Source organism: Squalius cephalus (assembly GCF_949319135.1).
Source record: "Squalius cephalus genome assembly, chromosome: 20".
Classification (NCBI taxonomy): domain Eukaryota; kingdom Metazoa; phylum Chordata; class Actinopteri; order Cypriniformes; family Leuciscidae; genus Squalius; species Squalius cephalus.
The window spans coordinates 15,624,453-15,696,541 of record NC_137141.1 but is presented as its reverse complement, the minus strand read 5'-3'; the positions used below and the strand labels follow the sequence as shown (position 1 = coordinate 15,696,541).

Here is a 72,089-nt window from a genome sequence, read left to right as displayed (position 1 = left end):
TTACATTTTACGGCGGCCATTTTTTTAACTTCAATATGGCCGCCATATAGACATCTGAGCAAATGCAAACATTGATTTTCTGCCTCCTTATACAATAACCTTTCCAAAAATGTATAGTTTAGCAAATCCCCAAAAAATTCCCACAAAGGTTAAAATCTGAATATAATGAACCTGACTACCAGTAGAGTTATTGGAAAACAATACTGTCAGAAAAAAACAAAACAAAAAAAAAGTTAAACTGAGGTCCTTACTCTCTGTGGTTATAAAAAATCCCAGGATGTCCTTCGAAAAAGAGTAGGGGTGTAACGCCGCCATTCTAGCCAAACTTGCCCATTGGCCTCTGTCCATCATCATGGCGTCCTAATCATCTCCATATAAATACTGATTGGCTTCATCACTCTGACGAGAACAATGTCTCCCCTTTGCCTCCAGCCAGACATCAAATCTTCAGCAATCCAGACAGTCCTCGTTCGTACCATGACTTTTCTCCCTAAAGGAGATAACAGGTAAGCGTAAACACTGCCGCACAGCTGATTTCAACTTAATAACACAATCACCTGTTATAAAAAGTTCATAACAGAAGAGATCAGATCAACTGATCATGACAAACAGCAATGCTATCAGTCAGGATGTGCTAATGCTATACTAAGGTTAAGGTAGGGCTGGGTAAAAAAAAATATTGATTTCTTGATTTTAATCGACTCTCATTTTGAGAACCGATATTGATTCTTAAATCCCAAGAATCGATCTTTCAGTCTATGCTGTTTTCAGTTGATGAATGAAAAACTTTAGCGCACCTGAACTTTGTAGTGTGCCAATAAATCGCAATAAGCTTTGTGCTTTGTTACTGCTGATTTGAAATGCCTCATCTTTCGAATTCTGTCAAATTCATGAAATTCAAACAATAAATAGCTACTGTTTTGGCGCTCTTTAATGTGGTGCGATGTGTAGTGCATTCAAGTGAAGCTGCAGCGCGAAGCCAACGTGAATCTTTTCTGCACTATTTTGCTAGTTACAGCACGAAATAAACATGAATGAACATCAGAAGGTAAGTTGAAAAGTACAGTACAACTCACTGAAATCCATATTATATCTTGTGTAATCGCTCAAGATGTCAATAAAACGGCTTGTAAACAATGTCATGTAATGTTACATTCACCTCAGAAAAGCCATTCAATGTCCAAAAACGTGTTAGTCAGCTAGAAAAATTAACTTAGGAGCATTTTGATTAAAAAAAATACATAAATGCAATGTATTGCAAATTCATTGTATTTCTGCTTAAAGGGATACTTCACCTCTGGAAAGATGAATGTGTATTTAAAATAGGTCATTTATGTAGAAGAAATGTGTAATTCTTTTTGAATTTGGAGCTTTCTAGACTGAGAAAAGCCAGAAAATGTATTTTTGGCTTATGTGGATGAAAGACAACAACTCCCAGAATGCACTTGCTTCGCTGCCCTAGGAGGCCACTCCCAAGCCACGCCTACCGGTAAGAGAGCGCATTTGAAAACAACAAGACTGCTAGTGAGTCTCCGTGACGAGTTTGCCCGTGATTTTCGAGATCGCCCAAAATGTCCGGGATTCGGCTTTTGCGTTCTACAGTCGCCATTCATTATGTTTACTGTGGCGAGCAGGACGAGGCTGACGGCCGCGGGAGAACGGCGCGAGGCCGGTGGCGTGATTACTGAGACGCAGCGGTCTCATATCTCTCACGGAGGAGCGGGAATTTTCTTAGCAATGTTAAAACGCACATCAACCGATCACTTGTTTAGCGTTCATGTAAACACTGATTAGATTCAGATTCACCAATCAGAATGAATTCAGTTAGATTGAAACAAAAGGTGTGCATGTAAACAATGAATGGCGACCGCAGAAAGCAAAAGCTGAATCCCGGACATTTTGGACGATCTCGACGGCCGGACATGTCTGGGAAAAAGGAGGATGGTAACCCCTACTACTCAGCTTTCTCATACTACTCAGCTTTCTCCACAGAACAAGAGCCTGTTAGCTAAGCTTCCAAAGAAAGACGGCTGACACTATGTACATTCTGTGAGTGAGATCCCACCTCCTATGGGCGGGTTGAAAACATGTGGAACTAGCTCCTCCTACTGGCTGTAGTCTTTAACCTCTGGCCAAAAAATCCTCCGATGACGCAAAATGACGATTTTTGCGTCATCGGAGGATTTTTTCCAGACAAAAAATACATAAATCTCTCATCTCAGGGAGATATGAGGGTGGAAAGCATGGTCATTCGAAAATACTACAGGTTTTCTACTAATACAAAGCTTAATGCTAAATCTTGAAGTATCCCTTTAATCTGTTCTTCAATATTTTTTGCCATGTACTGTACCTGATAATAATTGATATTAAATTGAATAGAAATTTAATTGCAAGATTGTGAATCGAAATCGAATCGTGAAATTTGTGTCAATGCCTAAAGGTTAAGTTTGACATAAATGTGTTGTTCGTGTTTTTTTGTTTAAAGGAACACTATGTAACTTTTTTTTTTCTAAATTTACAAAATTTAATACATCAATACCTGAGTCAATACATTATCAATCCTTCTTCCAAAGCATGTTTTTGTCTAACCCTGATTCACTATGGTAAGCCTATAAGCATTTATATTTTAGGCCGGGTGCGATCGTTTTTGTGAGAAATTACATACATACGTCACTTTCCCTTGCGTGTCTTGTTATATCTGTAAACAGAGAAAAGTTGCTCAAGCTACTTTGACACATGTATGGTTTGAGAGTGGCATAGGTTAGTTGTCAGTTGCCACAATGAGTGAGAAAGGTTGACATGGAGCATGCTAAATCTCCAACCTCCGGGGAATCACTCTGCTGTCAACGTTGATGCGTCATTGCTGCCCGCTGCCCGCCACCCGCTGCCCGCTGCAGAGAAAATCACTCGCTGCTCTTGACTAAAGAACTTTTGTACCTTTAATAAGGATTAATCTGTTTTTAATTTACAATTTATGCAGTTCAGACTGTTTGATAACTTTATTAAATTTCTGTTTAATTATTTTCTACCTGTTAGACAGATAGGAAGGGCACAGGTTATATGACATTAATATGGGTTTATGTGAGGATTGTTTTAAGTTCACTTAAATTAAAGTTTGTTATATTTTTTGGAGCCTAATAATTGTTAAAATTGATAGCTTACAATTACACTGTTGAATGGCTATAATTAATGTTTAAATTTTTTTTATTTTTTTTTATATATATATAAAGATAATAGATATACTGTAGAATAGAAGATAAAGTATTAGTATTAATGGATCAAGTGTTGCCAAAAAAGATGCGTCTTCAGCCGTTTCTTGAAAATGGTTCAAGAAAATGGTTTTGGTTGAGTTGGGCAGGTCATTCCACCAGCATGGAACAGACCAGAAAAAGTTCAAAGAAAGAGATTTTGTGCCTCTTTGTGATGGCACCACAAGATGACATTCACCTGCAGAGCGCAAGTTTCTGGATGGCACGTAAGTCTGAAGTAATGAGTTTAGGTAGGTGGGGGTAGAGCCAGTGGTGTTAAGTAGACAAAAGTCAGTGGCTTGAATTTGATGGGAGCAGCAACTGGCAACCAGTGCAATTTTGTGAGGAGAGGAGTGACGTGTGCTCTCTTCGGCTCGTTAAAGACCACTCTAGCTGCAGCATTTTGGATCAGTTGCAGAGGTTTGACAGTGCAAGCTGGAAGACCTACTAGGGGAGCATTACAATAGTCCAGTCTGGATAGAACAAGTGCTTGGACAAGGAGTTGTGTAGCATGCACAACTTGAGTAGGAAGGGCCCGATCCTCTTAATGTTGTATAAGGCAAATCTGCAGGACCGGGCAGTTCAATGTGGTCTGTAAAGTTCGATCATCAATCACAACTCCAAGGTTCCTGGCTGACCTTGATGGAGTTATGGATGATGAACATAGCTGAATGGAGAAGTTGTGGTGTAGTGTTCAGTTGGCCGGGACCACAAGCAACTCTGTCTTCGCAAGGTTTAGTTGAAGGTGGCGGCCATTCATCCATCCAGAAATCTGTCTGTCAGAAAAAGTCTGTCAGGCAGGCTGAGATGCGAGCAGCAACCATCGGATCATCAGGCTGGAATGAGAGGTAAAGTTGTGTGTCAGCAGTGATAGGAAAAGCCATGTTTTTGAATCACAGATCCTAGTGATGTCATCTAGATGGAGAAGAGAAGTGGTCCAAGCACTGAGCCCTGAGGCACCCCAGTAGCTATATATATGTATATGTATACACTCACCTAAAGGATTAATAGGAACACCATACTAATACTGTGTTTGACCCCCTTTTGCCTTCAGAACTGCCTTAATTCTACGTGGCATTGATTCAACAAGGTGCTGAAAGCATTCTTTAGAAATGTTGGCCCATATTGATAGGATAGCATCTTGCAGTTGATGGAGATTTGTGGGATGCACATCCAGGGCACGAAGCTCCCGTTCCACCACATCCCAAAGATGCTCTATTGGGTTGAGATCTGGTGACTGTGGGGGCCATTTTAGTACAGTGAACTCATTGTCATGTTCAAGAAACCAATTTGAAATGATTCGAGCTTTGTGACATGGTGCATTATCCTGCTGGAAGTAGCCATCAGAGGATGGGTACATGGTGGTCATAAAGGGATGGACATGGTCAGAAACAATGCTCAGGTAGGCCGTGGCATTTAAACGATGCCCAATTGGCACTAAGGGGCCTAAAGTGTGCCAAGAAAACATCCCCCACACTATTACACCACCACCACCAGCCTGCACAGTGGTAACAAGGCATGATGGATCCATGTTCTCATTCTGTTTACGCCAAATTCTGACTCTACCATCTGAATGTCTCAACAGAAATCGAGACTCATCAGACCAGGCAACATTTTTCCAGTCTTCAACTGTCCAATTTTGGTGAGCTCGTGCAAATTGTAGCCTCTTTTTCCTATTTGTAGTGGAGATGAGTGGTACCCGGTGGGGTCTTCTGCTGTTGTAGCCCATCCGCCTCAAGGTTGTGGCTTCACAAATGCTTTGCTGCATACCTCGGTTGTAACGAGTGGTTATTTCAGTCAAAGTTGCTCTTCTATCAGCTTGAATCAGTCGGCCCATTCTCCTCTGACCTCGAGCATCAACAAGGCATTTTCGCCCACAGGACTGCCGCATACTGGATGTTTTTCCCTTTTCACACCATTCTTTGTAAACCCTAGAAATGGTTGTGCGTGAAAATCCCAGTAACTGAGCAGATTGTGAAATACTCAGACCGGCCCGTCTGGCACCAACAACCATGCCACGCTCAAAATTGCTTAAATCACCTTTCTTTCCCATTCTGACATTCAGTTTGGAGTTCAGGAGATTGTCTTGACCAGGACCACACCCCTAAATGCATTGAAGCAACTGCCATGTGATTGGTTGATTAGATAATTGCATTAATGAGAAATTGAACAGGTGTTCCTAATAATCCTTTAGGTGAGTGTATATATATATATATATATATATATATATATATATATGTATGTATATAAAACCGCAGAATTGAGGAAAGTCTACAAGCAAAAAGAGAACTTGACAGAGCTAAAGCTAATAAAACAAGAATCACTGACTTGGCTTTTTCAGAGATGGCGAGAACTGAAGGATTTGAAATGTCACAAAGATGGCGTTTTATTACTCAACAGATAAGTAAGGTATTTTATTGGAGATATAAATTGCCATATGCCATAAATACCTGTTAATTGGTTAAATAAAATTGTGGTAAAAAATTATTTATATTTATGTTTTTTTTTTTGTTTTTTGATTTTAAACTATGAATTATCTTATAATTTATGTATGTACTAAAGAAGTCACAGATGAACATGTGATTATATTTAATATAAATTATTTAATTTCTTTAAAATTTTTGTTAGCAGTGATGTGATTTTTTTGTGTGTATATGTGTTACACTGCTTTTTATTTATTCAGTTAATGCTTGCAATATTTTAGTGCAATGTGCGTTACTGTAATGGTGTTACCCTAATTGTGTGTTTGTGTTTGACAGTTAGAAATGGGTTTACTAAATTTACTATTGGTTTTCTGTCTTTTGCTGCACAAAACCTGTTGTTGTCTCTAATGTCCATCAAATATTGATTGGAACAAAGCAAAGTCTGTCAAAATAATACTTGGACCTTGGATGAGGGGTGATTTGTTTGTCAATTACTGTTGTGGTAGACACATGTCCCTTGGGCACTTCGGCTAACAAACAGGCTGAAAGCCCACTCTTCAGACTACAGACTGGCATGCCTGACACAGATGCAAACAAAAAGGAGGAGATCAGAGACTGCCGATCATGGGGTGAAGCCCTTGTTTATGTCTCAACAAAACTGACAGCGGAACATCACTTGAACTTGGCTCAGCTCACCCATAAATAGCAGTTGGTGTGATAAGAGAGCCCGATGTCTGGCGGCCAGATTTGATATTAACTGGCTTAATGTCTCATCCCAATATAAGTGGGTCAAATGGTCTGTGTGAGTCAGTGGCAAAAATCCCTTTATCCCAAGTGACTAAACAGTTTTTTGTACAGCAGTATTTGCAGCAACCCCAATGCCAACTGTTTTTTTAAAAAAAGGATCTAAAATGAAGAAAAAATGTTTTAGGAAGGAACCTTCTTGAATGTTGTGATATAGTCTTGGCAGATCAGGTGGAGGTTTGAAGCTTGTTTCACCATTGTAAAACGTGAAAATGTCATATATATATATATATATATATATATATATATATATATATATATATATATATATAACCAAGGCTGCATTTGTTTGATTAAAAATACAGTAAAAAAAAAAAAAAAAAAAAAAAAAAATGATATTGTGAAATAGAATTACAATTAAATAGCTGGTTTCCAATTTAATACTTTTTCAAATGTAATTTATCTATGTGATGGCTGAATTTTCAGCAGCTATTACGTCAGTCTTTGGTCCCAAATGATTCTTCAGAAATCACTCTAACATGCCGATTGGGTGCTTGCTTATTGTTATTAATTCCTATAAATATTATACATTACTATACTGTATATACAATACGAAACATTATATTCTGATTGAAAATGACATGATTTTAGGGTGGGAATATTTCTTTTTCCATGACAGACAAAAGCGTTCCAGAAACTTTACACAATAAAACACTTCCCACTTAAATGCAAAATATCCTTAAGATTCAATGCTTTACAGCCTAAATTTAGCTATAAAATATCACCAAAAAAAAAAAGAAACAAGAGTGTCATATCATTAGCTATCCAGTGTGTGAAACTCATCATGTTCTCTCCTGCTAGCGCTCTTATCATGCATGAGCTGGGTTTCTGTTTTTCTCATTATGAAATAGAACTGGACCAAAGATCTGCTCTGATGTAGAGGAAACAAATGATGCACTGAGGGAGTGAATGTGGCTGGTTCAACCACAGGTCTTGGTAATGTAATGGGGATCTTTACATTTGTATGTTGATCTTCAGTTTAAACTGATGGAGTAAAACGTATATTATATGGCCATCCATCCATTTTCCAAGCAGCTTGTCCTATGTAGATGTAGATGCTGGAGCCCGGTACTGTAGGTGGGTAGGTTGGTAGGTAGGTTATATCATTTTAAGATTACATGAGTCTATAATCATACTTGGCCTGCTATTACATGTCTCTCTGAATTACAACACCATGTTGCTGTTTTTTTGTATTGCATAAATGGTAAGACTGGAATCCTGTAGGGCATTAAAAAGGTATTCATAAGGCATTAAAAAGGTATTCATAATACACAACGAAACCACAGGCGTTATAAATGCATTACTTTGCATGTTACTGCATGCAATACTGCATAAATCTGTGCTGCTCTTTAAATACGTTTTATTGTAAACACATAGATTACTGCATTACAATATACTCGTTTCAAATGGCAAATAAATGTGCTTTAATAACTGTACAATAACAATGGGTGTGTAGCTTTGAATGTCTATTGGATTTTGAGTTTCTTAGATAAAATATGAGAAAGTCATAACTCTTGCACTTAGCTATTCATTACTTAAGTCATGCCTTTGCCGATATAAATCTTGTTACCAAATGAACTACGTAAAGGGGAATTCCACCCAGATTCAATGTTTTTAATAGTGAGTTCTTTATCCTACAGCTGTTCATGGGACGTAGGCAAATATGAGCTGCTCTGCCAAAAGCAGGAATCAAGAGATCCCATCCATAACACCTTTTGGCTGTAATGCTAAAGCCTCCCAGCTTGAGAGAAATGGCTAGTTAGGGCTGTTGGTCTGAGGCCAAACATATCTCTGGACAAGACAGCTGTATCAGGCCAAAATTCGGGGTTTCCGAGTCAGTAAATGTGTGGTGATGTGCCGCCACATATTCTAAACTGTACGTTAATGGTACACTTGTAAAAATAAAGGTTCCACATTGGGTCTTAGAAATCTGAAGTTGCTATATGGTTCTTTGGAGATTAAAAAAGGGTTTTGATGATTCTTCAGATCAACATATTGGTTTTGGGGGTCTTTAAAGCACAAATAGGACTTGATTTATGTTTTTCAAATGGATTCCACACGTACCAGATGTGGGCCGGATCTGGGCCGATACTATGTTGCTGTCTGGCTTATTTTCAAGAGTGATGATCGATATTCTCTGATTTCCATAAATACTTATATTTTCAATGAGAGAGTTGTCAGTGACTGACACTTCAGGCTTTTCTCTAAACTAGCTTTATTGGACAATTGAGTATGTGAATCCAAATCCATATGGCTATCTTTCTTTTTTTTAGATATAATCGTTTACCATTGAAAGGATTACCCATTTTTACCTTTGAACAAAATTGTGTTGTCAACCAAAACTCACCTACTGTATAAAGGGTGAGAGCCTTTTTGTCAGAGACTGGATTATGTCCTGGTGACATCAATGGTTTAAGGATTAAATGTGAGTTCAGGTTGCCCTTTGGTTCTTGACATAAGTGTCCTAAATTCAGATGGTTAGTTCTGGAAGTCAGTATATGTCATTCGAAGTGCCTTTTGTTCTCTTCTATTGCTGTAAAACCAAAATAACATTTTTTTTTTTATGTGGCAGATGATATGCGAGGCAGCACCATAAGATTAAAACCTCTTCTTTTGTTCAGTAAAAATACTGCATTGACAAATAGTTTAAATGTACAAAAAAATTACAACATTTTCACTGTCATTCAGATATCTTTATTTATCATATATCTCGCCAGTCTGTTTTGCAAGAGAAAAAGAGGAGGGGAAGACAGAGAGCAAGAGAGATAGTAATGTTGCATAATAGAGGTGTAAGGCTTAAAAAACCTTTCCGTTCAAATAGCCAGGCTGACTTTGACCCCTCCTAGACAGACGCTAGCTATTAAAAGTCAATATCAGTAGTGCTGACACTGATACATTTCAAAACACTGCAGTTGCTGAAAATAATAAGTGCACCAAGGGTCTGAATGTTCCCTTCACGTGCATTTTATTTATTCATCTGTTAGTTTATGTAAGAAGTAAATAGAATAAAAGATCAATTGTAATAATCTTTAAGTGCATAACCACAAATACAATTTCCGTCTCAAAATAAAGTTTCATTAGATTACATCAGTATTACATCATGAATGGTACAGTCTAGCTCTAGTCTAGACCAGTGGTTCTCAACCTTTGTAACTTCAAGGAAATCAATGCAGGAAACAAATTTAATCTAGTGGAAACTTTTAGTAATGCATCCAAACTAAATCTTACTCATTTTTTTTAGATATCATACTCAAATTTGTAAAACAACTTGTTTAGATTTATGGCTTTGATATTCTTATGTTTTGGAAAATATATATTAATTTAAACATTTAAAATAGTATTTTTGTGCATTGTCCATAACAATAAACTAAAATTATAACTATATAACTTTATTTAAGTTCACTTTTTAAAACTTTTTTTCAATTCAGCATTAATCTACCAAGTGCTGTCTGTGCTCCAAAGCATTCAACATGTATGAACAACATGTTCATTTTCAGGTCTGCACTTAAAAAGTGAATAAATGGATTTAAGCTACTGCTTAAATATAATTTAGTACCATAAAATCTCCTAAAAATACAAATATTAAATAAAACATTATAGAACTAAAATAGTATTCATTTCATTTAAACATGTATATATTTATATATATTATCTCAAGATAATTCATGATTTTTTTTTTTAAATAAATTTTATTAAAACAAGCATTACACTAAAAAAAGGTTCACCGAGGTTCTATGTAGATATAGACTATATAGGGTTTTTGACTCAATTTTAATGAACCCTTATGCCAAAAAGGTTCTATTTGAGGAGAAATTTCTTAAATGATAGCTTAATACTTTCATGTTTAACCCTCTTGTGCTCTTCGTGTAGTGGTCTATCTTGAGGGCCCCCTTGAGTTCACTGCAGACCCCACTCCTTTGTTTGAGAACCATTGGTCTAAAAATAAATAAATAAATAAATAAATAAATAATTAATTCAGTAATTCATTAGTTATTTAATTTAATTTAATTAATTCATTAATCTAAATATCTGGACATGTGACCAAAAAAAGCCATTGGAAAAAGCACCCACGGTGTGGTTCCCATGAGCTGAGCTTTCAGAAAACATTGAGTACTTTCCAAGAGCAACAATTATATGTTATTGTGCTTTTGTTCATCATTACAGGCAATAAACAAGCTACTGTCATAACAAAATCTGTGTCAGAACAACAGTAGACACAAATCGTGAGAGAATGGAGGAAATGAATAGAAAGAATGAAAGAGAAAGATTCAATTAAAGAGTTTACGACAATTAATGTCTCTCACTTGAATGGCATGACAGTATGTGAGTGAGTGGACAGGAATTGTGGGTGATTATATCTTGCTGCATGAAGCTTTAATACAATAGAGACAGTGTTTTGAGTCTCTATTGAAATACATCTTGCAAGCACTCGCATGGGCAACACTTGCTCCAGAATACTGTTTCTGATTGGACAACTGTAATCTGAATTGTTGATGCACTTCATTTAACATTCTGAACAAATCAAAGAGCTTCATCTACCTGGAGGATATTGCAAAAACTCTCAATCATTAACACAAGACTGTCTGACTTGCAAAATCTTTTTAAGTTTCATGTCTGAGAGCAATTGGGAATCCTATCATTATAATACAATTCACTTGCAGTGGAACAGAATTAAAGCTTGTAGATTATAGGCTACAGAGCAACCTTGCAAAAATTCAATCCATACTACACTATGCATACATGAGTGTTTGTAAGATAGCAACATGAATGTGCAACTATAAAGAACATAATATATGTACAGAATATAGAAATGACGTGAGGTAAATAAAAGGTGTTGAGTGAGTCCAAACCTTGCTGCGGTGTTAGGGTCCATTCATACAGAACGCGTATTTGCGTTCCACTGTGCTTTTTTTCCATCATTTTTCTATGCAAACAAGCTCTAGACGGCCGTCTTTGACAGTTGGCTAGCACATAATGCCGTTGTACCATAACTTCTCTTGAGACCTTGCTTTTTTCCATTGCACTGCCATTCATCTTGCGTTTTAAAATGCAAAAACACATTCTGTTTGAACTGACCATGTTGCTAGGGGGGGGGGGGGGGGGGTTCTTAGAGAGGAAGCTTTACTGTACTGTAAATAATATACTGGTAAAATTATAGAATAACTCAAATAAGTAATATTTAATGTGTACATGTTTATTCATTTGGCGTCCAGCCATTTAAGGGCCAGTTTACGCCTGGCCACTTCATGCGTTTTTACTGATTGGATAGCTATCTGATTTGTTAAAACTTTTCCATTTACACTTGGCCACATACATGTGTCTCCGCAAAATGAATATAAATCCGATCTCCAATTCCCGCGCTTATGCAAATTTAACGGAATTCACGTCAATGAAAGCTTCAAGATCAAAGATCAGTCTCACTATTAATGAAGATGATTATGTGTTGAGAGTCTGCGACTTTTTTTCTGTTTCATTTGCGGCAGTTTGCATGTTGGCTTGCGGACGAGATACTCAGATAAATCTTATAACATGCTCTTACACGTTTATTTTTTTTTACCATTTAGGAGGAGCAAATTTTACATATGTGGTTTCAACAACCAGATGCATTTACACTCTTCCAGTTTTGTCTGGAATACGTCTCAAATCTTCCTGAAGTGATTTGAGTGATCATATTTAAATCTGTATCGAAAATGTTTCGAAAGGGCATTTACACATGATCTTCTCACGATGCAGAGATGCAGAGAAAATGCATGAAGTGACCAGGACCTAATACCTAATACATGAAATGTAGACCTACTCATTTTTCATAATGGCCTTTGGAAAAGTGTCTTTCAAAGTCAAACTTTCAAAGACTAGACTTTGACTAATGTGCAAGAATAAGAAGGATTAAAGCATCACAGAGACTAGCAAGGTGTAAAAGACATTTAAGAAAGATCAGAGAGGAACAGAAGGGGTGGGACTGGTAAGTCAACATCACGACTAACCTGTGAGTAGAGGAAGGACCAGAGGGGGGATTGGGATGAAAAGAAGGAGTGGACCATGAGTCGAGCGGGACAGCAGAGGATATAAAATGAAAAGAGGGAGCCGAGAGCCAAGGAGATTGGAAGGAAGTTGTACATCCAAGAAATGGAAACATATTGGACACTAAAATGGCCATAAACTCCCCAAGAGAGGTCAGGGTTATAGAAAACGGCTGGGGAGATTCAAAGAGGCAAGAAGGCTGTCAGCACAGCCATGGGGAACCAAGGTGCAACAGGTTCAGCAGAACTCAGAGAGAAGGGTGAGTCTGCTAAAGAAAAGAGATGTGGTTTATTATATGCGCACAGGGAGGCCAAGAGGAAGAGATACACACACACACACACACAGCTGATCTTCTGGGATTTCCATGCACAACCATCTCCAGGGTTTACAGATAATGTTACAAAAAAGAGAAAATATCTAGTGAGCGGCAATTCTGTGGGCGAAAATGCCTTGTTGATGCCAGAGTTTAGAGGAGAATGGCCAGACTGGTTCGAGCTGATAGAAAGGCAACAGTAACTCAAATAACCACCTATTACGACCAAGGTCCGCAGAAGAGCATCTCTTAACACATAATACGTCAAACCTTGAAGCAGATGGGCTACAGCAGCTGAAGACCACACCGGGTGCCACTCCTGTCAGATAAGAACAGGAAAATGAGGCTACAATTCGCACGGGCTCACCAAATTTGGACAATAGAAGATGTCTGGTCTGATGAATCTCAAATTCTGCTGGGACATTCGGGTGGTATAGGGTTTGAATTTGACGTAAACAACATGAAAGCATGGATTAATCCTGCCTTGTTTCAATTGTTCATGCTGGTGCTAACGTGTGATGCTGCAGGGAATTTTTTCTTGGCACACACTGGGCCTATTACTAATTGAGCATTGGCCATATTGTTATTGATCATGTCCATCCTTTTATGACCCTTGTGTAACCATCTTCTTATGGCTGCTGCATAACACGCCATGTCACAAAGCTCAAATCATCTCAAACTGGTTTCTTGAACATGACAATGTGTTCACTAAACTCAAATGGCCTCCACAGTTGATCAGATCTCAATTCAATACAGCAGCTTCGGGATGTGGTGGAACTGGAGATTCTCATCATGGATGTGCAGCCGACAAATCTGCAGCAACTGCGTGATGCTATCATGTCAATATGGACCAAAATCTCTGATGAATGTTTTTCCAGCACCTTGTTGAATCTGTGCCACAAAGAACTAAGACAGTTCTGAAGGCCAGTACCAACAAGGTGTACCTAATAAAGTGGCCAATGAGTGCATATAAGTCTTTGGGAAGTGCTGGAGGAGACTTTACAGAGCGTAGTGTCAATACAAGATCTTGACCAAAAAAGTAACGTACCTCCCGATGGCAATAACATCACAACATTTATTTCCATCAAGAGGTGAAACAATTTTTGGTCAGGATCTTGTATTGACAATGCAAGAGTCAAGCACCCTGGAAAGTCTACTTCAGCACATCCCAAGGACTTTCAATGAATTTAAGGTCTGGACTCAGAGGTGCCGATTCATGTATGAAAATGATTCTCCATCCCAACCATTCTTTCCCAGTTTGAGCCTGATGAATCTTGACATTGTCATCCTGGAATATGGCCATGCTGTGTCTTCCTTCATGGTTGTTTAAGAAATGAAAAGCTACACACTCCATCCATTAGAGTTAGAAGAACTGTTGCCAAACATATAACATGATAGAAACTATCATAAGATAAGATAATAATCACTGCAATTATGATACAATCATTGACTCTTAAGCATTAGCCTTTGAACAGTGACTTTTTTTTTCTTTTCTTTTTTTTGACCAGGCAGTGTATGTAGTACTGTTTTTTAATAAAGTTATATATATATTTTTAGTTATATTTCAGATATATTTTGTCCCAATTTACATTTTTTCACTTCGATCAGTAACCTCTAGCAACCATCATAAATGCCCTATTAACCACTAACATTCTAGCAACCTCTTAGCAACAAAACGTATACCTACATCTGTGTCATTATCTCAATCCAAACAAAGTAAATTCAGAGTAAATTCTCATAGATCTCATATATATCAGAGTTTCCAAGAAAGAGACTGTACGGCTCATCAATGCCTTCTTAAGCCGCAAAATAGATTCAAATAGAATATTTTTCTTTCTTGATCTTCCACGAAAGAAGATAAACCCTGACCTCTTCAGAAAGGGTCTGAAGCCTCTTAGATTACCTAGCTCACCACTAAAACTCAATCAAAGAAGCTTTTGTCAGGCTGTAGTGTCTGGCGAGAGTGAGTGAGCGCCACAGTGACCTTTCTACAATAGCAACTGTTCTACAATGTGAACTATTGAGCTTAACAGCAGCGAATAAGGCCTGTCCATTCTGAGGAGACAATTACATTCTCTAGGAAAGCAAGAGCCTACTCTGCGGCCAACCATCAAATACACAGGCTTTTCTGGATTGAAGCAGTCTATCTGGCCATTGCGAGGTCATCAGCTTTAAGGTGATAGAGCAGCAAAGACAAACAGCAGAGCCATTGTAAAATTCTTATGGCATCAGAGCTATCACAACAAGCACAGAGCCGCACAGACACGGGGCCAAAATCAACAGGCTCTCCATTCCTTTGGAACGGTCCAACATGATATTTACATTGGAAGAACACGAAGCAAGCACTTTGTGAACATGATCATAGAGACGAGTAAAGGTTACAGATTTAGGGCAATGCTCGGTAGATTTCGACCATGACGCTTTTCAGAGACAAACTCTGCATATGCGGCTGCATACAATGAACGATGTGTTTGACGGATCGTCTTGGCCGTCTGTTCTGGCCACACACACGAGAGAAATAAACCACTATGGAGTTGGCCTGAATAAATGATGTGTGCATGTCTAACTTAGTTGACATACGTACAGTACGTACCTCTGTGCAGTCCAAAAATGGGGAGTAACCAGCGGGTGGGATGATGGGAGGGCGTACATATGCGTTTAAGTGGCGAATACGGTGTGGGTCACAGGCCAGATTAAAAGACCCATAAGAGGATTGATATTTGAACAATCCTGTTTTTCTTGTCTTTCAGAAAGGCTGACTGCTTCCTCGTGTTGTCGAGATCTGTCATGGTATTAAAAATGCCTTCAGGGGCTCCTTCAGATTAACTCCCTGTGAAAACCAAGGATGTCTCTGAACATTTATGGGGGTTTAAAGAAATATTTTACTCAAAAATGAGAATTCTGTCATTATTTCACTTTCCCGTCATCCAAATCCACATGACTCATATCCAAAATGACACAAAAAAGCCCCATAAAAGTACCGTAGTACAAGTCTTCTGAAGAGCTCTGTAAGAGAAACAGAATTTAAGTCAATATTCAGTTACATCAGTTCAGTTCACAAAACTGATCTGAATGATTCATTCACAAATCATTTGTTAAGAGCGCACTGGATTTTCAGTGAATAACAACTTCAAGGTATGGCTTTAGTAGACTTGGAATATAGTAGTATAAACTACTTTTACAATATTTTATGGTACTAATGTGCTTCTCCCATTAATTGTTATGGCATGGAAAGCACTAGTAAATTATATAAAAAAAGTTTCCTTTCGTGCTGAGACGGGTTTGGAACATGAGAATGAATAAATGATAACCAAATTTTCATGTTAAATTGACGGAAGTACACTAGACATCGTGCGCAGACCGTGATGCTGCCAGGATCACAATAATCTTTGATCTGTGATCCAGAATTTGCTCTGCCACTTTATTGGTCAACAGGGTCATTTTGGAGGTTTGGCAGTCTTCCCTGACCTTCTTCTGTTCCCAGACAGAAAGCAAATTGACAAATGAAAAGACTGATAAACAAACACGCAGACGGCTTCATAGGACATCTGAACACGCTAAGATCCGCTACAGTGCCCTCGGCTTTGTGGGCCAGACGGTCGTGCCAACCATCTTGGTTGGTTGACCACCCATGTTTACAGAACACTAACCCATCCAGAAGAAATCAATAATGTGGATTCATCACATGCTTTGACGTAAATGTGGCATGAACTGACAATTTGAAAAATTTCCAGAAAAACATCAAGGTGGTTTTGGATCTATTCAGTTTTCCATGTCCTATAATGGTAAAAGCTGAGAAGTTCAGTTTGCGAGGACATTATTACACGTATGGCAACATTATATCTTGATGACATTGTGCAGATGAATATAAAACACTCATAAAATGTAGGCCAAGAAAAGCATCTCTATGGAGGACTAAGGTGCAGCAGCTGTTGTTCTCTCTTCGTTTTTATATTGTTGTTGGCGCCCTCTGCTGGGTAAGAGTTCTCGACACAACTGAAGCATACTGAGGACACTGTTGTCTCGGAGCTTTACAATTGTTGCTAGATATTGTACAATTTAACTCCGGTCAAAATTTGCCTAAAAAATATCAACTGTCTTTCATGTCAGACTACACGATACATCATAGCTAACTCATGTCATGATTGAAAGCCTTTGTATCCATTCAGCATCTCTCTTTATGTACAGTATCTATCTACCTATCTATCTATATAGTATCTCTATACAGTATATATCTACCTATAGTATTTATACAGTATCCATCTATATCTTTATAGTATTTATAAAGTATCGATCTATCCATCTATCTATATAGTTTCTCTATCTACACAGTAACTACATACTTATCTATCCATATATCTATATCTATACAGTATTTATCTACCTATCTATACCGTATCTCTTTCTATACAGTACCTATGCATCCAACCATCCATCCAGTATCTCTATATATACAGTATCTACCTGTTTGTATACAGTGTTTCGCTTTACATTCAATATCTATATCTATCCATCCATCCATCCATCCATTAATACATTATCTACCTATCTATCTATACAGTATCTGTCTTTCTATACAATTTATATCTACCCATATATCTATACTGTATTTACCTATCTACATATGGTCTATCTCAGGGGTTTTCAAACTTTTTGTGTGTGTGGACCACTATTTGTAATCAAGAATTTTCGCGGACCACCTCATACACATAATAAAATATGTCTACACAGAGTCCTACCTGAATTAATCTGCACCTCTAAATAGGCTTACTAGTTCTAAAACTATCATTGGTCATCACATCAGTACAACAGGCTTGTTAAAAGAAAGTTTACTGCACACAACGGCTGCCACATATTTAATTTATTTATTTACTCAAGCGCCCGAGGGCATAATCAGGTTCATTTGAACAACAGGCTTATTTCCATAGCAATGGAGTATGAAATCTATACAGTAATAAGAACAGTGGAATATAGTCAACATTTCAAAACCTTTGGTGATTTTAGGGGATTATTAATCTTCAGAGTTTTACAAGTCCTCAAAAAGTGAGTTTGTCCACTTAACAGCACATCCGCAAAACATTTCAGAAACGCGAGATCAAGAAACTAACTGGAAATTAAAATAATAACAGGCCTTATTCATTCCATTTATAAACATTTCGTTTCATATAAACTGCCTATGCCTAACTGTGCGTTCACACCGGACGCGAGCGCGTCAAATTCAAAAAGGGATCATTATGTCAAATTCGCGCCTGCCGCGTCTAGTGATACGCTTGACCACTTTGTATCAATTCGCGCGTAAAAACAAAAGTTTGAAGCGAAATTTCGTCCGGTGTGAACGCACCATTAAAGGCTATGCGTGTGATGTGATAATGAAAACATAGCCTCTGCCCTTTTCTCTTCAGAGAACCTGTTGCTATCCACAGAACCAATGTTGTGGTTCTAACGGCACTGAACTTGAATGTCACGGCCGAACACCACTAGGCTTTTTTAGTAATCACACAATAACTTGACAGTTTAATTAAAATGTTACATCAATATAGGCCTACATATTCTTTTTACTTTTTTTTATGTGAATTTCCTGGTAAAATGAAGGTAAAAAAATATTATTTAATTTTGCCTTTCCACGGACCACCTGCAGTACCCTCACGGACCACTAGTGGTCCGCGGACCACAGTTTGGGAATCGCTGGTCTATCTATCAAATTATCTATTGAAAATTGGATATACTGTAGAAACATAAATCATTGAACTTTTTCTCTATTGCAAAAAGAGAAATTTACATTACTTTAGCTGTGGAATAAAATGAAAATAAATATTGAAAAATTCTAACAATGAACGTATAAAACAGTCCTTGTGAGGTTTGGAGATAATGAATTCAAATGACTTCATAGTTCAACTGCATCTCTTGAAGAAGTCTCACCCTATCACATTTATGCATGTGCAGACAGAGAATGAATTATTAAGAATTTGAGAATCCTCACAGGCGCTGTCCCTGCAGTAGAGAAACCTCTGCTAGATCAATATCTCCTTCACCTAGTGTCACTAGACAAGCACTGGGAAATTGCTGCTGTACAAAATAAAAAAGTTCCAATTTCACTCTAGGTCAAAGCTATTACATTTCCAAAATATCAGACTCAAAATGCCCAATCCTATCCAGGATTTTCTATGTATCTCCAGTGTATGGAAATACAATAAAATTGCAGGTTTAGTCTCGAGTGGACCTTTCCTTCACTTTTGCTGCATTTCAATTTGCAAGATGGTAACTATGGAAACGCATGAAATGTTGACTAGATGATTTGAGGGGTTAATACTGTCTTCACATTTTAGACTCAGGTTATAGACTGTGAGAAAGAACAGGTTCATGATATTTCTCCTTATACTACAGGGCTGTTGAATGCTTGATTCTGATTGGTTGACGAACGTTCTAAGGTGTGCAATTATTTTCAGGGAAATGCATGGGTAAAGTAGTTCCAGGTCTTGACCGCATCACAGTTCCAAATCACTTCGCCAAATGATTTCGGTTATTTCAAAGGTCTTTACAGCCTAGCCTACAACAGCAAAAGAACCAAAAACCATGAGACCCCCTGAAAGCCTCAAAAGCTAAATTTGAAGGGAGTCTCAAATTTTGCAAAAAAAATAAAAATACAATATTTTATTGTTGCCAGTGTTAATCTCGTTAACGAAAACTATGACGAAAAATGTACGTTGATTACCTTTTTTCCCCCTAACTAAGACAAGACGATGAGAGACGACATACCCACGTCATTAAACGATAACTGTGACTATATCAATATCGTTGACAAAAAAGGACGAGACTGAAATGTGTTTAAAAAAAATTAAAACTTGACCAAAACCACTTATTTTTTGTCGAATAAAGGAGGAGACAACACATTACAGACTGTTTTTACGAGCGTTGAGATGGTCCTCACTGCAGAACACGAAATCCAGGGGGAGGAGTTGGATCCAGATCCAACTCCTCCCACCTTACATATACCTAAACCTACCCATCTCCACCCCCTGATCCCTAAACCCACCCCTAAACCTACCAATCTCCACCCCTTAAATCTGGATCCAACTCCGCCCCCTGGATCTCGTGTACTGCAGTGAGGTGCTTCTGGTAGCGTTCATGCTTAGGTTGGTAGATTTCAATAATGTAAACCCCAGTCAGAGCTCTTCTGTTAAAAGAGCACGTTTTCTACCCGGTCTTTTCAATAGTATCTGGCAACCATGTGCGCGCCGGCGCGCTTCTGCTGGGTAGGGTTGCACCAGCGTTCGTAAGTTCTTTCTTAAATTGGAACGTTAAGTCCAGAATAGAGGCTAGAGTAACAATAGGTTACTGTCGTAACCCCGGTTCTCTGAAACATCGAGTAGAGAGATCCACCTATGGGAAGGGCATCCGTACCTGACCTCTGCAGAAGCATCCAATTGCACCAAGTCTGGCTAGACAGACAGAAGCGTGCCGTGCAGCCAATGCCAGGTAAGGCCCCGCCCCCTTACCTAGGGGCACATAACGGCTGCAAGCGCTGCTATTCTAAGTCTATTCGCATCTCGTGCGGCAAGCGGGGCAAAGCTGGTGGATCTCTCCCCTCGATGTTTCAGAGAACCGGGGTTACGACAGTAACCTATTGTTCTCTTTCATCATCTCGTGTTCGAGATCCACCTATGGGAGAGACATGGACAGCTCCCCGATTACCCAATACACTCACAGTGAGGTTCTGAAAGCCAGAGAAGGACGGTCGCCCCAGGGAGGCGGTGCCTGACACGTCCCATAATCATGAACCTGCAATCCTGACGCACTCACATGACAGCTGTGCACACGCAGGATATGAAACATGTATGCAGCACACACACGATAATAACGCCAGCAACACCAATGTGCATATAAATACACCCAGAAAAGGAATGGAAATGCATGCTTGGTGACAGGAATGTGCATGGCCTGCCAGCCCATTCACTACTATTTGTTACTTCCAACGGGGTTGCAGGGAAGGGCTAAGAAGACTGCCATGGGGGGGGGGGGGGGGGGGGGGGGGTTGTTACGGGGCCTTTCCTTGCCCTGGTGGAAATGTCGTCCCATGGCAGGTGGGTTAGGCAAACGCGCAGGGGGTGCCTGGCGTGGGGCCGCCTTCCTAGAAAGGCATAACTTGAAGGCCTCATCCTCCTTTTTGTCGTCACACCGTTGTTACATCAATGCGACGGCGGGGCCAAAGAGAGCCCGGCCGGGCTCCACCGACGCGCCCGCGATGCGCTGCTTCTCGCTGTCAGGAAGGCCCGACAGGTTAAGCCAGAGCGCGCGCTCTCCCACCACAGAAAGCACCAAAGAGCGCTCGCAGGCTTGGACGGCCTGCCGAGCATTACGGAGGACGAGGTCGTTCACCGTGAGGATCTCCTTCCACAAGGGTAGAGAAGGAGTTCCCTTTTCCAGCTGTTGCCCTAATTCGTCCAAAATCGCCACCTGGTAAGCGGAGAGGAGTGAAGAAACATTCAGGGCCCTGACAGCCAAGGCAGAGGACTTGTATGCGGCCTGGTGAACTGAGGCAGAAAAACGGTCCATCTTGTTGGGCAAGACCGGCTTAGGGGGAGCGAGCAGCCCGCCCTGAGCGGGGTTAAGGTGCCTGGCGATGGAAGGCTCGATGGCGGGGGGGTCACCCATACCATGAGCTGCCATATCCTTCACCTCAAGGCCCGTGAGACCGTGTTTGAAGTCGAGCGGGTTGCTCCAATTGTGCCTCATGTGCTTCGCACACGCTGGAAGGATGGGGAAGAGTTGAAAGAGCCGGCCACTCAATGTTGAGACGAGCCCGTGGCAGGCGCTAGCCTGGGGAACGCCAGAGGGGGGGGATGGCCTCCTCGTCCTCTGAGACCCCAAGAAGGGCCACGTCATCCTCATCGCCGGAACCGGCCGGTTCGTCGACGAGCGTGAGGTTGCCCGCGAAGATGTCCTCTTCGGGGAATGCAGGATTTGGCTGGTCAGCCCAAATAAGTGCGGAGGGGCCCCGGGAGTCCCCTGGTAGTGCGTCGTCGTCACCGTGTCCCCCATCCGAGTCAGAAAGGCCGAGCTCGGAGCACTGGGTCGCTGCAAGCTTCTTGGGCAGCATAAGGCAATGACTGCAACCACGCAGAACGGGTGAAGGTCCTGAGCGCACCACACGCGGCCGGGCAGGCCCGTGATAGGCTGTTCCCCAGAGAAGCGGCAGGTTTAGACAGCGACATACCGGAGAAGAACTCAGAAAAATCCGTGGCGGGCAGCCGTGGAAGGAGGAGAAGGTGAAAAACGGCGAGAGCGTGGGCGGCTCCGAATGCAGAACACAGCAGAAGGCTGAAAAGACGACTGTCACGTCTGGCGGAGGCTGATCAGGCGATATGTCCTCCTGAAGACACGAAAGTGAACAGCGTAATCCAAGCGAACTGTGTCAGTGCAGAGATCGCGAGACACGAATGTCAACTGGAGAATAGCAGCATTCTGCAATCTTAATTTGAGATTTTCTGTGAGATTTTGAGTGTCTTTCAGTCGGTCTCCGTTCTGTCACGAGCCGCTTGCGCTGTTTGTGCGTCTAAATCTGCGAACAAAATGCAGGCTGATATTGTCACACCACGATCGGTCATACTGCAGGCTCTCATTTGCAAGTGCACTGATTGCGTGCCAGTCTCCGATAGGCTATGGCAGGCTACCTGGCATTTATTCCAGTAGCACCTCACTGCAGTACACGAGATCCAGGGGCCGGAGTTGGATCCAGATATAAGGGGTGGGTTTAGGGATCAGGGGGTGGAAATGGGTAGGTTTAGGTATATGTAAGGTGGGAGGAGTTGGATCTGGATCCAACTCCTCCCCCTGGATGTCGTGTTCTGCAGTGAGGACCATCTCATTTATTCTCAGTTGATTGCTCTTGTAAGTGCGCCAGATTGGTGCCAATTATGTGCAAGTTGTCATGTCTGCATTGTAATGCACAATTTTGCCTCTCCTTGTTATAAAACAACGTGCATCCAAACAACTTTAGCCAATGCAACCTCCTATGTCAGTGTTGCTTTACGAATACTCTAGCATATGATATTGCATTTGCGTTTGTTTGAAATGTAACATTATGCAAAATAATTCTTGAATCATTTCTTATTTAAGCCCATTCCCGTTTCGAATATGTGATTGTGTATTGTCAACAATAAGCATAAACATTCTGCATTTCCATTTTGTAGTGTGGATCATTCATTGCGACATTTAAACTGATTCTCATGTTTAAGAATATGTTATCTGATAAAATACTTCATGCTACTGCCCACTGATATGCTTTTAAAGCTACTGATGTCCATTTTTTTGGCCTTTTGGGGGGGGGGGCATAAATTAAGTAGCCTACCCATTTCTCCAGGCACCTCTACATCACTGAGCATATTGGATTATCAAAATTTGTTAAGTGTGTGCGTGTGTGTGTTGTCATGTAGGCTATAGACTGATTGTCTTGGCTTGCATCCATGAAATATTGTAATATTATAGGCCTACTGCATATTGAGAAAATTTAGATCGGTATTGCGCAACAATCGGGAGATGGGGCCAGGGATTATTATAGGCCAGGCATAAAACATTTAGCATTTACTTGTATGCTTGTATGTTTTTGTTTTTTTGGTTGTGAAAAAGGTCAAAGACCTCTGAATCAAAGGTAGAGCAACTCTGGTGAAGCACTTGACAGTATTTTGGAAAGTGATAAAGCATCTAAGTAATGTGAGAGTTGTGAATGTTTATGCTCTTCTGACTTGCAGCCTGTTTTGTAGTTCATACATTTTGCTAAAAGGTTAATGAGCATGTCTGTTGATCGAAAATCATGCATTATATTGTGATCATATGGCAAATGTTTTCATTTCAAACTTAAGACAAAAAGCATATAGCATAGAGGAATACCATCCACAACATCAAAATATAAGACAGTTGAGGGAAACCAGCAAGTAACTTTTTTTTTTTAAACATACTTTATTGTATGCATGCGGTCCAGTTGAGAGATGAAGGTGCCTGATTGAATGATTGATGTTAGTGGAATTACAATTATGAAGACAATAAAAAAATAAAACATATCTATCCATACTACATCAATTATTAAAGCATAATTTTTTTAAACATTAACAAAGAAAACCAACCCAGAAAAAACAACAATCAATCAATCAATCCTGAAAAAAACAAACAAAACAAACTCAAGACATAAACAATGACACTAACAATTATTTCGGTAACACTTTACAATAAGGTCTCATTTGTTAATATTAGTTTATAAAAATACAGTTGTTCATTGTTTGTTCATGTTAGTTTACAGTGCATTAACTAATGTTAACAAATACAATTTTTGATTTTGTAAATGTTGAAATTAACATTATCTAAGATTAATAAATGCTGTAAAAGTATTGTTCATTCTTTGTTTATCATGTTAACTCAATTTGTTAACTAATGAAACCTTATTGTAAAGTGTTACCACTCAGTCGAGTGATTTCCTCTGTGTTAGAGGACAAAACAGAGCTATCTTAAATCATAATCATTTTAATTATGATTAAAACATACATTATAATTTTTTTTTAATCATTAGGTTTGTGCACAGGGAACTATCAAAGCAACTGCGATTCCCGAAACCAAAACAACATGAAATGAAATAATGCACAAATATTATTTAGGAAGTGTTATCTTAAATATATTTAAGCACTTATTACTTATAAGTATAATGTCAACAACCATTAGTTAAATGATGCAGTACACCTGAAAAGAATTGTGAAGAAAAATTGTTCAAATTGTTCAGCACACAGAAAAAGAAAAAAAAATCAAAGACATCCTTACAGCAGTTTTCACTAGTTTAACACAAAATGTAAGCCCCCTTTAGTCATTTTGAACCCAAGTCATTGTTAAACTCAGTAAAAAAAATACACTAATTTAAACTCAACAAGATGTGCAAAGTACATGGTATTTGACATATACGATCTATTTCCCCTCATAGGAATACTCTGCTTTAAGAACTCATTGTTTGGCAAAATTTTAATTCAAGATTGAAGATCAATTGAACGTGAATGATATTTTCATTTGGAATTTGTGCTGATCAAGAAAAAAAAAAGCCTGTAAATGGAATTCAAATATAAATTTTCATGAAAACAAATTAAAATGTGCTTATAATAGACTCATGAACACAAATCTAAGGTAAACAATTCGCATCACTAGTACATTTGTACTAGTTTATACATTATACATGTATACTACATTATAAAAACATTTATTTTAACTAGAAATTAGTGAGGGTTTGTCTTCTAATTAAAAACAGTTCTGAAATGTGTTAGTTAACGAGTCCCTCATTATTCTCTGTACAAAGTTAAATAGCAAGAAAATGACTGTTCATAGGCCAAAATATACACAAATGTACACAAAATCTCAGTGATATCTGCAGTACAGATGGCAGCTGCATTGTTTCAGGCAAAGATGATTATTGGACTTAATGAGATGATTGTGAGTTATTCACTATATGGGCAGAGCAATGTTTTCATGTCTGTAAAATAAAAGCTCTGTACTTTGCTGAAATAGTAAGTCATATTCTTGAAATATTTAGACATGCAGCAAATGTGGAGATCTGGAAATATGCTGTAGTGTTTTGCGAGGGGTCTGTGGTGTGTTTTCCCTTTCTACATAATCATTCTTACTGAATATGTTTCAATTTCAAAATATTGCCCAAATGGGCAATAAATGTAAACGAAAACTAGTTCAGGGTTGAACTTTCTCTCGTTCAACAAGTGCAACCTGTGACCCTCCCTCTCTTCCTGGTTCCTCACTGATGAGTGCACTCGTCTGGCTTCTCGTTTTGAGGACTGTCCACTGTGCTCTCATTCTTCTGCTCGACTGCCACCTGCAGGACAACAGAAGCAAGTGCAAGTGAGTAGTTGAGTAGTAGCAAATGCTTGCCACAAGGAGGCAGTCGATTACAAGGCAAGGAATGTGGGAGTAATGACCTAGTAGTGTAAACGGAACGACCTAATCTCAGGCATCAACTGTTTCCACATGCTCATCCCATTTCAATCTGCCCATGACTGACCTCACTGGGGTTCAGACACCTTCTGCCACTGTCCTGCCATGCAGCTATGATGCATTTATCATATACAGCAAGATGCTTCATCAGCAGGTTTCGCTGTCATTCCTATACGGAGGTTACAGGCAGAGTTTTACATCTTGTTCCTGCCGCCCTGCTGTTTGTTGCGCACCTCTGCTCAGTGATGAATCACTCCCTGTGGCTGCTGAACAGTAATAGGAACAGATGTTTGTAGAAAACAGCTCCAGCCACCTTAATGACATGTTCGGAATGCAGTAGGGAAAACAAGCTCTGGCAGCTGACACAGCAGGTTGCTTGAGCGTGACAACTTGTCTTTCAGTGGCTTTGTCACAAGGGTACATGACATTTAGCTCAGACCCATCCCGAAGGGCTTGAAAATCACCACTAAATAACCAGATTCAATTACCGGTTTCCTAAAGTGTGATTTTGAGGGTGAGGACAGGTGTATAACATCTAACAAGGTATAAACATAGTTTTAATCACTGCGCTAACGCATATTTAGTGGAGAGTGGGGTAAGATGTGCCAACCTTTAGCAAATGTGCAAAATGTGTCATGTGACCGTATACAGTATTTAGAAAGAACCAATCATATAAAACTACCTAGTTATATTATATATAAAAATACATATTTTACATTTTACACTGATTTTTATATTAATACTATTACAAATACTATAACTAATACACAATATTATAAATAAAATGTATTAATTAATATTAACTTTTTTTGTGGCTGGTTAATGAAAATCTGAGTAATCTGGAGCAAAATAAGACATTGGATTGTGCATTAATAAATCACTTTATGTTAAAAATGTTATATTTATACTGATTCAATGTGGCACAGTGTACCCCTAAGGTGTGGAAAGTTTTGTTAGTTTGACCGCATTGCTCCTTGCCTAGAGGACAACTTAAGTAAAAGGTGGCACAGCTTTCTCCACCTTTCCCTCACGCACAAACACACACACACAATACCTGATAGGAGTAATGTGATTTGTAGGTGATCCATTTCTTCAAGTCAGTTCTGTCCCCCACGGACAGAGAGCGAACGGTGGCTTTGGACGCAGAAGCAGAGGGCATGTCAAACTCAACCTCTACCAGGCACTCAAATTTAGGAGGCACCTCCCAATCTGAGCCCAGCTCCAGACGACAGAAGAACGTATGAGGATGTCCCAGTGCTACAAAAAATACCATCCACAACCATTTTAATGTAATGTATGCAATATTAAAGCAAATCATTAATTAATGCAAATTACTACAGTACATGGCATTTTAGATGAAGGACCTGAGCTGCGTAATATATAATTTATCATTAGCACAGAACTGGCCTCGATTCTGCTAAAATGAACTGAAGATAACTCAAGAAATGTCAGGTGTGCCAGACTTGATGTCAGTGAGGCCAGAAACAGTTTTGGTTTATGTTCATCTTGATGGCGACACATGTTTGAATATGCAAAAAAAAAAAAAAAGCTAATATTATTAAATGCTATATTATATATATCACTAATAACAGTGAAACTTAAACATATCCTTTAAAATTGCTCTTGTAAAGCTAGTGTATGGGTTCAGAAGACTATAGCTCACGAGTCATGTGAACTACTTTTTTGATACTTATTATAGTGTTTTTTGTCCTTTTAGGAGCCTGACATTCTTCAAAATATCTAATTTTATAGTCTATTGAAAAATTTATGTCATATGGGTTTGGAAGGACATGAGGGTGAGTAAATTAACTTTTTTCAATTGTCAATTTTTTTCCTTGAAACATTACAGAGAACAGAGTCAAAAACTCATTGCACTGAATTGTAAAGCTCAAAGATGTCAGACAGTGAGTCAGTGAATTAACAGATAATGACAGCTTGAGCTTTGTCTAACCAATCAGATTCATGCAGGGGGAGGGTACCCTGCTGATGTACTATTGAAAAGCCTAAAGCACTGGCCATTGTCAGAAAAAAATACCAGCACTGGCTACAATGCAAATGCTATGACAACAGAAAATCAACAAAAAGGATAAAAGATTATTTCTACACCACTGCACTTGCTTTGAGAGTCAATACTGCATTAGAGGCATGGCTTGTTACCGCAGCATTGTGATTTGGGGGTTTGTGAGGATTTATTCAGCAGCATCAAAACATAAAAATCCTTAATCTACTATCTTTAATAATATTCTCATCATGATAATAGAGAAAAACACAGTAAAATAAGAGTAGTGTTTTCAAATATTGCCATAATTTCATAATCTTTCAAACAGAGCAATGGCAAAAATCATTACAATGTGACAAAATTGTTGGTTCATTTACTGACTTGATTGATCTAACCTCCATCTAATGAAATACAGTAGCTAGATAAAACAAAACAGCTCTAACACAGCTTTGATATTGCATAAGAGTAACAGAGGAGAACAAGATCATTTTAACCTGAAATGTTCAGAGCGCATCATGGCTATTCTACGCTAATGCTATATCAATAAATTGACCAAAAAACAAACAAACAAACAGGGAAGACCATGAGTACTCTCAGTGACAGCAATTGATTCATTATGAAAACACAAAAATTGTGTGACTTCTCAACTACTTTTTTAACTTCAAAACAACCAAGGATACCTTCCTGCATTCAAAACTTTTTCAAGAGCCAAGAAAATTCCTGTTGTCACATCATTTGACACCATAGCTACCTCAAATTCAAACCTAAGTTCTCACCTGAGTTCTTGTCTGGCAGGCGACTAATCCTCCACACCACAGACCTAAAGGCCTGTTCGTATTTAGCCGTGCCGATCGTGACCCGCATGGCTGGTTCTGACCCTGATGTGCTGGTTGAACCAAAGCTGGCTCCTTTATTGAACCGAGCCTTCAGGGACTTTTCTCCCGTCACACTCTCCCGCCTAAAGTTCTTTGCCCAAATTTCTGGTATGGGGTAACGGATAGCAACGTTCTCACAAGGTATTAAAGTTAAAGGATCCCGATTGGATGAGAATCCCGTTGACATCACCAGCCAGGACTGAACCTCCACTTCCGCACCCCTGACGCAAGCGACTGTTCTCAGGGTGAAGGGAAGGGATTTTTCTGCGAACGCAGTGCGGAAACGCAGTAGTTCAAAGCGACGACCAACCGGTGGACTAAATGTAATGGCACGGGACTCTGTGAACTCTAACTGGTCTGCACACTCATGCAGCCGACAATCCCGCAGTTGAATCCAACGTGATGTTGTGTTGGGAATTATGTCATGCCGAGAAACCACCTCTTTACCTTTGACCTGGACATCATTTAGGCCGATACTACAAGGTGGAGATCCATTCAAGAATGCTAGCATGTTCACTCGGGTCAAAACTAGCTGCTCCAAGATACGGCTGTCCCCTTTGGACAGAATCCCATAAAAGTTATCTCTCACCTCCACGTGGACCTCCTCGTCAGTGTAAGTCGTTGGCCAGTTGAGACATTCTTGATCCACTGAGAGTCCTACAAGCCTCTCCTGCAGAGCATGACGAAAGCTCAAGAAGTCCTGGTAGTTTGTGGTCCCAAGTTTCACCACTTGCTCTCTTACAGGCAAATGAACCACAGTGACCTTGGGCTGGATCTTCCTCTTCTCCTTGTAAACCACATTGTCTAAACTGATGGTATGAACCCGGCCGTTCTCGTCGTAGTTCTGGAGCTTGGGTTCAGATATCTCATGCTGGGAGTTCAGCTGGAACTCTTTGAAGGGCTTTTCCAGCCCTTTCTCATAGAAAAGTTGCAGCTGGCCACTGTTCGTCAATCTGACAAATATTGGTCCCCAGTGACGTGAGGACATGATGTTCTTCTTCTCAGGGATGCGCAGGAGCATGGGCCAGCCTTCCTGAGGAGTCATGTGGTCTGGTTCATAGGTGGAATCATCTGAGCAAACTTCATCCACCGAATCATCTGGTAGTGTAGGACTACCGTCATGGTCAGGGTCAGAGATGTGTATATTCTTGAGTTGATCCAGACCATCCACAGGAAAACCTGGTGGGGCACTATCTTTTCCAATTGAAGAGTCCTTCTGAGCTGAAAAAAGCAAAATAGATTCCTTTTTGATTTCATCATCTTGATACTCAAAGAATGGTGAGCTGAAGCTGGACATATTCTGTGCCTCTGGACACAAGCCAATGCCTTGGGACGTTTTCAGGTCTGTTTTGTCAAAAAAGGCACTGAAAGGGTTAATAGGAGAAGGTTGTAGGTTGGAGAACTCATCATCGAGGAAAGGGTTCTTCTTGTTATAAGGGACACTGCTGTTCGATAGTGTGTTATCAAAGGCAAAGATGGAATTGGTGCCATTAGGGGCCAAGTCCAGGATGTGTCTCTCTGTCATCTGACCAAAAATGGAAGAGGAAATCAAGTTGCTGTTGGCATCCTGCAGTGGAGAATTGTTGAGATTATCCAGTTTTATATTAGAAGGTCTCCCTGGAGACTGGATGTCTTCCTCATCATCAAAAGTAACCCAACTGGTAAAGTGGTTGGAGGTGACATATGAATGGCCATTAGTGTGTTGGTTATTTGCTGTCCAGCTGAATGAATCCATGGTTATTTCTTCATCCTCTTGGCACACAGAAGAATCTATCAATAAATAAAGACAGAGCTGTTTTAACACTTTCAGATCAAATTTGAGCATATTTGACATATAATTCATTTTATAACAGAAGCATTCTCTCACAGGAATCAACAGAAACAAAGGCACGTCATATTTATGAGAGGCAGACATAACGTTATAAACAAGAAAATGGATGACATCCTTGGTGTTTCCACTGCCTTTTGAGTTTATTTCTGAAACCTATTTCTGAAAAGTCACAATGGTCGGACTATTTAGGTCTAAATAAAGAAAAAAGCTGGAAAGAAAGACATTTCCACTAACAGAAAGCAGACAGCTTCTAATCAACTACGATTCACAAGCACTTATACATACAATTACTCTCTTTCACATGCTACGCATTAATTTCAATACAGATATATTAATATTTCATAACAAGAGGTGTAAGTGACTTTACGTTGTGTTACAGTACGTTGAGTTGTGATTTTTTTTGCACTAGGACAAAAACAAATCTTTATAGTTACACCAAGGTCACAGAAGATAGTGGCTACAAGTACCACAAGAGCTTGAATTACTTTGTGAAATTCCCCTACTTAGCTGTGAATAATTTGACTATTTACTACATTATAGACATTCTTGCTGTTAGATTTTTTTTTTTTTTTTTTTTTTTTACCCTAATTCACATTTATTTAATAATTTATTGTAATTCCTATGAAGCAGTTCAACACAGCCTTCATTTTGACTCGGTAAGTACGATTACATGCACTTCAAAAGATTGATTTCACACAAAAACAGTTTTTTTTTTATGTCATGTAAACAAGTTTAATTTAAAAAGGAGACACTGATTATAAATGTACCTTAGGCAAATAAGCATAAATAAGAGTGATAGCAAAAATGATCATCCATTCATTAATGAATCCTTCTGCTCTCTTGGTACTTGAAAATCAAGCTCAAACTCTTGTCTGTTCCAGTTCTTCAATGCCAAATTAGAGAGAGTCTTTACCTGTTGCTAGGCACCAGCATTCCCCACCTCAGACCTACTTTCTCTGCCAATGCAACAAAGCACTCAGTGAATGGTCTGTCTCACAGGCTGAAAACTGGCATGACTGCACTATGCAATGAGAGCATATATGCACTCCCAGACTTTGACACATGCTAATTTACAAACAACAATGATAAGATCTGAAATAGAAGTATAAACCAAATCAAAAGCCACAAACAACCATTTTTATGATCTGTAATAGAATTATAGAGCAAAATCCATAAACAGCTAATAATGTGTACTTGAATTGTTCAGGCTACCTTTTCCCAGTCTCTTAAAACATTTACTATTTAATGTGAGAGAGTGTGCACGCTATGGCTTGTGGCTTTGCTAATCTTCTCATATTAGTTCAACAGGGTTTATCACACTACAAATCTACTCAACTGAAACAGTTCCTATAACAGAAAGTAATAAAAGACTACAATACACAACATGTGCACACACAGAAGCGACCACAGACATAAAGAGACTTCAAGACTCAGATATTATCAGCCCTGGAGGAAGGAGGTTAAAAGATTATCCCAGCTCAGAAAAAAAAATGATTCCTGTGAATGCAATGCCCCGAACATGAATACTTATGAACAGAATCTGCACACCTTCAAAGCAAGTTTGATCATGTTCTTACAAGAGCTACATCAAATCAGCCAGAGGGTGAGATACAAATTGTAACCATCAGAACAAAGGTTCAAGGTCCAACCAAGTTCAAGTTAAATTCACAAAAAAAAAAAATCTAACAAATTGACAATATTATCAATATTTTTTTCTTCCAACAAAGCTGCAGTTTAATCGCAAAACACACGTATACACTGCAAAATTCGTTTTCTTATTCAATATATATATTTTTCCAGTAAAATAATAATAATACTTTAATCATCCTTAAAACATGACCAATTTGCTTAAGCAAAACTGCTTAAGTTACTTTCTGAGATTATATCTCAAATTATAACAAGAACAACAGTATCTTACACAACCTTGCTTCTCAAGTTTGAAATAATTTTTTTGCAGTCTAGAGATTCCGTTCTACTAAGTAAATCATAAAAAAGCAAAAGCCTGTTGCTAAGCATCAACCTACTGGTATTTCTTCAAACTTCTAGCTCTAAGTAAAACTCAGCATGGATAGAGTGCTGATCCTGAGGCTGTATAAGCTATGCCAAGTGGGATTCCAACACCCCGCTTCTTTTTTAAAACAAACTACACAAACTTAAATCTTAAAATACAGAATTGAAAGATGATTGCATGCTTAATCAGCAATAAAAGATGCCCAAGTTATATGTTTCTTAAAAGAGGAAGGAAGAATGGTGAAAATCAAAACTCATATCGCAACAATGTTGATCCAGAAGCATTTATAAGCCAACGTCAGCCAAAACTTTGATACAAACACTCTATGCAAAGCCTGCCACAAAGCAACAGTGCAGGGAAAGAGACTCACCAGTACAGCAGTCAAGAGTCCAGGTGCTAAAGAGAGAAAACAGATGGGACACCGATTGTGAGACTTCACTACGACACCAAGCTGTAAGCAGCAGGTCACATGACCTCCTCTGTCCATGGAGTGCCCGCACAGACATGTAGATGCCTGTTGATCTGCCTGCCTCCCTCTCAGGAGGAGTCTTAAGCTTTTGACAGGTAGCTGTCTTTACAGAAACTCTGCCACACCTCGACACAGAAATGCAGTCTTTAAAAATACGACTGGTGGGAAACAAGGTCAGAAAGTCGCCCGCACTTAGCTCTCTCATGTTTGTCTGTAACCATGTCCATGAATATCCATATTATGTGTCATATAAAAGAGAAGACATGTGAAAAAGTGATGCAGAAACTGACTCATCAATAATATGATGGTGTGCAACAAACAACTATTTTTATACAGCTATAAAATGTGCAAGTCAACCGGCATCTGACTGCAAACTAAGACTTGAGACAAATGGGTGACAGCTTGTGTTTGCACTGATGTCTTGATCTGCTTTGAGATCGCTCAATCCTTTCCTACAGCACTGAGCTACTGACCTTTATTTTGCTGGTTTCAGATCAGTCCTTTTAAACAAACCCAGAGCATTAACAGGGGATTACTGCAGAATTTACTACACCCATTTAAACTGATTATTGTTCACATCAAATGCATGTATTGATCTCAAGATTAGCACTCTTACTGTAATATTTCATTTTAAATGCCCATTTTAAACCCTCAAACTATTTATTTCAAACAAGTAAGAAAAATCCTGCTTTCCATGATGTATCCCATTTGAAACTCGCCAAACTATGCTGGTGAGAAGCAGATAGCTGCAGGTGCGAGTCACAGGAGGTGGGTGTTTTGCGAGGACATTTACAGGGGTCAAAGGTCAGAGACGGTGAGAAAGCGTGCAAGATTCCCAGCAGGATGTACTCTTAAACAAGCTGTTGCTCTACTCTATAACCTCTACTGATCTGAGATTACAGTTTACTTCTGCTGTTCCCTGTAGAGATTTGTAAACTGACGACAATGTCCTTCTGTGTGGGCTCCACTGGATATGACAAAACCACATACACACATGCTCTTTCTCTTCCTCTCTTGAGCACACACACCCAATGCATCTCTATGAACAACACTATTCTTACATACCACCGGAAATGGAATAAGAAGGAAATGAAAATGTGCATTGCATATCCTTTATACATTGCACGTCCCAACAGAAAGCTTTCATAAAGACCTGCCTTGCTGCATAAATATTCATATTCACTCGTGTCCGATTGTCTCTCGACTTACAATGACACATTCATAGCTAACCATGTTTCATTCATGAATAAAAGCTGTAAATCACACACAAAGAATCCCTCTAAAGAAAACATTTGGCATACAGTGCTTAAAGTACACACAACACAAGCCAAGAACATTCACTAGAAAAATAAAATGGAGATGCAATGTGTACAAACAGTGAAAGCAGGTCAAACAATTACAGTCATGTACACAAATAATCAGCAATTACAAGCAAATTCACTCTCAATTCAGATGTAAATAAACAATCATGGACCAACACCCATGGGTCACATGGTGAAAGGAAAACAAACAGAACAACACCCTGCTGCCAAGATTTCAACATACTGAGAGCAGGAGCAAAGGCCTGTAGGTAGGTCTAATGGTGTCTCTCATAGACAGGCCATATGGAAAATCCAAAACCCACAAATGCTTCGACAAAGACTTGATGATTGCTATTACTATTGCAAATGTTTAATGAGCATGTAGATTATTTGTACTACAGGCATGAATGACACCTCAAAGCTTCCGATTTGTTGAGGACAGGTATGCCGACACCTGGCCAATACAATGGATGAAAAAAAAATCCCATGGAGCAACCCAAGTCATATCAAGAGACCAGAGACTAGCATTAATTGAGTAACCAGAAAGCAACATCCAAACAACCTCTCAGAACACCTTTTTTCTACTCGCATATTCTTCAGAAAAAAAAAAAAGTACTTAGATTATTATTCAGATTATTATTATAGATAGATTATATACAGATTATTCATTCCGTCATGCTACTATCCAAAGTGACAAAGTAGACTTACACTACCATTTAAAGTTTAGTGTCAGTAAGACTTTTTGAATGTTTTTAAAAGAAGTCTGTTGTTTACCAGGCCATATTTATTTGATCAAAAATACAGTAAAACTGTGAAATATTCTCTATTTTTAATGTAATTTATTCCTGTGATGACAAAGCTGAATTTTACTCCAGTCTTCAGTGTCACATGATCCTTCAAAAATCATTCAACTATTCTTACGTACCACCGGAAATGGAATAAGAAGGAAATGAAAATGTGCATTGCATATCCTTTATACATTGCACGTCCCAACAGAAAGCAAAGACCTGCCTTGCTGCATAAATATTCTCTCTCGACTAATTGTCTCTCGACTTACAATGACACATTCATAGCTAACCATGTTTCATTCATGAATAAAAGCTGTAAATCACACACAGAGAATCCCTCTAAAGAAAACATTTGGCATACAGTGCTTAAAGTACACACAACACAAGCCAAGGACATTCACTAGAAAAATAAAATGGAGATGTGCAATGTGTACAAACAGTGAAAGCAGGTCAAACAATTACAGTGGACTATGTACACAAATAATCAGCAATTACAAGCAAATCTGAGAGCATATCATTCAAATATGCTGATTTGATGCTCAAGAAAGATTTCTTATTAATGTTGAAACAGTCATGCTGCTTAATATTTTTGTGGAAAGTGAAAAAGTGAAGAATATTTATATATATTTTTTTAAAGAATGTTCAAATCTTTTTATGATAAAACTCTAGTGCAGCTTGTCGTAATTACACAGTTGACTATTTAGTGTAACATCTGCTTTAACTAACACTCAATATCATGCACTGCTATTCACTTCTCCCTGAAGTGAAAATTATGTTGCAGTGACTTCATCTTCCCTCAGTCTGAGAAATGAAGCATGCTGCATTTTAATAAATAAAACCGTCTTAAGCACCTCACCCTCTCCTGTCTCCATAGAAACCCTGGTCTGAGTGAGCTATTGCTGGAAGGCTGAGGCGAGAGGCCTGAGATGGATCGTGTAGGAGCGCTAACCGCTTTGCCGCAAATTACCTGCGAGACAGAGAGCGTCCTGCCTCAAATCAGCACAGCGTTCCTTCAGAGCCACCATCACTCACACGAGAGGAGCGTCTGAGGAGCAGCTGTCACAGACTGCGAGAATTTATTTGTCCCGATTCCTTCATCATTTACTCCTAAACCTGACGTCTTTTCATTCCGCCTGCATTGGATGCAACCCTGGAGGCTGTGCTGAGCAACGGAAGGGATTTATTGATGGATAATTCAGCGTGTGAAGCATTTCCTGTGCGATTCTCACTTCCTTATGTCTTCTCACGAGGGAACAGACTTTAATTACTGTTTGAGGCATTGGGTGAATATAAAACCGCCACTTGCAGACGTTCGGATGATGAGAGTTACCCATTTATTAACTAGTATAGACTGTGTGTGTGGTACTCACTTGGAGAGTGAGGACAGGAGGGTGTTTGACTGGGTGGCTCTTCGGTGCTAAGAGAGGGCAGGTCACAGGAAGACGCCCCCATGCTCACGGAGCTCTGCTCCTCTGATTGGGTGGTCCAGCTGCTCTCTGAAGGGGGAACGGTACTCCAGAAACTGGCTGAAGAGCAAATGCTGTGTCTGGGACCTGTAATAAAACAGAAATATCTTTATAGAGATAAACATTTGGGGTACATACTCAAAAAATAAACAAGCAAAATTCTGGATTTAAAAAGAAATAGTTCATCCAAAAATAAGGACGTCGCTTATGCTCTTAAGGCTGCATTTACTGATCCAAATACAGTCAAATCTTGTGAAATATGATTACTTACGATTTAAAATGACTGTGCTCTATTTTAATATATTTTGTGATGGAAAAGCTTTTTCAGCATCATTACTGCAGTCTTCAGTATCACATGATCCTTCAGAAATCATTCTAATATGCTGATTTGCAGCTCAAGAATTTTTTATTATTATTATTATTATTACTATTACTATTATCAATGTTGAAAAAAGTTGTGCTGCTTAATATTTTTTGTGGAAACTGTGATACATTTTTTAACATTCTTAAAGTTCAACAGCATTTATTTGAAACAGAATTTTTTACTTTTTTTATAATCTTTACTGTCAGTGTCACTTTTGATCAATTTAAAGCATCCTTGGTGAATAAAATAAAAATAACATTTAAAAAATGTTTTTATTGGTAGTATAGATAATTGTTTCTATAATTTATTTGAATTTCATTCCATTTTAATTACCTTAAATTACTTTCCTTAAACTATTTCTTTTCAAACTGAAATTCAACTGACAATTATGTCTCTTATTCGTAATAGTAGAATTTGATTCAAATTCAGAAATTTAATTGGAATCCAAAGGCATTGTCATTTTTAATTGTGAATGGTGCACAACCCTTGTATGTGTGTGTGCAAATAAATGTGCGTTGCTAATGAACAGGTGTTATCATTGAATTAGGACAAGAGACTATTAAATATTCACAGTGCGGGAAAGTGCTTTAGTAAAAGGATTAAACATCAAGGGTGAGGTAAGATAGCACAGCATACTGATGTGTATCAGCCTCGTCAAACAATTGAATCAATCTACTCAATGATTTTAATTAGCACTGCTGTAATTGCTATCAGAGGACACATTTTTTTATGTTATGAATTACTATGTAGTGCTTTAATAATGCTTTCATACAACAATGGTTCTAGATGCAGGTTGGAGTAAATATATAAAGTCAGATGACACACTTCCTGTTCTTTCAATACATGTAGGCAACTTTGATGCTTAATCAAACAATTGGGATTCAGAAACATGCCAAGCAGGATGTGTACACTGCCTAGCAACAAATCCAACCATACAGGGTTTTATTCTCTTTCAATGGATTTTCCCCTGGAGCTCAATTAAAAGAGTTCACAAAAGTAGTGCCTTAAAACTTTTATGGCCTACCTACAGCATAAAGAAGAACTTGTCAATGTTATAAGAAAAATCTAAAATAATTGGGGACATGGGTTGAAATAGATAAAGAATGGATATCATGTAAATGTTTTCCTTTATTACACAAGGAAAAAAAACATCAAGAGAAGTGGTTTGAAGCATTGAACTGACATCATCTGACTGTGAGTATCACAGTGACAAAGACAAAAAAGATGATGTGTCATATGATTATGATGATGATAAGTCTAAGACACGACTGCATCATCAGTTTGAAAAATTAAAGTACAGTCAATTAAGAGGAATATAGTGAATATCACTTGCCAAGGGCAAAACAAGAGACAAACTTGCTTTGGCGAGTAATTAAAATAAAACATGGCGATATTTTTACTAGGAAAAGCAACTTACTGTACAAAGAATGATAGTTCAACAACTTTTAAAACTGAGCATAACACTTTTATTAAGCATGCCCAAAGGTTTTGATTTCTACAGAACTCCATGAATGTTCCTCACATTAAGTCACCAAAGGAAAATATAAGCAATACACCCTTAGTGTGTCTTCACAACTGATGCAGAGAAAAAACAAGTGATGCTGCAAATGACACAATGACCTGCTTGTCACTAATATGCCCAGCAAAATATCCCCTTTTTATAACAGTTAAAATGGCACCTTATGGCACCCATGTACACCCAATGACAATGCAAATTGAAATAATTATGCTTACCTCAAATTAATAAACTGAATTAGTTTAAATTCTTTAACCCCTTAAACCCTGAGGCCATTTTTGGAGTTGTTTTGTCTGAGTGACACACAAAAAAGTAAAGACTCATAACTTCAAAACTATAACAAGGAGAGTCAAAAGGTAGGTATCGTTTGATAGAACTCTTTTCAAATTTTTTGAAAATATAAATTACATTACATTTGGATATTCTCCTGCCGAGAAACTGCTGATAAATACAAAAAAAAACAATTTTTATTATGATACTTATGCAGTAGAAATGCATAAAAAAAACCCATTAAATCCAAGACCACTCCCATTAGTCTGCTATGGATACGCTTGACCAGAGTCAAAAACGCCTTGCTTTAGTAGGAAATACTTCTTAGCAAACTTTTAGTTATAATGGTGTCAACTTGTATAGTTCACGGGTGCAAGAATTTAGCAAGAGCGAGTTACTTTTGGTACGGTGAAGGATCCAGAATATTGTAGGCAGCGGCTAAAGGCTGCAAAGGATCGTAAATATGGAGAGAACGCAGGAACAGAAAATCTGAAAAAACGTGTTTGTAGTCAACATTTCAAACTGGATGACTACGAACACTGTTTTATCACACCTTTAGGCGTGGCCTAAGCCAGCTCGCACTATTTATACAGTGTGTTTTATAGTAATTATTAGAAAGAAGCAGTCAAGCAACAGGAGGTGACAGTCAGGGACGTGCACAGACATTTTGAGGGGCAGGGGCTCAAGTGAAATAAAGGGCACTTCTCATTACGTATTTTTTTTCTTTTTTTTAAACAAAAAAGTATATATATTAACGCAACTCTGACTTCCTTTTTAAAAAATTAATTTAAAAAGTTAATTAATTTTATCTTCCTCAAACTCACGCAATTGTTTCATTTTCAAAAGATGTCTACAAAATAATCAGTTCACACAGAAACCATGGTCTCCTAGTATTCACTAGGTTTATAGAGCAGCAAAGGAAACCATTCCACAATGTGCATGTTTTGAAAACATTTTCTATGCTACTAGTTTCAAGTATATATTTAGAATAACCTAAATAACTGCATCAGGCAGAGGGGCGTGTTTTACTAATAATTTGTTTATTTTTGCACATCATTTTAATTATGTTGGTGTTATCAGAATACATAACACTTTAAAATCAACACAAATATTCACTCTAAACTGAAGAGGGCTGTTGCTGCTATTTTGTTAACTTTACTGAAAAAAATCACTGCAAAAATGATTGACAAAATACAAAAATACAAATTGAAAATTTGCATCTAATTGACAGGGCAATGCAGGTAAATAGGATAAACAAAATAACTAAAGCATATCTGGTGGTGATATATGCTTATTTTATTACTAACTTATTTTATTACATGGCTTGGTTGAATTCCAATGTAGAATGCGGTCTGTTATTTCTTGATAACAGACCGCTGTGCGGAGTATAACCACTGATCTATATAGAATGACATTATGTCATTATATAGATCAGTGAGTATAACAGACCGTTACCATGAAAAACAGAGCGTTGCTATTATTCTAACCTGATTCTAACCATAGAGACGGAGCGTACTATTTTCTGGAAGCAATACAATCGGGTTTAAATCAATAAACTCCCTTTTAAATAAATATTTTGTGTCAAATTAATTATTTATTTGGTAGGTAGCCATGTAATAAGCGGGATTATGTGAGTGTGTGTGTGTGTGTGTGTGTGTGTGTGTGTGTGTGTGTGTGTGTGTGTGTGTGTGTGTGTGTGTGTGTGTGTATGATGTGTGCCGATGTGTGCCGCTGTTCGCCGCTGCGCAGAGACGCCAAGGGGGGAGAGAGAGATAGAGAGAGAGGGAGCGCTTCAGAACTCCTGACCTGCTATTTAGATATACTAATGTTCAATAAATATATTTGTTTGACAGGGAAGCAAACAGGAATATATATTATTTAAAAAAAAAAAAAAAAGCACCCCAGAAAAAAGGGCACTTTCTCTCCAGGAATAAAAAGGGCAGGTGCTCAAGCCCCCTTTGATGTCTATGTGTGCACGTGCCTGGTGACAGTAACTGTACGTGTTTTGCATCTTTTTCTCATTTGATTTAAAGTGCAGTTGTAGTTACTAAGAAACAGTGTTTGTTTACTGTGGTCATGAGCTGAAATCTCGTTGGTGAAGTCTCGTTTGTTGACGTTTAGTCACGTGGTAAACAATTTTGCTAGTGAGGCGTGTCCAGCTGTATTCAATAACGACATTTCAGGCGAGTATAAAGTAGTATACCGCGGCAGCCCTCGTGTGAAGCCCTCATCATGTGAAGACCAAAGAGTGTAAAGACCAGCGACTCTACCTGCGCGACTCCACCGAGCAAGGACACCGACAAGGCACTTGAGTATTATTTTCTTGTTGTTTACTCTCTCTTCTACTCAAACAATTTTTCTTCTCATCTTTCTGTTTGTGACCTCTCTTTCACTATGTGTTTTCAAATCCCTACTATTACTAACGCGTAAATTAAATGTCACACGTAGGAGGCAGCACAACCCTAGCAACCTGTGTACCTTTCTCTTTTCCCATCGGTCTCTGGAATTGCCAGTCCGCTGTAAACAATGCTGATTTCATTACATCTATTTCTAGTCCTTCAGGTCTCAGTCTATTGGCCCTGACTGAGACCTGGATCAAACCAGAGGACACTGCCACACCTGTTGCCCTCTTCACTAACTTCACTTTCTCACACACCCCTCGCCTGACCGGAAGGGGTGGAGGTACTGGTCTTCTCATCTCAAACGATTGGAAATGTTATCCTTTACCACCTCTGTGAGACAACAGCTCATTTGAATCGCATTCAATTACCATCACTAGGCCTATTCAAATCCATTTTGTAGTTGTCTATCGTCCACCGGGTCAACTTGGCAGTTTCTTGGAGGAGCTTGATGTGCTACTCTCATCCTTCCCTGAGGATGGTACTCCTCTCATAGGTCTTGGAGACTTCAACATCAACCTAGAAAAGCCTCAGACTGCTGATTTCCACACTCTGCTTGCCTCATTCGACCTCAAACGAGTATCTACTGCGGCTACTCACAATCAGGTAACCAATTAGACCTTATTTACACGTGCTGCTGCTCCACTGACCATACACTGGTCACTCTGCTACACACCTCAGATCACTTCCTCCTCACTCTCAACCTCAACCTGCCTCAGAACACAACACAAACTCCTCCACAGGTCACCTTTCGGTGAAACCTACACTCACTCTTACCCTCTCGTCTATCCTCTTTGGTCTCATCCAGACTTCCTCCACCTGATCAGCTCTCAACACTAGATACTAACAGTGCAACTGATGCTCTTTTCTCCACTTTAACATCCTGCTTGGACAACTTCTGCCCCCTTTCCTCCAGGCCAGCCCGCGCCACACCCTCTGCCCCCTGGTTATCTGATGTCCTCCGCGAACATCATTCTAAACTCAGGGGTGCAGAGTGGAAGTGGCGCAAATCGAAATATCCTATTGTCCTTGGTTTTTATCATTCCCTTCCTTCTCTGCTAATATCTTTACAGTTAAAATGACTTACTATCACAATAAAATTAACAATTCTTCTGACTCTCGCATGCTTTTCAAAACCTCCTCCTCCATCAACCCTAACAGCTGATGATTTTGCCACATTCTTCATAAATAAAACAACCACCATCAGCGGCCAAGTTACCAAACCACAAACTAACACACACATCTTACCAGCTAACACACACATTCTACCCTCCTTTTCTCTGCTTTCAGAGGCAGAAGTCTCCAAACTCCTCCTTTCCAATCGCCCTACTACCTGTCCACTTGATCCTATTCCCACTAATCTACTTCAAGCCATTTTTTCCTCAGTTGTACCTGCACTCACGCACATCATAAACGCCTCTCTTCACACAGGTACTTTTCCCACAGCGTTTAAGCAGGCTCGGATAACCCCACTGCTTAAGAAACCCACTCTAAATCCAGCACATCTGGAAAATTACAGACTGGTATCCCTTCTTCCATTTGTCGCAAAAACACTTGAACAAGTTGTTTTCAACCAGATCACTTCCTTTCTAACACAGAACAACCTCCTGAACAACAACAACCAGTCTGGTTTCAAAAGCGGACACTCAACTGAGACTGCCCTGCTCTCTGTAACTGAAGCTCTGAGACTGGCAAGAGCAGCTTCCAAATCCTCAGTTCTCATCCTGCTGGATCGGTCTGCTGCCTTTGACACAGTTAACCACCAGGGATCAGGGCTCAGTGCTTGGACCACTTCTCTTCTCCATCTACATGACATCACTAGGATCTGTGATTCAGAAACATGGCTTTTCCTATCACTGCTACGCTGATGAAACAACTCTACCTCTCATTCCAGTCTGATGATCCGACGGTTGCTGCTCGCATCTCAGCCTGCCTGACAGACATTTCTGGATGGATGAAGGACCACCACCTTCAACTAAACCTTGCGAAGATAGAGTTGCTTGTGGTCCCGGCCAACCCAACACTACACCACAACTTCTCCATCCAGTCAGCCAGGAACCTTGGAGTTGTGATTGATGATCGAACTTTACAGACCACATTTAGAACTGCCCGGTCCTGCAGATTTGCCTTATACAACATTAAGAGGATCGGGCCCTTCCTATCAGAGCATGCTACACAACTCCTTGTCCAAGCACTTGTTCGATCCAGACTGGACTATTCTAATGCTCTCCTAGCAGGTCTTCCAGCTTGCACTGTCAAACCTCTGCAACTGATCCAAAATGCTGCAGCTAGAGTGGTCTTTAACGAGCCGAAGAGAGCACACGTCACTCCTCTCCTCACAAAATTGCACTGGTTGCCAGTTGCCGCTCGCATCGAATTCAAGTCACTGACTTTTGTCTACAGAACAACCACTGGCTCTACCCCCACCTACCTAAACTCATTACTTCAGACTTACGTGCCATCCAGAAACTTGCGTTCTGCAAGTGAACGTCATTTTGTGGTGCCATCTCAAAGAGGCACAAAATCTCTTTCTCTGACCTTTCTCTGGTCTGTTCCATGCTGGTGGAATGACCTGCCCAACTCAACCAGAGCGGCTGAGTCCGTGACCATTTTCAAGAAATGGCTGAAGACACATCTTTTTCGGCAACACTTGATCCATTAATACTAACACTTTATCTTCTATTCTATATCTATTATATTATAAAAAGTACACATACTGCGTTAAGATTAAACTGGGAAGGGTCATAGCACTTGCATATTGTTGTCCTATTGTTAGTTTAACTGCTTCTATTGTTCTCATTTGTAAGTCGCTTTGGATAAAAGCGTCTGCTAAATTAATAAATGTAAATGTAGGCTAACTGCCAAAAAGAGGTTAAAAACTGAAAGAAACTGCCGTTCCGTCAGTTCTCTTCGACTACTCGAAGCAAAACGCTGTCGCGTACAGGTAAGAAAGATGTTGCCATAGTGTTCCATTTTTACCATAATGCTGTTTAAAGAGTAGACAAAGTAAGATACAATATTCAGAGATAAACCTACTTTTACAATAACTGTTCTGTTAATAACCCTCTGTTGATCTGACGGTCCGTGGATGCTAAAATACGGAAGTATAATCTGTAGTTTTCACAAAAGCCCTGGAGCTGTCAAAAGACTTTAGCTGAAAAATAAACATGAATTTCTCGATCCAAGTAACAGAGAGAACGAGTAAACATTGTTCATTCACATATACTATTACACTTTAACTAGTTTTCGAACCAAATTCAATGCATTCAAAACCAAAAAATCTCTGTATTTTCATTTATCCATGTTGACAGTGATAAGTGGAATCTCAATGTTTCAAATGAATAGTTTAAAAGATTTGAATAATATTCTCAGTCTATGAGAAAAGAAAAAAAGTGTGCATGTGGGATTGCTCCACCTAACACTCCTTTTCCTGAGGGTTCCCAAACCACTGATATCACCATAATCACAACTTCAGATGGATCCAAATGTGCTCCAAATGATTTTTAGTCAATAAATCACATTACGTTCACAATACACTTATTTAATATAACCATGGCAACATGAGGTTTCTGCTGCATTAGCAATAAAAGATAAACTGCTTTTACTCCTTTCTTCCCCCCCTTAGTATTCATTTGATCTAAAATAATATGAATCTGAATGCCTTCGAATATAAATAATTTAAGACACTGTGGTTGGATAAACCCAGCATATGACATTGGCTTCCTGGCTGCTAAACCTTCCTCTAGACCAGTGGTTCCCAATCCTGGTCCTGGGGACCCACAGCTCTGCACAGTTTGTATGTCTCCCTCATTTAACACACCTGATTCAGATCATCATCTCGTTAGGAAAGAGCTCTATGAACTGAACTGGGTGTGTCAGATAAAGGAGACATATAAAATGTGCAGAGCTGTGGGTCCCCAGGACCAGGATTGGGAACCACTGCTCTAGACCACACATGAAAATAAAGGCATCAAACCAGAAATCATATGTTGGACAGCCCCTGTAATCAAAGTAAATAAGCAGTACTTTAACAAACCCAGGCTTGATCTCTTAGTGATCATATTATGAAAGAATGACAGACTGGCTGCACCCTGGACTTCATCCTTAGGCAGATTTCATGCAAGAGCAACAACAGCTGAGATGAAAACTCTGCTTATGGCTTCAATTAGGGTTTGAAGGGTTTGGCCATTTGCGTGTTGCTGCACCCGGCCTCTCATAGGAGATTTCCTGGGAAAGAGTTGCTGGCAAAGCTGCCGGGTTTGTCAAGAGTGGGGGTGGGTGAGTCAATGTGTGCAAAAAAGAGACAGACAGAGATAAAGAGAGACAGGCAAGTCTAGACCAAGCCTCAGGCCTAAGGGAAGTGACACAGTCCTAATCAGCCAAACCCAACTCATTTCTAGAAATCAGTAGAATAATGTTTCTCAGGAAAACTGTAAACATTGGGAAATACTTGTTGAAATGGGTGTGGTGTAATGGTTAGAAGCTCAAGGCTGGTACTGAAAGGTTGCCTTTGTGCCCTTAAGCTAGGCATAACCCCAGGTTTCTCCAGAGGAATTGTCAATATCATGAGTCACATGTCTATTTACTCACTTGTTGAGGAAGCAGAGTTTATTTTGAGTCTCATTATGAAACTATTATTACTAATTTTATGAAACAGGAAATGTACATGCACTTACATGAACTCTTCATTAAAAAAATATATATTTATTTCACACATTTTTTTATATAAAAAAGCAGGGCAGTTTCAATAAATGGTCTTTTTGGGCAGGGGAGGAAGTTTGTTTTAAAATGGGAATCCTTAACCTTACAGAACTTAATTCTCAGAAGATCTTATTTCCTTACAATATGACCCCTTTCGAAACTGTTTGCATTGCATTTCCCTGTTTTCTAGTATTGTCAATGATTTTTAAACAAACTGAAGGAAGCTGGATTATATTGTACTGAATCCTGTACATCCCTTAGGTAGATTCTGAGATTCCACCTTTAATGCAAAAAAAAGAAAAAAACAAAAAAGATTTAGGAAGTTCTCATACCTTTTACCTGCGTTGAGGGAGGAGGAGAGGGTGACCATGGTTTGTCATCAAACTGAACCCAGGAATTCGTCTGCTCTGTCTTGTGGCCAGGCACACATGGTACTTCTGCCCAAGTAGAGGAGTCCAGCACAGGCTGGTCTAAAGAGGGCTGGAGGTGGTCCACATCTACAGAGCAGAAGAAACAACACACAAACACGGTAAGTGAAATACAGCCTCTGCTCAGTTAAAATGTCACAGCTGATTGTTAAATCTAGCAGGGTGCAAGAGCTCTGGACCGTTCCCGCAGTAATCACTATGGAGCAATGACCTAAGGACACAGGAATCTCACGGAAAGGTCTGAACGCAAACTCAGACAGAGTAAAACAAACTGATACCCAATCTGCAAAAGGTTACATGTCTTTATAATTCCTTATGTATGGTGCAAAACTATTTTTCAATTAGGTACAAGAAAGTCATCTAGAGCCTTTCTTTGCCATGTAAAGTAACATTCAACAATCCTTCTATCCAAGATTGGACAAGGTTTTCCAAATGTGTAAAACTTCCATGAAACAGTTTTGAAAGTTGCAAGTTCTGAAAATTACATGACCTAGTACCATTATACAGTACCTAACATTGTAAAGACTGAAGATCATCTCTGAAGAAGGTCTATTATTGACTGGTCAAATAGGTACTTACATTTACGTTTATTACTTTCATCAGCAGAGTATTCAAGGTATACATTTTTTTACCATGTTTGATACCAGAGAACTGAACCCACAAAATATCTAGTGATTTGTGAGTAAAGACAATGTTTGTACTGACCTGCCTGTGACTCCTCATCTGAAAAAGCGACCCACCCCGGTCTTGGAGTTCCAGTTCTGCCACTGGCTGTAGCAGCCATGGGGAGTTGTTCTGTCCTGTGTCTTCAGTTGCTTGCACCTTGTAACTTTATCTCACTCCAACAAATCTTGAATGCCATGCCCACCTAAGGAAGGCTTAAAAAGAAAAACAAAAACATTAGCTATTCATTGGGGATTTGATCCATTTCAATATGAAGGTATTTTCCTTTAAACTACTGGCCAAACAGTTATTGTTGCTAAGTAGAGTGAAAATATTAAAAATAATTACAATAAATAAGGCTTGTTTACTGTTTTTAAACAGAACAGAAATACAGTATACATAATACATTTCATGTGATCCTTCAGAAATCATTTTAATATGTGGTTTTAATGCTCAAGTAACATTTCTTATTTTTTTCAATGTCAATTTTTTAAAGTAAAAAAACAAAAAAACAAAAAAAAAATTTAGATAGAATATCTTTTGTAATATTATACATATCTTTAATGTAACTTTTGATCAATTGCATGCTTCCTTGTTGAATAAAAGTATTAATTTCTTTCTTTTTTTCAAAATCTTACTGACCCCAAACTTTCTTTACTGTTCGGGTACAATAGCGTATATGCACCAAATTTCTAATATAATAAATTATAATTATCTGTATTTTTATTAAAACATAGCTATGCATCTGAAATGTCATCTGTGAACTTCCATTGATAATTGATTTTTTTTAGCTGATTTGAAATTGATCAAACTTTTCAACTTTTCTAATTTATGTTAAATAAGATGTTATTAAAATGTCTGTCCTAACGATTTCATGCAGGTTGACACGAGTGGGCACAAAATAGTAAAAAAAAAAAAAAAAAAGCACATTTAAATCATCCCAATATTGTGTGATTTTGAATAGTCAACAAAATACTACAAAATATATTGTAAATGCTCAATATATTGACCAGCCCTATTACTTATCATGTGATAATGAAGAATCGTTCTACTTAGCCTACTTTACAGGATTGCTCTACTGGCTTTACAGGATGAGTTATGTTGTACTTGCATTTGTAGAGAGTACAAAAAGGTTGCAAATTTGTGGCTTTGACAGCAAGAAGTGACAGCAGTAAATACTGAAGGCTTGTGTAAGTGTTTTTGACTGCCAAACAGAAAACAACATGCTCCGACAGGGCCTTTCTATACAGGATGGAGGCTGTGTGAAGCTGCAGGAAAGACTACTGATAAATGTCTGACAACTGAAAACTATTTATAACACAAAGAGCTACTACAGCCCCTGTGGCATCTTAGATGCAACGTCATACATTAAAGCAGTGTGTTGTAAATATAATCAAAGTTTGTGTCAAGGACCACTGCACTCTAATGTCTCATTAGTGTTCACAAGGAACTGGGTGACAAATGCACCACCTTAAAGTCACCGATGCCCTTCAAAGGTCACAAAGGAGGAAAGGCACAGTAACAAAAGCTGAGAACCATTGTGATCAGGATTTTTCCACATCAGAGAGGGGCCAATTTTCTCTCCTAAATCAAGACCCTGCAGGAAACACACTTTAATAGAGGAAACACACTTGGACGTGCTGAACAATCTAGTAAATTGGGGCCAGTTCCGTAACATGTTTTCGCTCTGATGAATCTCCTTTGCATTCACAATCCGGCTACATGCTACCCTTCCTCAGCCCCCTTTATCACACCAAACAAAGCAAGCACCTCCCTCCAACTACCGAATTCATTCAACATCTCACAACACCCATCCTTGAATAGTGAAACCATACTGAAAAACAACAGCCGTAATTTACTGATTTGGATGCTGTCTATCAGCACTATATTCCTCCATTCCTTCCTACTGATTTGGATGCTGTCTATCAGCACTATATTCCTCCATTCCTTCCTTCCACTATATGCCATTTCTTGTCCGGTCATGTAACTGTGTTTAAAAGTTAAAAGGTTCTTCTTACTTTTACATTTGTGTAAAGTATTAACATGACAAAAATAAAACCATGTTAACAGGGCTAAAAAAATAAACAGGGCTTTCAGGTCCTAAACGAAACAAAGTCAAACAACTTGAGTTACCACCATTTTCTCTGAACTTGTGAAATGGCCTGAAAACTAACACTAAAAAACACAAAACTAATTATGAATTAATAGGGTCTTTATGAAATGAATGCTAAACAATAACCATTTTTGTAACTACTTGTTACACTATTTTGTGACACTTTTTAAAAAATACAATACTAGGGCTGTCAAGCGAATATAATTTTTAATCTAATTAATAACATGATGTGCCGATTCATTAGGCCTAATCTAATTAATCGCACATTAAATTTGGCTGAGAAATTACCCCCAAAAGATCATTCACCCCCGGTTTCACAGACAGGGCTTAAGCCTAGTAGTCCCAGACTAAAATGCATGTTTGAGCTGTTTTACCTGAAAGCAACTTGTACTGACATATCTTCAAATATGTCCCTGCCATTGTTTTGTCTCAAGATGCACACCACCAGTAATGTTTTTTTCTAAGGCACGTTTATAAAAGCTACTTAAATGTCCTAATTGAACTAGGCCTTAAAGTCATTATTGTGTGCAATGAGAAAAGCATCATATAGACATTACAAAAAGTAGTTTTAGAAAGAAATATTTTATTTGATTCAACATAGAATTTATTACACATAAACTTTTAGGCTACATCGGCCATGATTTTTTTCAGAAGCTGCATCGGAATTGGTATTTAGATAGGCCTATATTTACAGACCAAAACAGTTTGATTGCCAACATTCTTCAAAATATCTTCTTTTATGTTCCGCTAAAGAAAGAAAGTCATAGGCCTACATGTTGGTCATACAGGGGTGAATAAATGTAAATTAACTGAATTTAATTTTTTGGGCAAACTATCCCCAAATTATGAAATCATTTTTTTTTTTAATGAAATGATACTCTAAATAAGAAATGAATGCTTATCTCGTGTGCTCACAGAAGACAAACACACGCATGAATGTCCGAACCCCGACACAGAACCAAAACCAAACTAGACATTCCGCACATAAACAACTCATGTTGTCATGAGCAAACTCGGAACCGCATGCTCACTATCACAAAACAATAGGAGTGTCCGAGCTCTGTCACCAAACCAAGAATAAACAGACCGAAGTGACAGAACCTAGATAATTTGACTTAATCAAATCTGGCAAAAACAGATGCAAATGCAATTACACTATCTGACTAGATTTTAAATTATTGTGAAAACTTTGAATTCTGGCCATTTTAGTTGCTCTCTGGAGCCTTCAGAGTGTGCAGCCAGAATTTCAAAGCAACACCAATGTTTGCAGCTGCAAAATCTTACAAAACTTTCATCCACTTCTCAGACTCCAACAGGCTTGGGCTTTGGCAGTCTGTCAGTTATGTCAGTGGTGCATGCAGGCATCAACAAGATATGTGCACAATATTCAAACGTTTGGCATAGCTGGCCTGCAAAACTCTCTCACTGTGTCAGATCTCTCACTCGCACGACCTTTCCGCGAGCTCATGATCATGCATGACATCATTATTCAGACTGTGCTTATAGACACTGCATAATTTCCTGCTGTCAGAGCTCACAGTCTTAGTGAATTTGCATCACGCAGTACATGTAAATAGGATAGGAGTAAAGACAAACAAAAGACAAAGTGTCTAAAGGCAGGAATAAACAGTTATTATCTTTGTGGTGGTGCTGCAATGTCAAGCCACACCTGGACCTCAAAATGCATGGTGGTCACAGACGGTCTACATATGTGACCGTAGCAGAGCACAAGCATCAGGTGCATCTCATCATGAGAAGCCAACAGGGCTCAGTTCAGCCTCCTGTTCACCTTTTATTAACGTAGGAGCGCGCACGACCATGGTAACTTGATTCTGTCGAGGCTTCCAGTCATTTTGGCTATACTAAAAGTGTTGCTGGACATAGCAAACTGTTATTTGTTATCACATTTTTTTTTATTATTATCATAATCATAACAAACTGGTTTGCATTGTGTTACTGCATTTTGTTATTCCTCCAGTTATTTACTATAGCGTCTAATGAATCGGAAGAGCGCACACATTCACAGGAAAAAAAAGCTAACTTAATTTCCACATTGCAAATCGTAAAAAAACTTGTCCTGGCATTTGGCAACCAACTGAAATTAAATTTAGGTTTAAAATGACTAAAATGACTAAAAATGAAACATTTTAAAGACGAAAACTAATAAAAATGAAAAAGCACATAACAAAATTACTACAACTGGAACTAAAATAAAATATAAAATATCAGCTACTTCAAAATATTAATAAATACTATAATAGTATAAAAAAAATCCTTAAGTAACACTGGGTCTATGGTTTAGCAATCAAAATATTTGACATAAAATTCATAGCATTCAATCAGACATACAGTATGATATTTGTAAATAAAAAAATATTGAAACAATTCAGAGAAATGGGGAAAATAATGTGGCTGGAGTAGTTTTGCAATGTGACAAAAACAAGTGTTTGATTTCAGACAGCTTGATTATAATTGAAGTGATCAAGATTTGAGTGGTCTAGTTTGTTTTGCATCAGTCAAGCCAGATTATGTTGTTGTTGTTTTGAAATTTATATTACCTATACATATATCACCCCTCACTAACCACTGGCATTAATGGTTCCTGCAGGTTTAAAGTGGCCAGTGCAGAGCCAGATCAGCCACCTTAACTCCTGCAAATGTCTCATACTGTGCTTGGCAAGAGAGACTCTGCCATTCCCTACAGCTTTATCTCATAGAGTGGGCTTGCTGGGCTGTCTCACTAAAACTCAGCAATGCACCAAAAGACAACAAAGACTGGTTAGATTTTAATAAAAAGCGCATACACCCCCCTGCCTCCCAAAAGTTCTCAGCTTCATGCCAAGTTCACAGAGAAACTGTTTACAGAGCAGCGAAGCTCACATGAATAACACCATAATCTCCAGACACTACCAGAAAATCCTGCTGCGCCCAGTCTTCAAAGACACTGCCACCAGTTCCAAAACAAGTAAAACGAGTAAAAACAAATACAAGTAACTGAATCCATGTATAGGTAAAAAGGTCAATTCACCACCTGGGACAAATAAATGCAGCAAATGAAGGACATTTACCCCTGGATAGCCACACTTACCTCGCGGTAATGTAGCCTGTGTGAAGATAAATAGTGTATGCTGACAACTACACCATTTCTTTTTACCTAAGTAAGACTAAATATAATTGAGTTAATGCAGGCAGGTAAAATACACATATATTTTGTGGGAACAAAATGTTCAAAAATGTCAATGTCAAAACCTGACAAAGGTTCATACAGGGTCTATTCATTACACTTGATTTATATCTGAAATGGCATATTTATTTTTAGAGTTAGTCTAGATTTTTAGATAATTAAATAGAGTGGTGCTTCATAGTCTGGTAAATCCCAACAAGGACATGGAAATTCATATGTTTCTAATTCTTCATAGACGAAAGCAAACCATACTAGCCCAGTTCTCGCAATGACTCAACAAGAAAAAGGTTTCTGACATGCTATGTTAATCACATGACATAACTATACAAAACAACAAAAACATGGGCACCACCGCCTCCGCATGCTTTTCACAGCAGTTTCAGTTTCACTATTCCCTGGGGAACTGAACACCTCTTAAAACATTTACCATGGTAACCACAGTTTCTGCCAAAGTACCATAGTTACTAGTTATTACGATTACAAAAACCTTTGGTAACTTTAGTATTATCCACCACTGTCATTAAAGACCTTCTCGACAAGAACCATTTTCTTTTCTCTGTTGATGGATTTCCTATAGAAACTGAGGTGGGACATAACAAAGGTATTGTCTCTCCTTTTAAATTAGTTGGTATTGGGCAAGCGGTATTAGAAGGGGCATTTTAGAAATGCAACTTTAGAAAGTATTTGATTGGACAAAAATCTATGCAGTGCAGCATGAATCATCAACCTTTTAAGGTATCACCTGAACTTTTAAGACAGCCTGAATACTGACACTAAAAAAAAATATTACATTTAGTCTTTGTGATTTTTTATTTTATTTTAATTTTATCACAAAATTATGAAAAGATGCTGAAATCATCAAATTTAAAGAAGTTCCTCTACTGAGCACCCTTTTTTTTTTTTTTTTTTTTGGTAACCTTGGTAAAATTAGTGACTACGGGGACTTCAAAATCATTGATGAACTCTTCACAAATTCTGAACATGCAAAAATGGCGTCATGTATCAAAAATAAGATGCGACAACGATAGATAAATGTATGCATTATAAAATTGTAGCAGACTGACGAGTGAAACAACAAAATAGGCTGAGTACTGGGACTGGCACAAGTGCACAAAAAGCTCGTGTCCCACAACAGTATATTCAGATATGATCGTTTCCTTTCATTATCATCTTAATATATGCTGATCAGACAACAATCTGCTGTGCTCTATTATCAAATGAGCAAGACATGCTTCAACATGTAACAATGGCACAAAAACAACTAGAAAAGTCTCATTATTACATCTACTTCACATAAAAACATCTTCCATATGCGTGTTCAGACATTTGATAACTTTTTGCCACGTATTACACATATCCTGCTGCCAATGTAAACAAAGCACACGCGCTTACAACAACCTGTTGCAACATGTGAGACATATAGTTTCACGGTAACGTATGTAAATGTTTATCCCATAACATATATCTCTGAAAATAATTCAAGATTATTAAGACGATTAAGTCGACAGTATTGTATATAACACAGCGACAAGACAAAAAACAAGTGCACAGGAATATTTACATACCGATACCGTGTTGTTGAGTCTAAGCAGATTGTAGCTCTCACTCGCTCCCGGTGAATCAGCTCTAATGCCCCACCTTACTCACAGCTGATTGGACAGTTGAAACAGCGCTGTTCGAGGCCCCACCTTATTGTCACATGATTGGACAGTTAAAGCAGCGCTGCATCAAATGTCCAATCAGATGCAAATCTGGTGGAGTGTCGAAGAAAGTTGCCCCCAGATCCAGTGCTCATGCCTCTGGTTGCCCCTAAACGCATCACATGGATTAAAAAGTGGGTCTAAATAAATACATTTGTATTATATTATATTATATTATATTATATTATATTATATTATATTATATTATATTATATTATATTATATTATATTATATTATATTATAATAGTTGAAGTGAGAGCTGTTTGTTCTAAAAAAAAAAAAACATCTCTGTTGATGTTACTTGAAAAAATAAGCTACATTTTTATTTTGTGTTTACCCCATGGACTTTCTTTGTTTGAAATATATAATGGATTTACATACATTATTATATTTAACATATAATTAACGAATTGGATCGGTTGGATGTACATTTTTGTTTTGGCTTTGTGTGGCCTTTTTTAAACAATTCCTAGGAATTAATCATAAAATATACAAACAAAATATTCAAAGTTAAGACAATAAAAGGAATTGGAGTGATGTGTTTTATGTAAAACATAAATGTTTCCTACAGGGGGCGCCAAAGTTCTTATAACGCCTGCCATTAAATGTAACTTTATATCAAGTGTCTACGAGCCACATACGCATGATGTTGTTGTTGTTGTTGTTGTTGTTGTTGTTGTTGTTGTTGTTGTTGTTCATATTAATAAATTGATTGAAAATTGACTTTTTGTAAATCATTTATTATAAAAAGCATTAAATTAGCCTAAATTAAATGAAAACATTAGATGCTTTACAACAAAGGGCCCGATGCATATCTTCGAAAGCTTCCATAGTTTTCTATCTGAGGAATGACTCTTATCAATATTATATGAAACTGGCTATCTGATTCTTTATTCTTTGTTTCCCATCCAACGGCATCTACCTGTATGATCACTAAGACAGCTGTGTGTTAAGGTTACAGGTTCTTTGAACTCATTCCTGTCTATCAACCTGTCATGCTTTGAAAAAGCCAGGGACCTTTTCCCAGGAACCCCGAGAGGGAAGAGAATAAGAAGGTAAAAAAGTAAACACAAAACAACTTTTATGTCACCACATCCGTCAGTGAAAGGAAAGCTTTTATTTTTAGCAATAGCAGTGGGGTGATTTCTGGCTCTCTGTACGTGAAATGGCAGAGACCCCTGCCGAGCTCTCAGAGTCCTTAATGAAAGCGCTCAGTCTCTCTCACTCTAGGCTGTCTGTGTTAGTGTGTTGCATAACTACTAGTGACGCCCGTGCAGTCTCTCACTGTTGCCAGGGACGGCGGGCATCTGCCCTCCCGTAGAATAGTCATCACTTCATTCCTGTAGTCGTACATCTGAGCCCTGCTCAATTACAACTGTATTGACAAACAAGTTTGTCTTCAGAGAATACAGCCTCAAAAGAAAGGTGCCCTCTTTTATAGCTTAGGAACCTAATGATGTTTTCAGCTGTGTTTCATTTAAGTTGCCCAATGTGTTTCATTTAAGAAATAATATAGAAATATAGTAATGCAGACAATTAATAATAATAAAATTGTATAAAATAATATGAAAATGTGTAATTGAGCTATATATAAAAAAAAAGTTTGGGGTCAGTAAGATTTTTTCTATTAATAGCCTATTCAGCAAGGATGCAAAAAAAATTAACAAAAGTGACTGTAAAGACATTTATAATATTACTAAAGATTTTCTACTTCAAATACATAGGCTACCGTTCTATTGAACTTAAATAACTAGAGTCAAAGAATCTTAATATATATATATATATAATATATATATATCATGCAGTTTCCACACAAAAAAAACAGCACAACTGTTTGATAATAAAAATAAATGTTTCTTAAAGGGGTCTTATTATGCCCTTTTACGAAGTCTTGATTTTGTTTTTGGGGTGTAATATTTTCATGTGTCATTGTTCAAAAAAAAAACACTAATTTTCACATATTTTACATTATTACAGCACCTCTCTACCCAGTCTGGCCCGAACGCGTCGTTTATTTCCTGTTTCGATTAAGCCCCTCCTTCCGAAATGCGCGGTGATTGGTTAGCTGGTCCCAGTGTGCTGTGATTGGCACCGCTTAGCGTGAGTTCGGGAAATGTCATGCCCCTTCATAACCGCAAAATCTACTCAATATGTAAATAATTTCAAAGAAATTCAAGATTCAGACTTAAGAATGTTAACAAGCAAGAGGATCGTGCAGAATGGATTACATGCATTGACTTTGCAAGCACAGATTTTACAGGACGTTTCAGAGTGGTATGTTTTTTTTTATTTTTTTTTATTCATTTTAGATACAAAGTTTTACACCATTTAATCATAATACTTGTTGGAAAACTATAGTAATACAAACAGTAATCGATCACAAAACGAGGCTAGTTTTCCTAAGGGGTGGTGAACAGCCTTACAAAAGGATGAGCTTACAAAAACTACAGTAAACACTATATCAACACTAATGTTGGCTAGCAGGCGAAGCTTTGCTCTTTGTTTACACCGAGGCAATAACATTAAACTTATTAATGGAACTGTTAATAGAAAATGCAACTAGTAATAATAAGACATACTTACAAGTTGTGATCCACAAACAACAGATTGTCCAGACAAAGTGGAAACTGATCCATTTCAGGAGAAGCTTTTGTGCATAGCATGCATTGTACTCTTTTAGTTTCTGGAAACTCTCCTCCATAAAATTTGCAGCGCACAGTCAAACGTTGGGGTTATAATGTTCAGGAACAGTGTTTAAAATAAATTTAACCACAAATTTGTCAGCCTTAGGAAGGTCAAACAAATGAGTTTTGGAAACAGGGTGGAACATACAGGCAGACAGCTGGTAAGTCCATATTTTAATTTGTTAGAGGGTCGGTTATCCTGCTACGGTTGGTGGTTGCAATCCAACACGAATGAATGAAGGCCCTGAAGTCTGTGACGCAGGCAGAGCAACATCTGACCAAGGTGGAGCCGGAGGGATGAGGGAGCCTGGCAGAACTGTATGGACGACGGCCACAGGTGGAGCTGAGGGAGGGAGGAGCCAAGGTGGAGCCGACTGGCCGATGAGCTGAGTTGGAGTGATGGGCTTGGTAAGGCACTGGAGGGAGCCAGTGGAGGCGGGGCCAAAGGACTGGCTGGGCAGGACCAGCTGAGACGCAGGAGACTTGGAGCTGGGCGGGACCAGCAGAGATGCAGGAGACTTGGAGCTGGGCGGGACCAGCAGAGATGCAGGAGACTTGGAGCTGGACCAGCTGAGTCGCAGAAGACTTGCAGCTGGGCGGGACCAGCAGCAATGGGAGACTTTGAGGGAAATTCTCTTCCAAATCCTCATACCATTTGTAGGGACCTGGTACAGCTCACCCTCAACAGTGGAAGTATGGGGAGGGCTCCATCCCATGCCCTCATACTCATCTCATACCCTCCTCACAGGATGATATAGCCAGCTCACACACCTGGTCAAACTCTCTGTTGGCTTCAGGCTCCAGGGCGATGTTGTGTTCAGGTGTGGGCTCTGGCGTTGGCATCGTGGCAGGCTCAGGCTCTGTATCTGTGGTGGGCTCTCTTGGTTCATAGGAGACTTCATAGAAGTCTGGCTGCGCTCTGGGGCTGGAGTGGGGCTGTTGATGTCCTCCTCAGCTGGGTAGAAGTTGTACGCAGACAATTCACCAGCAACCACTCCACATAGACGTGCCTTGCACTGCTCATTTAAGCTAGCCTGAAAAAACACACACAGGGAGCGGTCGGGGAAAGTAGGTCAGTTATTCTGCCATGGCTGGGGTTTGAAATCTAACAAGAATGATGAATAGTTTTTTTACCTACAAACAGAAGAACACAGGAGAATCTCAGGAGAACATACACGCAAACCACATTTAACATTAATGATAACGACCATCAACTGAACAAAAGTGGGAATATTTAATATAATGAATATCATTCATTTGCAGTTGCACTTGCATAATAGCACTTGGATGAGGTGTGTTATAAGAGTGGAACCAGAATATTCTGGCAGCTCCCCGGCACATGTGTCTTATTAGGATTCAAGGTGAGAGGCAGGACCTTTCGCATGGTCCCTAGTCCCCCATCCATTCCACATTCTGGTAATATATCCCCTCTGGTTAACCTACTTTCATCACAATTAAAATGCCCAGGGCTTCGATGCATTACTCTTTTCTTCTGTCTCGTTCTCTCGCTTGCAGACACTGAGCTCTATCTTGCTTTTCTCTTTTCGTAGAGACCACATAGACTAGCCAGGGCGCCAATACAGTTTCAGTATTAAAGCAGGCCCCAAGCTGTAAATCTCACGACACTACATCCAGTTTGTGTGGATCAGGGACACTCCACGGCCTTCCTTACATTTACATCTGCTTACCACATTATCTCCCGCAAACAATGGCAATAACCAAATCTCAAGCTGGCAGAGCATATCAGATAGATTTTATGCCACGTTTCTTGTGAAGTTTAATTCAAATGTTGATCTAATAAATCTCATGCTTGTTTCTGATCCACACAGGCCTTTAAAGTCTGATGAATACATCAGTTCTCCAGGGAGGAATAAACCTGTCCAGTTAAATGAGATTGCAGGAGTAGCTGTGAATCTGGATCAGTTGGACACCCTAATTTTATAATGGCAGTCTCGATCAGTGCAGCTGCAGCCCTTCACCAAGTCACATTAATTCTCTAAATAAGTTCTCAATGGACTCATAGTGAATCAATGGGGTCTCTTCTGTCTGCAGGTGGCTGCACCATACAAAGCTGACTAATAGGAGGGTTTGACTGCTACACCATGTGAAAAATGATAACGCCAAGTGCTTAGTGGTCCATGTGTCTTCTCCTTCACCTCAAATTTTAAAATGCCCCTTCCAATGTGGTAAACTTCCTGTCAGAGCAAGTTACTCAATACACAACAACCTACATGGGAATTGGTGACTCGATGTTAAGACAGATTTGGATCTGAAACCTTTTCTTATGCATTGTGATGTATATCCGAGTGTAATGGATTATCAAAAAAGAAAAAAATGTAGGGCACGGACTTGTTTTCTATGGATCAGCTGATGACTGGATTTTGAGTTGTGGGCACTCAAAAGTGGAGGCAGATGAACGTGAGCTTGGAGAAGTCCTGCATACTTCACCAGAGAGAACTCAATTATTTGAGCAGAAATACAGTAAAAGCATTAATATGTAATATTATTACAATTTAAAATAACTAAGGTTTCTATTTGAATATACTTTCAAATGTAATTTATTCCTGTGATGGTAAAGCTGAATTTTCAGCACCATTACTCCAGACTTCAGTGTCACATGATCCTTCAGAAATCATTCTAATATAATGATTTAGTGCTCAAAAAACATTTCTTATTATCAATATTGAACTCAGTTGTGATGGTAAAAAAAAAGTGAAATTTTTTTCTTCATGATTCTTTGATTAATAGAACGTTCATAAGAACTTTTTTTTTGTAACAATGTAAGTCTTTACTGTCCATTTGACCAATTTAATGCATCCTTGCTGAATAAAAGCATTTAATTTCTTTTTTCTTTTTTTTTTAACTTACTGTCCACAAATGGTTGTGTATTTTCTAGCTTCAGTGACATCAGCCAAAAAAAAAAAAAAAAAATTATATATATATATATATATATATATATATATATATATAATGCACTCTGATTTATCATTTAAAAATAAATCCAGGAATGTGTGTTAAGTTGTTGATTTTATTTAACTTTTAATTTAATTAATTTTAATTTAAAACTGAACAATCACATGTACTCAAATAACCACACCAAACTTCATAGACACAATCAAGTAACTACACTATTTTGTGAACATTAATATACTAGAAAATACAGAAACGTTTTAATAGAATTGCTATTGCTTCATGTGGTGCAGGAGAAATGGCATGAAAGTTAATGGAGAATTACAAAGTATTTGAAGTCCTTTCTATAGTAAATTCCGGATGGACAGACTTGGCTGCTGATGGAAGGGCTTTCTGTCCTCCTCTCCCTCGCTCCACTGGCTTTCCCTGAGGTTCTTTAGGTGGACTCCTAATGAAAGATCAAGGGCATTAGCTGCCGTCAGTGCAGAAACAGGGTACCTGCAGTTAGCGGGATGGTTACAGAACATTAATTTTACTGCAGGCTCATTTGTAATGTAGAGAAAAGTGTGTGTGTAAATCCGAAAGGGAGAATGACAGAGTAATTGAGAGAGAGAGACAGAGGGAAAGAGAGAGAGATCAGCCCTGATTTGAAGCTCTCTCACAAATCCAGTGTCCAAAAGTGTAAAATTCATGGAAAGCATGGTGTGGAGAGCAAAACGGAGAAGGGGGAACCATTCAAGCTGGCATTTCCATCTGCTTCGTCAGCACAACCTCTATGGAAAATGTCAGATTCATTACCTGCTCCCTCTTTTTTCTTTCTCTTTACCTTCAGCTAGTTCATCTCTTAAGCCCTTAACAAATCTTAATGTGATTTGTTCTGTCCTTTACATTTGTCGCTTGACCCCGATGAGGCCTTGCATACTTATCAATGCAGACTTGGTGTCATCAATGGTCTTTTATGTTAGATTTGTTAATAGTAGGACTTATTTGGACTTTGCTATTTTGTAAACACTATATTAAAAAAAAAAAAAAAACTTTAAGCTTAAATTTCGAAAATCTCCCATTTACTTTGACATTAGCTGCTTTTCCACTATCGGGCCGAGCGGGCCTAAGAACGGTAAGGAATGGTTCCAGTTATATTTTCCATTTGAGCCTGATTACAAATCGTTCTCGTTCTCATTAGGTCTTCATTACATTTATTTAGATATTGATTGTGATTGGTCTTTATATATCTGAGAAGGTCTTTTATATATATTTGAGAAGCAAAGTTGCATGAGATATTATAAATCTTGAATTATATTTGAAAATGATAAAAAGCACTTTGCCAATGGGGAAAGACAAATAGGACATATAAGAAAAAATTATTAACTCTTTCCCCACTATTGATATCATTTTCCATCATTAATGAGACAACACTTCCATTGAAGAAAATTTCTGGCTTTCCATGTTTTCACTGTTATACGGTAGGGGGTGCTATTAAGCATCTTCTGAAAGAGTACTGAATCTCCTGATCAAAACAAGACTGGAAACAAATGTGAAGAAGTAGAAACAAGTGATAACATATGTAAGTGTAACTCACATTAAAATATGATTTAAATGAGTATAAATAAATAGATAACTACAACGATTCATAATATTATAATATAAAAGATAATACAATATTACATAGTTCATAAGTAAATGGATTAAAAGTATACGTTTCATTAAGAGTTCAGGAAAATTTGAATAAAAATATACCTATAAGGAATTGTATTGATGCTTCCCCATTAAGAGAATCACTTACGTAAATGTAAGCGAGACAGAACAAGAGAGGAGAAGCAGAGAAATCGAGAGGAGATTAATGTTGAACTTGTTAAAAGTTGATTTTAAGACTCTAAACGAAAGGCATACTAATGCTTACTTAGTCGGCAACATAAAGGGAATACATTTGGGTGAATGACAGCTGTTTGGTCAGGTTTTATGATCCATTTGGACAAAGATTCTTCCGTGGTGAGTATATGAAGATGTGCATGATGCGGAAACAAAGATGGTGGGCCAACCCGGTTCCCTTTCGAAGCAGTTCATTGCATGTATCACGTTTTGAGGAAAGTCCATTTTCTCCTAATACTGAAGCCTGATTTGTCCCTGTTTATGCGGCTGCACAAACCTATGGCATTTTAACCCGCCAAAACGGATGTAGTTCGGATGAGCACACTGAGTGCATCGCTTGCCTGGGACGTGTCTATGCCGTGACTGCACTCATTCAAACCATCTCTTGCACTGCATGACGAGAACTGCGCTGACAGCACAGCAGCTAAGGACAGCGCTGACACCTCGGCAGGTGAGAATGGCGCTTCTCCTCTACGACTATCAGGTTAGGCTAATAGAGCATATTTCATTCTAAAAGAGCATATTTTCGCTGACGTTTTGTTTCAAAATGCCGCGCTTCTGAGCGCATATCTTGCCGGGGCCATGCCCATGCTAAGCCACGTTCACCAAGACGGACTCTCACTGCTAGGTGCGCTCGCTGCACTCACTTGGGGACCCGCCCCTCGTTCTCCACCGTTCTCTCTCTCTCAGAAGCCTGAGAGGAAGAAACAATGGAGTTGCAGGGCTGAGCAGACGGGACTAAGTGAACTCACGCCGGTCCATATCCTGCATGCCTCACTGTACTGTACTGTACAGGCTAAAAGCTTGAGCTCCGCCCACTGCTTGGCGTCAGGGACATTTTCACTTCAAGGTGGACCGTTGCTGTGTCACACCTATATCAGACAGGCGTCCAATTACATTTACATTTATTCATTTAGCAGACGCTTTTATCCAAAGCAACTTACAAATGAGAACAATAGAAGCAGTTAAACTAACAATAGGACAGCAATATGCAAGTGCTATGACCCTTCCCAGTTTAATCTAACGCACTACGTTTTTTTTTTGTTTTTTTTAGATAATAGATATAGAATAGAAGATAAAGTGTTAGTTAATGGATCAAGTGTTGCCAAAAAAGATGCGTCTTCAGACGTTTCTTGAAAATGGCCACGGACTCAGCAGCTCTGGTTGAATTGGGCAGGTCATTCCACCAGCATGGAACAGACCAGAGAAAGAGATTTTGTGCCTCTTTGAGATAGCACCACAAGACGGCATTCACTTGCAGAGTGCAAGTTTCTGGATGGCACGTAAGTCTGAAGTAATGAGTTTAGGTAGGAGGGAGCAGAGCCAGTGGTTGTTCTGTAGGCAAAATCAGTGACTTAAATTTTTAATGCGAGCGGCAACTGGCAACCGTGCAATTTTGTAAGGAGAGGAGTGACGTGTGCTCTCTTCGGCTCGTTAAAGACCACTCTAGCTGTAGCATTTTGGATCAGTTGAAGAGGTTTGACAGTGCAAGCTGGAAGACCTGCTGGGAAAGCATTACAATAGTCAAGTCTGGATAGAACAAGTGCCTGGACAAGGAGTTGTGTAGCATGCTCTGATAGGAAGGGCCCAATCCTCCTAATGTTGTATAAGGCAAATCTGCAGGACCGGGCAGTTCTGGCAATGTGATCTGTAAAGTTAAATTGATCATCAATCACAATTCCAAGGTTCCTGGCTGACCTTGATGGAGTTAAGGATGACGAACCTAGCTGAATGGAGAAGTTGTGGTGTGGTGTAGTGTTTGGTTGGCCGGGCCCACAAGCGACTCTTTCTTTGCAAGGTTTAGTTGAAGGTGGTGGTCCTTCATCCATCCAGAAATGTTTGTCAGGCAGGCTGAGATGCGAGCAGAAACCGTCGGATCATCAGGCTGGAATGAGAGGTAGAGTTGTGTGTCATCAGCGTAGCAGTGATAGGAAAAGTCACAGATCCTAGTGATGTCATGTAGATGGAGAAGAGAAGTGGTCCAAGCACTGAGCCCTGAGGCACCCCAGTAGCTAGATGTTGGGTCTTGGACACCTCACCCCTCCACGACACCCTGAAGGACCTACCTGAGAGGTAAGACTTGAACCATTGTAGTGTGGTTTCCGAGATGCCCTTCGTCTTTAAAATTGACAGGAGGATCTGGTGGTTAACTGTGTCAAAGGCAGCAGACAGATCCAGCAGGATGAGAACTGAGGATTTGGAAGCTGCTCTTGCCAGTCTCAGAGCGCATTACCGAGAGCAGGGCAGTCTCAGTTGAGTGTCCGCTTTTGAAACCAGACTGGTTGTAGTCCAGGAGTTTGTTCTGTATAAGAAAGGAAGAGATCTGGTTGAAAACAACTCATTCAAATGTTTTTGCGACTAATGGAAAAAGGGATACTAGTCTGTAATTTTCCAGATGTGCTGGATTTAGAGTGGGTTTCTTAAGCAGTGGGGTTACCCGAGCCTGCTTAAATGCTGTGGGAAAAGTGTGTGAAGAGAGGCGTTTATGATGTGCGTGAGTGCAGGTACAACTGAGGAAGAAATGGCTTGAAATAGATTAGTGGGAATAGGATCAAGGGGACATGTAGTAGGGCGATTGGAAAGGAGGAGTTTGGAGACTTCAGCCTCTGAAAGCAGAGAAAAGGAGGGTCACTTTGTGGTTTGGTAACTTGGCCGCTTATGGTGGTTGTTTTGTTTATGAAGAATGTGGCAAAATCGTCAGCTGTTAGGGTTGATGAAGGAGGAGGAGGAGGGTTTAGAAGAGAGGAGAAGGTTTTGAAAAGCATGTGAGAGTCAGAAAAATTGTTAATTTTGTTGTGATAGTAAGTCATTTTAGCAGTAGAGATATTAGCAGAGAAGGAAGAGAGGAGGGATTGATAAAGACCAAGGTCAGTAGGATCTTTCGATTTGCGCCACTTCCTGACTTCCAGGACTGGCCTCCAGGAGGACTGACCTCCAGGAGGAAGGTTTTCCTGGCTCTCAAAACCTTCCTGCCAGCCCTAGAGGAGCACCACATCCCCGTCCATTAGGACAACATGACGGTGGTGGCCTTAATAAATCGCCAGGGCGGCCTCAGGATTTGGTCTCTTTACAAGATGGTGTGACACCTATGGGCACAGTGTAACCTGGGCTCCCTGAGGGTGGTGCACGTGCTGGGCAGGCTGAACCAAGGAGCGGACATGCTGTCCCAGGGTGGGGTGTCTACAGGAGAATGGAGATCCCAGATGATTTAGAAGATCTTCAGGAGGGCAGAGGTAGACATCTTCATCTCAGAAGACAACTCTCATTGCCCGACATTTTTCTCGAGGGAACAGGACGCGTTGGCCCAGGAATGGTCCAAAGCTCGCCTATATGATTTCCCCCAGATCACTCTGCTCCCTCAGGTCATCAGGCAAATCAGGGAGATCAGATGCTTAGTCCTCCTGGTGGCTCCATTCTGGCGAAACCAGTCGTGGTTCCTCGAGCTGATACAGCTGTCATCAACAGCTCCGTGGCCGATTCCACTGAGGAAAGACCTTCTCTCTCAGTCGAGAACGTCCCATTTGGCATCCCCAACCCGAGCTATGGAGCCTACATCTGTGGTCCCTCGACAGGAGCCTTTGCAGCTCCCTGTGCCTAACACTATAGCAGAGGCCGAAGCTCCATCTACGAGACGCCGCTAAACCCTTAAGTGGTCTGTCTTCTCTGACTAATTGCATCCTCTTGTGAGGTATTGACCATTCTGTCCTTCTTACAGGAGCTGCTGGATAAGGGGCATACCCCTTCCACGCTCAAAGTATACATGGTGGCCATAGCGGCAAATCACACCCTCGTACCTGATCAGTCTGTAGGAAGGAACGACTTAGTTTTTGAGGGGAGCCAGATGACTTAACCCGCCTCGTCCTCATACTGTTCCGGTCTGGGACCTGTCCACGGTCCTTTGGGCCCTTCGAAGCCCTTTGTTTGACCCACTTCAAGCAGCCATCTTACGGCCCCAGCATATGGAGTGGAGTCTCCATTGGGGATATTTGTGCGGCAGCCAGATGGTCTTTGCCGTCTACCTTCATTAGGTTTTATAACCTGGACGTCCCTGCCCTGCAGGCACAGATCTTGTCCACTTAACTTTCTTGCAGCCCAATAGTAGTCTAGTCAGTATTTGCTGAGGCTCCAGCCTCGTGGCCTGAGTCTCACTAGTTAGCCTATGTTTCCTAAGGGCCCTCGTAGTGGCGCCCTAGGGCTGGGCTCGTAGGACAGCTTATGTTCTTAGCTTATAGCATGGTTCTTTGGGTTTTAGTGATTTATGGTCTTAAATATTAATATTAATATTTTGTATTAATATTAATATTGAGTTTTTGGTCACACGTCACCTAAGGTGAGTGTGTCAGATGATTCCTTCCTATATTACAGGGCACTAGCCAAGGAATTTCACCTTGACAATAAAGAACAATCATGGAAGATTGTTGAAAGAATTAAAATTATAGAAATTATAGGAAGTTTGTCATCTGATCAAACTGATGGATTTAGTGAGATTCTGGCGAGCTTGTAGAGCCTCTGATTATCAACACATGACACAGTTTGCAATAAAAATAAATGTATTAACAAAAAGATATACAAGAGTAAAATATCACACTCACTATATAGCCTACTACTAAGGAAAATGACTAAACTACTGAGGAAAAACAACTAAACTACTAAGAAAATGTTATCAATAATCAAACTACAAACAACTACACAAATGGACGTTAACAAAATGAATGCCAAGTAGAAGAGCAACGGATTGGACGAAGCAATGAATGGGTAATTAGAAGTCTATGAGTCAATTGTGGTCTTTCTGGATGCTAGAATGAAATAGTAAATAAGCATTTACTATGAATACAGATAACGTGTCTAATGTATCTATCTGTATACACTGATCCTAGATACAGTCTCTATACAAATAGAAATCTCATATAGCAACAACCAAATGCCAAGGCCTTTGGGAAGAGGTTTGGTTAGCTTATATTTACGTTCCACATGGTCGGGTAATCAGTCCGGCGATGGGCTATGTCTTCCACTGGAATTTTTCTGCTCCCAGTGGGGGTAGAGTGGATTACTTTCCAACAATTGCAGAGCCGCACTGAGTACTGGAGGTTCACTGCTGGTCCTTGTGCAATCCAGAGAACTGTAGGTCAGGCGGTGGTCGATCCGCAGGATCCTTTGCAGGCTAGAGGTTCCAAAGGCAAGAGTCGTGCATGTCAAGCGTTGATTGCTGAAGCCGAAGTCCTCTGCAGAAGCGGTTGAGCTGCTTGAAGGTCCATGCGGGTGAAGGTTTAATTGCGAGAGTATTACCTTGGTCATGCTATACGTATAACGAGGGTGTGTTCGCTTGGGAAAGCTTTTATTACTTCCATTTGGGGAGGGGTTTACTAATTCCTGCGTTCCTACTGTAGTGGTGTGACTGGGTCATTGCATTCCAAGTATCCATCTATCATGTCCCACCTTTCCACCCTGTGGAGCTTGTTGCATTGTCCCAAAACACACAGGTAAATTTAACAGTGTCTGTAGAACCTTTGAAATGCTTTATGTCCTTTCCAAACCTTTCTCAAAGTCCTTGTGGCAGTGTGCTGAACTCATAGAGTCCAGACTTGATGTACATTAGTTGAGGAATCACCCAGATGTCCATTTCAGTGTTAGTGGGTAAGATTACATTGGCTGTTATTCCAGGTGTGGTTTCCACTGTGCGCACAGTTCCCTGGATGAATAAGGAAATATGTAGGACATCTTCCTTACAGTTTCCTGACCATTTTTGTGGTTTTAAGCCAATGTTTATAAAGATTGTCTTTTTCTTAGGGCCTTTCTTTGTTCCTACCGTGTTCTAACCAGAACTGGTTTGGTGGCCCTGGGCATTCTATGGTCGTTCACACCTTGGTCTAAGGAATGGAGGGTTGAGGTGAACAATGGGCAACTGGTGATTAGATTAGCCCGTGACCATGGGTCATTGATATCGTCACCTCTGGCAGTCCTGATTACCATAGTCCTACAGTTGTCTTTGAGGGTCCTATCACATCCTTCTGTCTTCTTAATCACGTGGCACAAAGGGACTCCTGTTGTGAAGTGGGGACCTCTGGTGTCATCGTGTCTGCAGTTCACTACAGGGTATATCGTTCCCCAATGCATGATTCACGCAATGTGAAAGACCGTTTCAGAAGGGAACGCTCCGGTTACTGACGTAACCTCGGTTCCCTGAGATAATGGGAATGAGCATTGCATACTCTGCCGTGCTATACAACTGCACGCAGGGTGTATTTATAAGATTAAATTATCCCTAATCTAGAACACAAAAAAGAGAAAAGTGTGTTTTACTTTCTTACCTTTTGTTACCTGTGTTTTATCCCCCACTGATCTGAACTACTGTTTTTATGTTTTCTGTGTTACAGTAAAGTGTTGTTTCTGTATTTAAAATCTGATCTCCAGCATAATTTTTGATATCTTTCCACCCCACTCCATTAGAACCTAGAAGTAGCGTAAGAGTTGTGTTGGAGGATGCAAGTGCTATAATGGCTAGTTCACACTACAGGATTTTAAGCCCGATTTGCAAGTTAACGAGCTCGCCGACAAGTTGGGCTGTAATCGCGTGCAAATCTGCGGGTGATCCGTGCTCGCCAATCTTTAGGTGTGAAATTCTTAACAACGCATCAAAAATGCTCGCTGACATCGCCGACGCCAGACAAATATCTAGCATGCCAAATATCTGGAGCTGTCGGCCGACTCTATAGCCTGTGGTGTCACGTGTTGCGACGAGCAACAGCCAATGATCAGCTTGTTATGACATTACAAAAGCCTTTTGTATTTGTAACTATCATTGCCAAACCACAACAGGCAGCTGCTTTTTCATTATAATGTTTTACTCACCTCCAACTCTCTCTGACAGACAACCCCTGCTGCCCGCGTGTGCGTATCCATCCTTTCACCCATATTCTTTTTTTTTTTCTGGGTTCTAAACAGATCATTGCGCAAACAATATATATGTATGTATGTATGTATGTATGTGTATATATATATATATGTGTGTGTGTGTGTGTGTGTGTGTGTGTGTGTGTGTATGTATGTATGTATGTATGTATGTATGTATGTGTGTATATATATATATATATATATATATATATACATATATATATATATTTTTTTTTTTTTTTTTCTTACCGCCAATTTTGTCCCACCGTCTATTTTCAAATAGACAATGCGCCATTTCCCATTCCACTTCTTGCGCATGTTTTTGTGACAAAATGTGGTTTTGGGACCGGATAGAGTTGTTGGGTGACAGAGTTGTTGTCAGCTCGTGTAGTGTGTAACCCCCTGTTGCAGAACATTTACATACATTTACATGTCACATAGTGTAAACACCACAACGACTTCAAGACTCCAGAGCAAGTCATGTAGTCTAAACAGCACAGCGATCTGCCGACGTTTAAAGTTGTGTAGTGTGAACTAGGCATAACTGGAATTGCAGATTTCGAACAGAGATGGCAACAAAGAAGAAAAACTACGGACTACAGCTTTAAATTTGTTTAGAATTTTTTTTTCTTTTTTTACAGGAAAACAAGAAAAAAATGCTGATTAAAAAAATAATTATTTAATGTGCACAGCAATGCTTTATGAGTGCTGTGACATCAGAACCAAAACCTAAAACCTGTAACTAACCCAAAGCTTTTTGGTCTGATGAACAAATGAGAGATTGAAACAGTCATTGAATAAAATATGGAGCATTACACATCAGTAGTGTTGGGTCCGAGTCCACCTTTATCGAGTCTGAGTCGAGTCCAAGTCCTTAACAATCGAGTCCGAGTCCAAGTCCGAGTCCAAAGAGGGCCGAGTCGGACTTGAGTCCGAATCCTTAACATCCGAGTCGAGCCCGGCCGAGTCCACAAAGATTTAAATGATTTGAAATTGACCTTTCACAAAGACCCACCCCTCTTAGTTACTGTTGCTATGTCCGACAAGCCATTCTGCTCTCACTTCACATGTTCTCACACAGTGAAAACTGATAATCTCTTCTAGTTATATCATGAATTAAACATGAATGAACATCAGAACTGCAAAAAGAAATCAATACACCATTTTTCAAGTTCAAGTCCACTGACTTTAATCTACTAACTGGTTTTGTTTTGTTTGTTGGACAAAAATGGTGGGTATCTGCAGTATGATTGGTCAGATCGCCTGTCAATCAAATTCCGGAGAAAAGTCTCAACACTCTGAGCTATTAAATGAATATTTTAAGCCTTACAAAATGATTGCAATGTATAGTTACAGTCATACGTTTACCTATTTTACATCTTTCAGAATCTGCAAGGTAATGCACAAGAATGCAACACAATGCATTAAGAGCCAGGGGTAAACTTTTGAGCAAGATGATGGTGGTTTAAATTTTTCTTATTTTGTTTTACATGCTAATATCTTATTTAGCCTCTGAAGGGCAGGGCTAAATTAATTAATTAATTTTTAAACAAAATAAGAACAATTTACACCAATGATACAGTTCAAAAGTTTACACCCCTGGGTCCTAACAGATGCTTCCTTCTTGAGCATCACTAAATGTTTGCAGGGTTTGTAATAGTTGTGTATGAGTCCCTCAGTTGTCACCAGTGTGAGAAGATGGATCTCACAATCATAGTCACTGCTAGTAAGGAGTCAAATATGCAGAAGATGCTGGAAAAGCAAAGAATGTGCAGGAGCTGGAGGATTTTTCCTCATAAACAACCATTAAAAAAAAAAAAAAAAAAAATCATACAGGTAATTACACACAATATTAAAATCAAGCCTATGTAATTTGTCTTGTATTTTGTGTTTGTATTTTGTCTTGTGGACTAGGCTATTAAACATCTGTTATGTGAAAAAGCTTTTTCATGGCAGTAATAAATAGAAATGTTTATGATCCTTCTTATTAAAAAATAACAAAAAATAACATTTTGGAGATGTATTTTCACTGCAAGGTGTGTATGTAAACTTATGACTAAAGTGTAAATTTAACAAAAATCATAACATTATTAGACACCAAAATGTTGCTATGGTTACTGTGTCAATCATTGCAATTTCATGACTCACAAGACTATAATTTAGCGGATTCACTCCCACATTTAAATGCAGTTATCACTCTTTATCATTTATAGAGTGAATGTAACCACTGGTGCTCTAGAAGCATGAAAAACAAAACAATTATTTAGATTGTCAATAGCGCTCCCTTTGAGCCATCACTTACTTACCGCGTTCTGCACTCTCACTAAAACTCTCGGCATAAACACTGAAGTTGTCCGCACTGCACAGTGAATCTCTTATTTATATCGCGTCTATACTTTGTTGTTTATGAGGGGATTTGCGAAAGGATAAAACTCATGTTGATTCTGAACATACATTTTGAGCGAATTCTCCGCATGGTGACTATAAAACGTACTCGGTTACCTAACGTAACCTCGGTTCTCTCTAGAAGAGGGAACGAGTATTGCGTAAGTTAGCTTACACTACGGGTAAAGTCTTCTTTTCTCGAGACCTGAAGCCAAAAATTATCCTTAATTTTGCATTTATTGTCAACGCAGTGCGGCAGCCAGCAGACCATAGCAGGCTGTATCAGCGTGCTCATTGGCTGACCTGCAGCAACTGCAGCAGCCTACCGGTGAGCCCCGCGTGACTTCGCGCCCTCTACGCGTCACAGCCCGCCAGAATGGGTGTGACTTAGCGTATATAAGGAAGGGCTCAACAGGCTGATCTCTGGTTTTCATAGACTGAAGCGAATAAGCTCGTGGTGCGAGCACGGCAGGTTACGCAATACTCGTTCCCTCTTCTAGAGAGAACCGAGGTTATGTTAGGTAACCGAGTACGTTCTCTTACGAGAGGTTCTCTCATATTGCGTAAGTTAGCTTACGCTACGGGAACCCCTTGTCAATGCCGTGCACGCCGAGCATCCAATGCATGAGTCCCGGGGAAGCCCGGGGAGCATAACATGCGGGAACAGGCGGCCAGCAACGCGGGCCAGCACATGTCATAAGCACTTCATGGGAACACAGAGCGGCTCTGCCGGTCTATGTATAACACATGGAAAAGACGGCCAGCAGCGCGGACCTGTACAAGTACATAAGCACATTATAGGGAAGAAAATAGAGCGGCCCCGCCGGTCTATGTATAGAGAGCATCACCCCTTTATGCAGCTGTAAGGCGAATAGGCGGCCAGCAGCGCGGGCCAACACAAATGCGCAAGCATAAGATAGGGGGACACAGAGCGGCTCCGCCGGTCTATGTATAGAGAATCTCATCCCGTAGTGCAGCTCAACCAGAAGAGCTAGTAGTACATGAGAGTAGTCTGCACATGACAACTGGGCAGAACATACATACCACTTATACTGATAAAAGTTTAGCCTGCAAGGCGGGAACTTCCAGGTTATAAAACCTCACGAATGTGGAGGGGGAGGCCCAGCCTGCCGCCATACAAATGTCGTGGATGGAAATCCCGCTGGACCAAGCCCACGATGAAGCCATGCTTCTTGTGGAATGGGCCCTGATGCCTATAGGGCACTGCAGGCGTTTGGACGCATAAGCTGCTGCAATAGCGTCCACTATCCATCTGGATAGGCTCTGTTTCGAGGTGGCGAGACCCTTGGTGCGCCCGCCAAACGAAATAAAGAGATCTACATGCGCTAACGGATAGCGCATGTAGATCCCCCACACGTTTTACTGAAGACAGAGCAATCAGAAAAACGGTTTTGAGCGAGAGGTATTTTAGGTCCACGGATTCAAACGGTGTAAAAGATGTAAAAGATCTACATGCGCTAACGGAT

General features: G+C 39.4%; 1 protein-coding gene across 3 annotated transcripts; it reads right to left on the bottom strand.

Annotated features, from left to right (window-relative positions):
- Positions 1 to 25,190: 25,190 nt before the first annotated feature.
- Positions 25,191 to 53,798, bottom strand: ston2 (stonin 2). 3 transcript variants are annotated; one of them, XM_079853405.1, is made up of 7 exons: positions 53,728 to 53,798; positions 46,908 to 47,080; positions 46,107 to 46,271; positions 36,429 to 36,611; positions 28,560 to 30,428; positions 26,839 to 27,041; positions 25,191 to 25,665 (listed from the first exon to the last, which is right to left on the bottom strand). In XM_079853405.1, the coding sequence occupies exons 2-7, from the start codon at positions 46,984 to 46,986 to the stop codon at positions 25,588 to 25,590; spliced, it is 2,577 nt and encodes an 858-aa protein (XP_079709531.1). In that variant the 5' UTR covers positions 46,987 to 47,080; positions 53,728 to 53,798; the 3' UTR covers positions 25,191 to 25,587. The 3 variants fall into 3 exon arrangements, with proteins under 3 accessions (XP_079709531.1, XP_079709532.1, XP_079709533.1); XM_079853406.1 differs by having other exon boundaries at positions 46,114 to 46,271; positions 53,728 to 53,764; XM_079853407.1 differs by lacking the exons at positions 36,429 to 36,611; positions 46,107 to 46,271; positions 46,908 to 47,080; positions 53,728 to 53,798 and adding an exon at positions 32,871 to 33,047.
- Between the last annotated feature and the right edge of the window lie 18,291 nt (positions 53,799 to 72,089).

Coding starts and splice junctions, on each gene's coding strand:
- ston2 (XM_079853405.1), bottom strand. CDS start 46,986: ATGGCTGCTACAGCCAGTGGCAGAACTGGAACTCCAAGACCGGGGTGG. Junction 30,429..36,428: donor CTCCTGTCCTCACTCTCCAA/GTGAGTACCACA, acceptor ATTTATTGATAG/ATTCTTCTGTGTGCCAAGAG. Junction 27,042..28,559: donor CCTGCCAGACAAGAACTCAG/GTGAGAACTTAG, acceptor TATTTTTTGTAG/CACTGGGACATCCTCATACG.